Source organism: Cydia amplana, chromosome 16 (genome assembly GCF_948474715.1).
Source record: "Cydia amplana chromosome 16, ilCydAmpl1.1, whole genome shotgun sequence".
Taxonomy (NCBI): domain Eukaryota; kingdom Metazoa; phylum Arthropoda; class Insecta; order Lepidoptera; family Tortricidae; genus Cydia; species Cydia amplana.
Genome location: NC_086084.1, coordinates 15,971,385 through 16,022,682, shown reverse-complemented (window position 1 = coordinate 16,022,682; position 51,298 = coordinate 15,971,385). Strand labels below are relative to the sequence as shown.

Genomic DNA, 51,298 nt, shown 5'->3' with positions numbered 1-51,298 from the left:
CTTATTTATTCCATTTTTCACCCCGCCTCATATCCTTTCTCGGTTGCATACCTGCCTTGAAAGGCAAATGGCTAAACGGTATACGTTGCAGCTGACCAGTGCACTAATGACGTTGCATCATCCGGTAATTAGATACGGGGAAATCATGTAAGACCGTGGGACGATGGGAATTAGGAAAATATTTGTCATGCTACTTCAGTCAACCTTAGTACTTTTTGTACCGAGACTGACTGAAATAGCAAGACACGTTAGGAGGTACGTTTCCGTGAAAGTACGATGGAAAATGATTATGCGCTACATCTGTACCACTCTATTGGTTTTGCATATTCCAAACGAAAATTTTATATCCGATAATCACGGTTGCATTTTTTTTTATTACCACCCTAATATATTAAAAACGGGCCACTCACGTATTTTAAGTCGAAACTGCTCGACAGATAGGTCCATCTGTAATTTTCCCACTCGTACTTCGCCGGACATGCACAAACGGTACAATAAAACACCAATCACTGGCAAAAAACCGAACACCGTCCATTTGAATAATTGCAGACTTTGAGCGAGTAAAGTCACGATCGATACCTGTAGAAATGATGATTGTTAGGAACTTAATAGAGGAACATCATTGCTTAAAAAAACCGGCCAAGTGCGAGTCGGACTCGCGCGCAGAGGGTTCCGCACCATCAACAAAAAATAGAGCAAAACAAGCAAAAAAACGGTCACCCATCTAAGTAGGCACTGACCCCGCCCGACGTTGCTTAACTTCGGTCAAAAATCACGTTTGTTGTATGGGAGCCCCACATAAATCTTTATTTTATTCTGTTTTTAGTATTTTTTGTTATAGCGGCAACAGAAATACATCATCTGTGAAAATTTCAACGGTCTAGCTATCACGGTTCGTGAGATACAGCCTGGTGACAGACGGACGGACGGACGGACAGCGGAGTCTTAGTAATTTTAGGGTCCCGTTTTTACCCTTTGGGTACGGAGCCCGAAAAATCACCTGTATTTTAGGGCCACCCTACACTAGCGTCTATTGAGCATCGACGTCTAGTCAGCGCTATGGAAATTTGAGTCGCAGCGCAGTTGCGCCAACGTTGCGTCGAGCAGCAGCCATAGATTTAACTAGACGCCGTCATTGGCCATGTCATGTCAATTTGGAAAATAAAGATATTTGTATTTGTAACGTAATTTCTTTTACTTCTTTCGTAAATTCTAGCTAGGGCAAGTAAACATCTACAATATTCTTCAGTAAGTGCCGTAAAGGTTAAAATTACTTACTTTTCTCTTTACACTGAAATCCATTAATATTAAAAAGTAACCAAGTGGAGTGTATTCATTTATATCTAATTGGGTTAAATTGCGTATTAATGAAGAAAATGTGCAATGTTTACTCACAGCTCCAAAGTTATAAATCTTTAAGATAATACCTAAAATTATTAACTAAGTACTTTAAGGTAAGTTGCTCTGAGCCAAAACAAATAGTACCTATACCTACGAGTATAGAAGTATAACCCACAGCTTCAGGTAGGCACCTTATGCTTCGCTTCGCACGTACTTGATATATCTTAACAAATAGAACTTTCCAGAACGATCGAATGTTCGCGACAGTACAAAGATGCGGTTGATAAGTTTGTGTTAAGTTTAGACAGTGATATCATACTTCATTAAGCACATTAGAGCGGTTATCTGAGGTTATCTGAGGGCGAAGAATGGACAATGATGAGGCTTGTTTTGTTTAACATGAGTTGGTGATGTCCCGGTAAGGATGAGTGGCTTTTGTACGTTGTAGTCAGAATACAACAGATGTTGATTAGTCAGTTAAATATTCGTTTCAAATTATAAAATATTATTTATGCAATTTTGAATTTGGAACCATCTTGAATTCCATAAGAGTTCTAAATTTGATTTGAATTAGTCCTTTCAACAAACATAGATAATTCTGACTGAACCTTTTCTTCCTTCAAGTCAATTTGAAAATAGGTATAAATTTAAAAACAAAACTTCCGTGAGAGATATTATAGTATTTTATGCAACCGTTGTTTAAGAGAGGTCAAAAAAGGCGAGTGGCGTGAGTAACAATTTAAGGCGTACACAAAAAACATGCACACACACAAAAAGTAATCGATGATTTCTATCAAAAATATAAATGCGCATTCTAGAAGAAATTTACTTTTTTTGCTAAAATGGTTACAAATTTTTAAGTTGTGTTTAAGACCTAAGTTCGTGATTATTTTTCGAGTCATGAAATCGGGGTTCGAATCGAGGAAGTTACTTGAGAAATTGCAAATTAATGTTTTCGCAATTGTACCTACTGTGATCTAAAAAACCGCTACGATTTTTCAAAAGCATTGCTGGCTGACTGAATCTACTTTATCTACTGCACCTTAAGACAAATATCATAACAGTGACAACCCTGTGTGGGCGACACCTGCCACGTGCGACGACTTGCATTGCACTGCCTGCACCTTTGCGTCTGCGCAGGTCACCATACTTAGATAATTCCTACCCTCGCGACATGGACACGTGTAACTGTGTGTCATGTGTCATGTGTCTGTATTTTATTGACAAAACAAATATTTGCAATCTTCGTACCTAGATGTATTTTGTTGATGACTGCGGCAGCATTAATGTTGCAGCGTTGATGTGGGTGATGCTACTGTCACTTTTATTACAGGTAAAAAATAAACATTTACGGTCTTATAGCTAAAGAGATTCGAGTACCTATAAGAATCTTTGAAGAAGACAACATTTTCGAATAGGTACTAACAAAATTATTGCAATTCTATTTCAGATATCAATAAATGTTTTGCAAGATATAAAATTTATAAGTTATCGCCATCATTAAAGATAAGCATTATACATTACTTTTCCAACCTTATGTATACCTATCTCCAATAGATAACACAGATTCCATACAAAACCATAGGACACTAAATTAAGCCTGAAGTGAAGAAATATGAGACCTAGGGCACGCTTGACCGCGGTTGCAATAAATACCTGGCACTAGACTTTGACACTGCGCAATTAATATCACAAAGATCTATTCTTTAATAAAACTAGTTTTATTTTCACCCGTATGCTAGAATAAATATGATTGAAATTAGAATAAAAAAGTTTGATAGATAGATCTTTACTATTGGGTGTTGGGAATAAATGAAGTGAAACGCTGTGGACACCAAAGAAAGTGTGTGCATTTTCCTGGTGACATGTTTCTTGGTGTTTATTTTTTGTATTATGTTTCAGAGGTTGGTTGTATGGTTTTGATTTAATCTATTTGAAATAATTTATACCTATTAATATAAAAAACGGGTCACTTACGTATTTTAAGTCGAAAACGCTCGACATGTTTCACTCCGTACCGAGAAGCGTCATCAGGAGCTTGCGTTAACGGTGACGGTTTCGACTTAAAATACTCACCGTTACTCACGGACCCGTTAATAATATATTTTTTCTACTCCCGTACTTTTATTTGTCATTTAAAAGGTCGTGCACACACCTTTAAAACCCTACCTTACAGTTGTCAAGACAAGTCTTTAGTCTATTCCCCAAAAAAGAATTTGTGCATACACGCAGTATCTTTTTAGCGATTTTACGATACTTCATGTAATGACCACTTAAAAAATATTGAATGAAATACAGTGTTGCCAACCTTATTTTAAATGTCATCTCTGACAAATAAGTGAACCATAGATATGTTTTTTTTTAATTTCATTCATTCATTCATTCTTTTCCCGCCCGTACCCTCCATTTTTGCTACTTCTTGGATTAAAAATATTTGTTAAATTTACAATTTTATTTCAAAGTAAGTGCTTGGTCGTAGAAAAAGTATTGTATGCAACGTTGTTTAACTGAGTCAAAAAATACTCGTGGCGTCTTTATTAACAATTTTCGGCTTCGCCTTAAATTGTTACTCACGCCACTCGCCTTTTTTGACCTCTCTTAAACAACGGTTGCATAAAATACTATAATATCTCTCACGGAAGTTTTGTTTTTAAATTTATACCTATTTTCAAATTGACTTGAAGGAAGAAAAGGTTCAGTCAGAATTATCTATGTTTGTTGAAAGGACTAATTCAAATCAAATTTAGAACTCTTATGGAATTCAAGATGGTTCCAAATTCAAAATTGCATAAATAATATTTTATAATTTGAAACGAATATTTAACTGACTAATCAACATCTGTTGTATTCTGACTACAACGTACAAAAGCCACTCATCCTTACCGGGACATCACCAACTCATGTTAAACAAAACAAGCCTCATCATTGTCCATTCTTCGCCCTCAGATAACCTCAGATAACCGCTCTAATGTGCTTAATGAAGTATGATATCACTGTCTAAACTTAACACAAACTTATCAACCGCATCTTTGTACTGTCGCGAACATTCGATCGTTCTGGAAAGTTCTATTTGTTAAGATATATCAAGTACGTGCGAAGCGAAGCATAAGGTGCCTACCTGAAGCTGTGGGTTATACTTCTATACTCGTAGGTATAGGTACTATTTGTTTTGGCTCAGAGCAACTTACCTTAAAGTACTTAGTTAATAATTTTAGGTATTATCTTAAAGATTTATAACTTTGGAGCTGTGAGTAAACATTGCACATTTTCTTCATTAATACGCAATTTAACCCAATTAGATATAAATGAATACACTCCACTTGGTTACTTTTTAATATTAATGGATTTCAGTGTAAAGAGAAAAGTAAGTAATTTTAACCTTTACGGCACTTACTGAAGAATATTGTAGATGTTTACTTGCCCTAGCTAGAATTTACGAAAGAAGTAAAAGAAATTACGTTACAAATACAAATATCTTTATTTTCCAAATTGACATGACATGGCCAATGACGGCGTCTAGTTAAATCTATGGCTGCTGCTCGACGCAACGTTGGCGCAACTGCGCTGCGACTCAAATTTCCATAGCGCTGACTAGACGTCGATGCTCAATAGACGCTAGTGTAGGGTGGCCCTAAAATACAGGTGATTTTTCGGGCTCCGTACCCAAAGGGTAAAAACGGGACCCTAAAATTACTAAGACTCCGCTGTCCGTCCGTCCGTCCGTCTGTCACCAGGCTGTATCTCACGAACCGTGATAGCTAGACCGTTGAAATTTTCACAGATGATGTATTTCTGTTGCCGCTATAACAAAAAATACTAAAAACAGAATAAAATAAAGATTTATGTGGGGCTCCCATACAACAAACGTGATTTTTGACCGAAGTTAAGCAACGTCGGGCGGGGTCAGTGCCTACTTAGATGGGTGACCGTTTTTTTGCTTGTTTTGCTCTATTTTTTGTTGATGGTGCGGAACCCTCTGCGCGCGAGTCCGACTCGCACTTGGCCGGTTTTTTTAAGCAATGATGTTCCTCTATTAAGTTCCTAACAATCATCATTTCTACAGGTATCGATCGTGACTTTACTCGCTCAAAGTCTGCAATTATTCAAATGGACGGTGTTCGGTTTTTTGCCAGTGATTGGTGTTTTATTGTACCGTTTGTGCATGTCCGGCGAAGTACGAGTGGGAAAATTACAGATGGACCTATCTGTCGAATGTTGTTTTGTTTGTCATATGTAGTTGGTTGCTCTTGCTATTTATTCTGAATTTATTATTTAGATGCCAAGAATTTACCGGTATCAAAAAATAAGTACCTATGCCATTCCTTGATAAAAGTGTCATTCTGTGGAACTTGCTAACTATGTAAACAAAAGTCACTAAAATAATTTCATAATTCAGAGACATTTTCAATATGGCGGTTTGTTTACATAGTTAGCAAGTTCCATAGTATAAGCATTTTTATATTCTGTGATACTTTTATATTATATAGTATTATTCCAAGCTTATCAACGTAACGGTTTAATAAAACAACTAGATTTTGCCCTGTGCGCGGGGCCCGAGGGCCCCGCGGTGTGCGTGTTGTTTGTTGTTGTTGTTGTTGTGTAGTTGGTGCCTTTGTTGGTGCTGTAGTAATTTGTTTTCCAAAGGGAAAAAGAAATAAAGTTGTACTTTTGCTAGAAAGAAAAGATCCGCATGCGAGCACTTCATTCCCGCAGCTCGGCCTTCGGCCTCGCGTGCTTGGGAAACCGTAAGGGACGCTCCGGGCCTTCGGCCCTACGCGGAGCTCGGCCTTCGGCCTTCGCTGGGTTTCGAAGCTCAGCGTCAGGCCTTCGGCCCGCCGCTTCGCTTATTAAAACACTTGGGGAGGGTTGGTTTTGCTTGGGAGCGTAAGCGGGAAGTTGAAGCTTAAACACGACCCAATAGTAAAAGTGTCTTGACAAGCTCACGTCGGGCCTACGGCCTACGGCCTTCGGCCCGCCGTTTCGCTTGTCTAAGCCACTTTTACTATTGGGTCGTGTTTAAGCTCCAACTTCCCCCTCTCGTGTGACGCTTCGGGCCTTCGGCCCTACGCGGAGCTCGGCCTTCGGCCTTCGCGAGCCTCGACGCTTCGCCGCCGGGCCTTCGGCCCGACGGCTCGCTTATCAAGACAGTTGACTTGGTAGAACGCTTGGAAGCACTGCATTCACGCAGCTCGGCCTTCGGCCTCGCTTTAAATTACTGAGGGTTGCACGCTTGGGAGTCGGGGTGAAGGCTCCGGGCCTTCGGCCCTCCGCCGGGGTCGGCCTTCGGCCTCCCGGCCTGAAGCTCGCCCTTCGGGCTCGCTTAACACACTTTTTTTATAGGATTTTGCTTTGTTCGTCATTCCCGCGGCGAGGCCTTCGGCCTCGCCCAAAATTACTGGGGGTAAGAGACGCTTGGACGTCCGGGGTGAAGCTCCGGGCCTGACGGCCCGTCGCGGGGTCGGCCTCCGGCCTCCCAGCCTGAAGCTCGCCCTTCGGGCTCGCTTAACCTACTTGGAAATTTGACTTTTGCCCCTGCCCGCGCCGTTTTGGACTTTTCCAAAAAATTTTTTTTACATTGTAATCTTGGGCCCCCAGGCTCGCCGCGTGCCAAATCTCAGCGCGCTCGGACCAACTTGAAAAAAAAAAAAAAAAACGTCGGCCATTTTAAATTTTTTTTAATGCAGTTTGTTTTGTCTCGGGGCCCTCTATGACATTTGGTCGAGCACCCCCCACCCATCTCGCACCGTTTTAGAGCTGCCATACAAAAATAAAATTGCTATTTTCTCCGCCATCTTGGGACTTTTCCAAAAAATTTTTTTATCATACGAATCTTTAGGCCTCTATCTCCCGCCATGCCAAATCTCAGCGCGCTCGGACCAACTTGAAAAAATTAAAAAAAAAAAGTCGGCCATTTTGAATTTTTTTTAATGCAGTTTGTTTTGTCTCGGGGCCCTCTATGACATTTGGTCGAGCACCCCCCACCTATCTGGCACCGTTTAAAAGTTGCCATACAAAATAAAAGTGACCAGATTTTCCGCAATTGAAACATTTTTCAAAAAAATTTTTCTTCATAGGAATCTAGGGGACCCCAAGTTTCCGGGAGCAAAAATTCAGCGCGCTAGGACAAACTTGAAAAAATTAAAAAAAAAAAGTCGGCCCGTTTGAAAAAAAAATGGCGGCTTCAAAAACTGCCAGGGTCCCTCTATGACATTTGGTCGAGCACCCCCCACCTAGGTCTCACCGTTTGGCCGGGCCGTCAAACATTTTTCTGACCGAGAGCGGTAGACCAAATGTCAGATTTTTCTGGAGGTCACCGAGCCGCCCTCTATACGACCGTACCATAGTCAAATACCCCCCGAACCCCCTTCCGGGAGATCAATTGATCATCAGTCAGTCGTGTTGCAGCTTTATATATATATCATATCACTAGATTTTGCCCTGTGCGCGGGGCCCGAGGGCCCCGCGGTGTGCGTGTTGTTTGTTGTTGTTGTTGTTGTGTAGTTGGTGCTGTTGTTGGTGCTGTAGTAATTTGTTTTCCAAAGGGAAAAAGAAATAAAGTTGTACTTTTGCTAGAAAGAAAAGATCCGCATGCGAGCACTTCATTCCCGCAGCTCGGCCTTCGGCCTCGCGTGCTTGGGAAACCGTAAGGGACGCTCCGGGCCTTCGGCCCTACGCGGAGCTCGGCCTTCGGCCTTCGCTGGGTTTCGAAGCTCAGCGTCGGGCCTTCGGCCCGCCGCTTCGCTTATTAAAACACTTGGGGAGGGTTGGTTTTGCTTGGGAGCGTAAGCGGGAAGTTGAAGCTTAAACACGACCCAATAGTAAAAGTGTCTTGACAAGCTCACGTCGGGCCTACGGCCTACGGCCTTCGGCCCGCCGTTTCGCTTGTCTAAGCCACTTTTACTATTGGGTCGTGTTTAAGCTCCAACTTCCCCCTCTCGTGTGACGCTTCGGGCCTTCGGCCCTACGCGGAGCTAGGCCTTCGGCCTTCGCGAGCCTCGACGCTTCGCCGCCGGGCCTTCGGCCCGACGGCTCGCTTATCAAGACAGTTGACTTGGTAGAACGCTTGGAAGCACTGCATTCACGCAGCTCGGCCTTCGGCCTCGCTTTAAATTACTGAGGGTTGCACGCTTGGGAGTCGGGGTGAAGGCTCCGGGCCTTCGGCCCTCCGCCGGGGTCGGCCTTCGGCCTCCCGGCCTGAAGCTCGCCCTTCGGGCTCGCTTAACACACTTTTTTTATATGATTTTGCTTTGTTCGTCATTCCCGCGGCGAGGCCTTCGGCCTCGCCCAAAATTACTGGGGGTAAGAGACGCTTGGACGTCCGGGGTGAAGCTCCGGGCCTGACGGCCCGTCGCGGGGTCGGCCTCCGGCCTCCCAGCCTGAAGCTCGCCCTTCGGGCTCGCTTAACCTACTTGGAAATTTGACTTTTGCCCCTGCCCGCGCCGTTTTGGACTTTTCCAAAAAATTTTTTTTACATTGTAATCTTGGGCCCCCAGGCTCGCCGCGTGCCAAATCTCAGCGCGCTCGGACCAACTTGAAAAAAAAAAAAAAAAAAAGTCGGCCATTTTAATTTTTTTTAATGCAGTTTGTTTTGTCTTGGGGCCCTCTATGACATTTGGTCGAGCACCCCCCACCCATCTCGCACCGTTTTAGAGCTGCCATACAAAAATAAAATTGCTATTTTCTCCGCCATCTTGGGACTTTTCCAAAAAATTTTTTTATCATACGAATCTTTAGGCCTCTATCTCCCGCCATGCCAAATCTCAGCGCGCTCGGACCAACTTGAAAAAATAAAAAAAAAAATGTCGGCCATTTTGAATTTTTTTTAATGCAGTTTGTTTTGTCTCGGGGCCCTCTATGACATTTGGTCGAGCACCCCCCACCTATCTGGCACCGTTTAAAAGTTGCCATACAAAATAAAAGTGACCAGATTTTCCGCAATTGAAACATTTTTCAAAAAAATTTTTCTTCATAGGAATCTAGGGGACCCCGAGTTTCCGGGAGCAAAAATTCAGCGCGCTAGGACAAACTTGAAAAAATTAAAAAAAAAAAGTCGGCCCGTTTGAAAAAAAAATGGCGGCTTCAAAAACTGCCAGGGTCCCTCTATGACATTTGGTCGAGCACCCCCCACCTAGGTCTCACCGTTTGGCCGGGCCGTCAAACATTTTTCTGACCGAGAGCGGTAGACCAAATGTCAGATTTTTCTGGAGGTCACCGAGCCGCCCTCTATACGACCGTACCATAGTCAAATACCCCCCGAACCCCCTTCCGGGAGATCAATTGATCATCAGTCAGTCGTGTTGCAGCTTTATATATATATCACATATGGCCATACAGTGAACCAACATAAGGTGCTTGTAATATTAGTTCTAATGACAGTTATTGAAAGCCCGCCAAATCTATACTTTGAGCGATATATGTTATCTGTGACACTTAGTTTTTTGCCTGTCAACTTAGAGAATTACCGCAAGATGAGAAACCAGCTTTGTACAACGAATATTAATTATAAACCTGTCAAGAAGAACATCGTCTTTACATTTTTAAGCAGTATACGAATCCCCAGAGCGAGGCCCTACAGGGTGAGCTAACAATTCAGAAGCAGGGATAAGCTGCTCCAGCTTGCTTTAAAACCGACGCCCGCCAGTTGGAAAAGACGCTATTTCTATAAATTGGGAGCCAATGGTCAGAGAATTCCAGTTATTTTCATCTGTTTTGGCTGTCAGAAGAGTGATTGATTAGCTACTAACAATCTGAGAGTTGGAGAAAGTGATATCCGTATAAGGAAAACTAACCTATTTGAACAAACTTTACACTAAGAGAACATTGCGAGATTTGTTTTTGTGTCGTGAATTAACAGCAATAGCTGTTATAGTATCAAGTGATTAATAATATGTGTTTGGCTTTTCGTGAGCATATTGATTTTAATGGGCATAATTTTCAAGGAAAATCTGGTTCATAATTGTTACCTATGAATTTCACACTGAATTACTGGCTGTAAATATCATGCTATATGTGTAGGTACTTGATTTGTTTTTATATTGTCCGTTTTAACAGTAAAAGTGAAGTATGGAAAGATTCCATGGTTGTAGTATGTACAAGGTGTGATAGAAGAAATAATAAAAGTGAATTGCTAGTACCTACTGGTACACCATAAAGACAAGTGAGTAAGTAGGTCTATGGTTTAGGCGCACACATAAAAATAAGTGGAGGGATTGTTGTAACATTCATCTCATTCACATAGATGGTACCAAGTACCAACGCCAGCCATAAGATATTTTCACATGGCCGGAATGAAAAATAAATAAATGATTGCGACAATGCCACGATTGCCACAAATAAATGATTATTATGATTATGAATATTATGGAGAACTTTTGACAAACATGTTGAAACTAGGATAGGACAGCTCTTAGAGAATTATTATTATGATAAAATTGCATTAGGTAATAAGTGTGAGATATCCAGTAATAAAGCTGTTTTAGGTAACAGGTAGAAAAAAATAGATACCTAACCATTTTGAGTCAATTTATATCACCAGAGTACATTACTAGGCACAGGTTGATTTTGATAGCCGGAGCATCTGAGCACAATGAGAGAAACTGATGCTTGAAATTTATAGATGGAGCCAGTTAGGGTCTTAAGGAAGTAAAGTATACGCTACAAATTATTAAAATACTGACCGTTGACTAGTACTTACTTTAGGATGATTTGAGAATATATAAACTTTGCTTGACATTTAAAGTAGTATTGCCATATGCAGCATAGTCATCAAACATGATTTCATACCTAGAGATGCGCAATGACATAATCTTATGTTCGGTACTAGCTAATGTAGAATTTAGAGAGTGTACTAAGATACTCCTATTTAGGGATTGCTCCTGGTAATGAGTTTGTATGGCGAGAACCGGGAATTCCCGGGAATCACAAGCGTTCTCAACAAGTTATTAAGATGTACAAGAAAGTTTGGGCGGAGGCGGGTCCATATGCAAGGAATAATTTGCGACCGGTCGCTGCTTGCGATGGGTCTGTCTCTATGGTAGCTACCTGTCCGGTAGTTGGCATGGTGAACGGTCTCGGGGGGAGCACAAGTTGCGGAGAACCTCGAGGCAAAACTGGTTGTGCTCCTTCCCGAGGTTACTGCCTGTTAACTGCCTGGTTCTACCGTAGAAACAGGCAGAACGGAAACAACCAGTTGAACTATCTCAGGGTGAGTTTTGCAACGGATCGAACGCCAGGCTCGGAAGTAGATGATGTCATCCGTAGGACTACATCTACAACCGGGCCAGGTAAGTGAACCAGTGCAAAGAACACCCTTTACGCAATCCCAACCAATCCCTATCCCTCAGATGGATCTGTATTTGTGTGCCAACACCGAGAAGCCACTGTAGGTCCGTCTTCTTTTAACGGAGGCGAGCATACAGAGGCGGGAAGATTGGTGGCCCCAAATAACGATCCATATCCCGTATAATCAGCCGTAAGCGATGATGTGGCATGTCGCAGCGGGCTTCTCATCCACAAAGAAGGATGATTAGCGGTAGAATGCCACCCGCGTGTTTGTGCCGTGCGCGGGGACCCGTACGGGTGGAGAAGGAGATCCTGGGAGCGGGCGCGAAGCGGGGGTCTGCTGTCGTTATCCCCGTTAGAAGAAGTTCCTTTGGCTCTGGATTCATCTCACACGGGAGGTCTAGACTTAGCCAGTCAAGATCAATCGGCTGTTGTGTCCAGTCAGATGGCCGCATGGCGAGTGTCCTGGGGTGTAGGGGTCTGTAATCGGCGGAGCACGATTCCCATGTCGGCTGTGGAGCTGACTAGGGTTTTGGCACCGTGCGGATTCATGGGCAACGCACTTTGGGACGCTATATCAGCTTGGTATCCCTGATGTGTCAAAGCATCCCAAATGTGAGGCTCCGTGGAGGGTGGGGAGCCAAGCTGCTGAAATTTTCACTGGTGGTTTTATGGATGACATATTACCAAAAACGACGGAAGGAGGAAAAGCCGGACCCGTACGGGATGAGGCAAAGGCGCATAGCGCAAAGGTTGCTGCTCCAGCGGTTCGCGGGCCTGTCCCTGACAGGAACGCGAGAGCAGGTAGTGGCAAGGTGTGGAGGTCCGCGAGGACGGAGGACGCGCACGGCGCGAAAGGCAGAGGCCATGGTGGTGCAGGCCACTCCAAAGGTACCACTCGAACTTTTCCCCAAGGGTCGAAAAGCGAATGCGCCCAGCAAGTTTCCCTAGGGGGACCGACTAGCGTAGGTGCCGGAGGAGTAGGCAGCGGAACGATGGCCTACTGCGAGAGGCGAACGGGAGCACCGCTTCCAAATCCTGCTGGCGTTGCTCCGGGCGCCCCTGACAGCACGGCCATGCCTACGGGCGTGGACGTGCAGTCGGGTGGAGGAGCCGCTATGTCCAGGAGGCAGAAGAGGCGTGCGAAGGCGCGAGGAAAGACGGACGCGGAATCGGTGGCTGGACCCTCCACAAGTGGAGCGGGAAGGCCACAGAATAAGAGGTCACTGGGGGCCAGTGGCGACTCATCTCTGCTCGCTGGTGACTGCAAGAGAACGAGGGTGGGGGGATCGTTCGCGGAAGTCACGGCGAGCGAGAAGATGGCCATCGTCCCAGTGGCCTTCCCTGCCGAGAAAGTGATGCAGGAGCATATGCCGGCCATCGTAGGAGCTCTGCTCCTATTTCTGGATGAGGCCGCAGAGCCTATGCCCGACATCACACTCGGCAACCTCGTGGGGGGCGCGCTCAACGTCACCTGCAAGGGGAGGGAATCCGCGGCATGGCTCAGCACGGTAATCGGAGGTGGGGAGATTGCCGGGCTGCGCCTAAAGGTCGTGAGTGCCAAAGATCTGCCGAAACCGGTCAAGATGGCCTGGAAAACGGTGGTCGATGGCAGTCAGGACATCGCGAGGGCCCTCAGGGTGCTGCAGAGGAGGAACCCTAGGCTGCGCACATGCGAGTGGAAGGTAGTCGACACCGTGGGGTCGGGGCCGAGCACTAGGCGAATCGTACTGATGGACCGGGTGTCGGCCGCCGTCATCAAGGAGGCCGGCTACGTTCTGCACTCGGGGCTCGACACCAGCCACTTCAAGCTTCTGGAGGAAGCGCGGGAGCAGGGGCCTGGGGGGGCTGAGGTCGAGCCGGGTGGGGTGGGGGGAGAGGGGGGTGAGGTAGCCCAGAAGGCTACGGTCGCTGTGGCGACAGGGGGGGCCCCGGGATGGGAGGCGCCACCAGCCGGTGACGCACCTGTGGAGGTGGCTAAGGACCAGCCGGAGGAGGCGGGGGACATGGTGCAGCTGGGAGAGGACCATGCCGGACTGTGCATGACTCGAGCATCGTCACCGATTTCATCGATGGCGGGCTCAGAGGATCTGCGTGGTCTGGCGGAACTCTACCTGGAGAGTACCATGTCACCCATGTCCTTCGACGACACGGTCCAGGAGGTGGCTGCTGATCTCAGCACCACCAAACAATAAACGCCGCAATGGAGGGCTTAAGGTGCGTACAGATAAATCTTCAGCACAATAAAGCAGCCACTGCCCTTCTGGCTAGGCAGCTAAAAAGCGATAAATTCGATATTGCTCTTATTCAAGAACCATATATTTACAAAGGCGAGATAAGAGGCTTAAACGGTACTGGCGGGACATTGTTATATGTTTGTCCTGAGAGTACTATGAGGACATGTATCTATGTTAAAAATGGCATTAACGCTATGCTTCTACATGCTTTCTGTTCCAGGGATCTGACCACGGTCAAGATCCAAAACAAGGGGGGGGGCAAGGCGCTAATCATCTCATCAGCCTACCTTCCCTACGAGGCAGCGGATCCAATCACTGGGCAACTGAGGGATCTTGCTATCTACGGCAGCCAGGTGAACACCGACCTGGTCATCGGCTGCGACGCAAATGCACACCACGTCATCTGGGGGAGCTCAGGTGTCAACAGAAGAGGGGAGAAGGTACTGGATTTTCTGGTAAGCTCCTCTTTACAAATATTAAATAAAGGCAATGAACCGACATTCGTCAATGCGAGGCGGGGTGAGGTTATTGATATAACGCTAGCGTCCAACAACGCGAGTAATAAGATCAGCTCATGGCATGTCTCTGGGGAGATTTCTTTATCGGACCACAGATATATATGCTTCAGGTATAAGACTAAAATCGAATTAGGAACTATACGCAAACGGAATCCCAGAAACACCAACTGGTTAGCGTTCAAAAGCGACCTGAAGGTGGAACTGGGAGACCCTAAAGGCAAGTTAAACTCTATTATTGACATAGAACTTGAAACAGACAGAATAGTACAAGCTGTCTGCACAGCTTGGTCAAACAACTGCCCGGAAAAGAAAATCCTGGCGAAGAAGGCGCCTTGGTGGAACCCGGAGATTGCTAAACTCCGGAGGGAAACCAGGGCTGTCTTCAATGATGCTAAAAGGACCAATGACTTTGAGCATTACGCGCAGAAACTCACGGAATACAGCAAAGCCGTGAGGAAAGCAAAAAGGAAAGCATGGATGAACCATTGCGATCAAATCAGGTCCATACCGGAAGGCATGAGACTCACAAAGGCACTAGCCGCAACGAAGTCAGTCCCACTTACTTCCATTAGAAGAAGTGACGGAGGAATGACTGAAACGGGGCTCGAAACCCTTAAAGTTATGTGTAACACACACTTCCCAGGCTCGATAATACATCAGAGCGTAACGGACGATGTAGTAAACAGTGCAATGGAACAATCCATTAGCACAACCAGGTACAACTGGGACACGTCTAAAAAGGTAGTAGATCACGATAAGATACAATGGGCACTATCCACATTTCAACCATACAAAGCCCCGGGGCCAGATGGAATCTACCCCATACTACTACAAGAGGGCGCCAATGTACTAATACCGCACTTAGGTAGATTGTACAGAGCGTGTATAGCCTTCGGACACGTGCCGCGTGTATGGAGGATGGTAAAAGTAACGTATTTGCCTAAACCAGGCAAAGCAGATTACACAGAAGCCAAATCATACAGGCCGATAAGTCTGTCATCGTTTTTCCTCAAAACACTGGAGAAACTGGTAGACAGACACATAAGGGATGGTCCTCTTAAGAGGCATCCACTGCACCAATTGCAGTGTGCGTACCAGCCGGGTAAATCGACTGAAACGGCACTACACCTGGTGACAACCAGAGCGGAACAGGCGATAGAAAACAAAGAACTATGTCTGGCTACTTTTCTAGACGTGGAGGGGGCATTCGACCGCACCACGTATCAGGCAATCAGTATTGCAGCATCTAAACATGGCATAGAGCCGACAATCTGTAGATGGATTGGTACTATGCTAAATAGCCGACTAATAACATCCTCCCTTATGGGAGACGAAATACTAGCTACGGCTACGAAAGGTTGCCCACAGGGTGGGGTTCTCTCACCAACTCTCTGGAGTCTGGTAGTTAACTCACTGTTGGAAGAACTAAACAAAGGCCCAATACATACGGTAGGGTATGCAGATGATTTAGTGATTCTTGTAAACGGAAAATTCCCGGGAACAGTATCGGAAATCATGAATAAAGCACTGAAGCAAGTGGAGAGATGGTGCAACTGTCATCAACTCTCCATAAACCCAGGCAAAACAGTGGTAATACCGTTTACCAGGAAAAAGACCCTTAATGGCATGAAGCAGCTGAAGCTTTATGGAAGGGTCCTGGAAATGTCCAATGAAGTGAAATATCTAGGCGTAACACTTGATAAAGAACTGAACTGGAGAAAGCATGTCGAACTCACAATCACCAAGGCACTTAGAGTGTTTGGAATGTGTAGATCGGCTTATGGCAAAACGTGGGGTCTAAACCCCAAGGTACTAAGATGGATCTATACCATGATGGTAAGACCAATCATCTTGTACGGATGCCTGGCATGGTGGCCAAGGACACTAAAGAGAACATGCAGGGATGCCCTTATGAAAATACAAAGAACGGCATGCATGGCTATTACTGGTGCGTTTAGAACGACGCCAACCGCGGCGATGGAGGTACTGCTAGACCTTCCACCGTTACACCTAGTGATACAATCTGAGGCGCGGAAATCGTTACACAGGTTGGCCCTAACAGGCCTCTGGAGCGATAGCAAGCCAAAGACCAAGCACACAAACATGGAATGCGACAATTTCGTGAAAAGGATTACGAACATGGGCTGCGATAAAATGCAACCCAAGTTTGTATTCCATAAGAATTTTAACGTTAAAATTCCAACAAGGGCAGAATGGACCGAAGGTCTTGAAGCACCAATCCCTGATGAAAACGACATCATATGGTACACAGATGGGTCTAAGACAGAATCTGGTACGGGAGCAGGCATTTATGCAAATGACTTTAGTAGTAGTATAAGCATGGGCAATTACGCCACTGTCTTCCAAGCTGAGACTTTCGCTATAATTGCCTGCGTGCATGAGAATATAGTTAGGCAAACCCAAGGGAAGAATATCTATATACTCAGCGACAGTCAGGCGGCACTCAAAGCGCTTGAATCGCACAGAGTGGACTCTAGACTGGTATATAATGGCGTCCAAGCTCTGAACCAGCTTGGAAGGCAAAACAGAGTGCAACTGGTATGGATCCCAGGGCACGAGGGATTCATAGGCAATGAAAATGCAGATGAACTTGCCAGAACCGGATCTGAAAGCAACTTTATAGGTCCGGAACCATTCGTGGGGCTCTCACAGGGAACCATCACAACGGCTATTAAAGACCATGCCAAGACCAAACATCAGGAAGAATGGAACAGTCTGACGGGTCTAAAGCATGCAAAGCTCTTCATGCAAGGAGTAGACTCCGGCTGGAGCAAAAAGCTTTGGAAACTTAGCAAAAGACAACTCCAAATCATAACGGGGGTGTTCACTGGTCATTACGGGGTCAAGGGAATTCTGACCAAGATGGGACATTCTGACAACACCGATTGTCGTATGTGTGGCGAAGAGGAAGAGACAGTGAAACACTTAATGTGTGAATGTCACGCCCTCGCCAGACAAAGAATGAAGGACTTTGGAGCAGGATATCTGGAACCAAAGGACTTTAAAACGCTACCCATGAGCTCCATCATCCGACACATGGATATGGTGGGAAAAGCTCTTGAGTAGCTGACGGATCTTCTCCAGGGGGTAATTGCACAAAAGATCCCTATGGGTCGAAGTGTATCCGTAAGGGCCCCCGAAAATAATAAGATAAGATAAGATAAGATGTACAAGAAAACTTGTGTGTGAGAGAGGTACGAGTATACTAGTATACATACATAGTGATTCAGAGTGAAAGCAAAGGGTAAACATGTTTACTATCAAAGTATATGTGATATAAGATTTTATTATCATAGTGATATAAGATTTTATTAAATGGAAAAATAATAATGATGATACATGTGAAAAGTTGTGATCAATTTGAGATTTATTAATCATGATTAATTATAAAGTGATATTCATACCTGTTGTAAAATTTAAATGCTAAGCAAGTTAATATTAGTGATAATATTTTGGAATACAAGAGAGTCAAGAGACTGAAAAACTTAAATTTTGCAAGTTACTGTTTATTAAGATATTAACTATTTATCTTTCTGTTTAAATTGTGATGAGAATTACTACAAGAGTAACAGTAATATGAATATTACATATAATATGTTATTGAGTGAGCCAGAAAATCATAGAATAATTATAATCAAAACATAAAAGATGTATTCAATCCAACGAGTTATGGAGTGAAACAGAGAAATTTGTGATATTATTAAGAGATATGTAGGTATTTATCCATGATCATTTTCTGAAAGCGAGTCAGAGAATTTTGTGACCAAGAAAAATATTTTATAATAATTTGTAAGAGTGAATTTATAAATATATTTGTCTAAAAATAATAGAGTGATTTAGTACAAAAGACATGCAATTATTAAAGTTGAGTGAGCTATATTATATGGTACATACATTAACAGTGAGGCATTGCATATGAAGAGCTGCAATGATGTAATAAATGAATAACAGTGAGTCAATAATATGTAAATCCATGTATTTTTGTATTAAGTGAGCAACAGTGAGTCAATGACATGTTAGTCCATGTATTGATGTAACAAGTAATAGTGAGCCAATGATATATGTGAATCCATGTATTGATGTATTAAGTGAGTAACAGTGAATCAATGATGTAAATCCATGTATTGATGTATTAAGTGAGTATCAGTGAGTCAATGATGTAAATCCATGTATAAAAAAATGAGTAACAGTGAGTCCATGTAATGATGTATTAAGTGATTAACAGTGAGACAATGACATGTGAATCCATGTATTGATGAATTAAGAGAGTAGCAGTGAGTCAATGACATGTGAATCCATGTATTTATGTATTAAGAGAATATCAGTGAGTCAATAACATGTGAATGCGTTATTGATGTAACAGTGAGTCAATAACATGTGAATGCGTTATTGATGTAACAGTGAGTCAATAACATGTGAAAGCGTTATTGATGTAACAGTGAGTCAATGACATGTAAATGCATGCATTGATGTAGTGTGTAAGAAACAGTGAGTCAATAACATGTGAAGGCATGTATTGATGTAGTTTATAAGAGTGAGTCGTTGCAGGCATTGGAGGAATGCCTGTAATGATGCAGTTCATAAGTTGAGTAATATTGATTCTTTTGTCTATTGTTCTGTTGTGCATTATGTGTAATGTGGATTATTTATGTTTAACTCTTTAAAACGCAGAGACGCGTTGTACCCAGGATTGGCCGAATATAAGCATTTCTATATTCTGTGATACTTTTATATTATATAGTATTATTCCAAGCTTATCAACGTAACGGTTTAATAAAACAATATGGCCATACAGTGAACCAACATAAGGTGCTTGTAAGATTAGTTCTAATGACAGTTATTGAAAGCCCGCCAAAACTATACTTTGAGCGATATATGTTATCTGTGACACTTAGCTTTTGCCTGTCAACTTGTAGAGAATTACCGCAAGATGAGAAACCAGCTTTGTACAACGAATATTAATTATAAACCTGTCAAGAAGAACATCGTCTTTACATTTTTAAGCAGTATACGAATCCCCAGAGCGAGGCCCTACAGGGTGAGCTAACAATAGAATGACACTTTAATATAGTTATTTTGCTATATAAAAAATATTTTTACTACCTACCTACCTACCTATTGCATGAATACTAGTAAAAAACATATTTAAAATAGTTATTAAAACGAGTCACTCACGTTGTTAACTTGACTGCGTTAGTTTGTCAACGCGGATATAAAATTGCACATGAAGCAAAAAATGTCGATCAATTTTCGACTTACTAAGGCGTGAGTAACCCATATTAATAATTTGTCCGAGTCTTACGGAAGTATTGTATTTACTTACACAGAAACGGAATTGAAGACAGAACATATAAATGATATTCGTAAGATGAATTCAAAAACATTGCAAAATCTGTGCCGTTTGACTGTTTCAAATTATTTTTTTCAAAACTATCTATTATTACTGATTACCAGTCCGTCGGACGATATCGGCCTGTCAGTTAAGCGCAAAAGGTGACAGCTCCGAACAACTGACAGGCCGATATCGTCCGGCGGACTGGTAATCAGTTGGCCCCTTAACAATTCTCACGACAGTCGCCCTCAAAATTTCTATTAAAGTCAGTCTCAATTTTAATACTATAGGCCAACACGAATGAAAGCGTCAAGAGCTATTAGTACCGACTACTATCGTGGAGATTTATCATACAGAAGCCTTATTAAATCAATTTTTTAACAAGCAGATACGTCTGCGAGCGATATTCCAAATTTTAGTGCCGTTAAAAGATGTAAATCGTCTTTCGGTAGATGTCGCTATACGCCACCCCAAAGGCGTGTATGCATAAAAAGGAAGGAATGGAAAGATTTGCGATGTCCTGGTAGGCTTCCGTAGCACAATTGGTTAAGAGCAACACACGGATTGTGGAGGATGCGGGTTGAAGTCCTGCCGGAAGCGTAACTTTTTCCATTTTTTCCTTTAATATAAAATTTAGAAGCCTTATTGTAACGAAATACAGTCTATTATGACCACTTGAGTATATTGCTGTAACGAACATGTACCATGTAATCAAAATGTATGGAATCCACAGGCGGTTACGTCCTTACTATAGACGAGAGGTGGCAGACAATTTGGGAACGTTAGCATTCGTCACAGCGCATGCGCGATCAACAGGTCGTTGGGTAACTCTACACGCATGATTGTATTGTATGCAGGCCTAGGTGCTTGACATGACTACATTTGTGCGTTGTTGGAATGTGAATGAAATTAATACGAGAGCGGTGAAATGATGAGACTGTAAAGTAAGTCTAATAAAAATATAGATATTTAGCTATGTAATGTAGGGGTTACTTTTTTAACGAAACCATCTGATGTGTTTCCATACCTAGGAATTGTTGGTAAGTATGTCACAAATTCTTTATGGAAAGCAAATTCGTTTTGGAAATAATTTGACAACTCCCCAAAAACACATACCAAACCGCCTCCGTCCATTTTAAAGACAAGACAACTTACTTTAAAGACAGCGACATAGACTAGTCTAATTTCCAATAAATTTTCATGTACCTTTCTAGCTATAGAACTATTGATTGTCATACGCTATAAAATTTTATGTAAGGTTATCTTACAAAAATACAAATAAATAAATATTATAGAATTTATAGAACATTCTTACACAGACTGACTAAGTCCCACAGTAAACTCAAGAAGGATTGTGTTGTGGGTACTCAAATAACGATATATATTATACAAATACATAGAAAACACCCAAGGAACAAATGTCTGTGCTCTTCACACAAATAAATGCCCTTACCGGGATTCGAACCCAAGACCGCGGCTTCACAGCACTACCCACTAGGCCAGACGTCGTCAATAAAGATTGTCTTTAATCGTTTTCAACAAGTTCACGCACACAGAAGTAATCATCGCTGCCCCCATTATAATTTGATCGGTTAACGTTCTACGTTCGTGGGATTTGTTACCCCATAGAATGATTCGCAACGGTCAAATTTAACGCGAGTGTGCGTGGTAGTGTGAACAATACGAAACGATTTAAATACGATATTGGAATGTTAATGGGCATTTTAACAGTGGGAATAGACAATTAAAAGTGATAAGTGCTGTGGTAAATTGGAGCCCCTATTGAGACTCTTTTTTAAATAAATTGAAATTTATGCCAAAAGTTAAGTTAAACTCAGGAGTTAGAATTTTTTAACGTGTTAGATGCTTTTTACTAGGAACCTTCAGGAGATTTGGATAAAATACAATAAATTTACTCACTCATGTTAATATCGAATTTACTTCGAGATGTTTTGCACAGCGAGCTAAATTCGATCTAACTTGCGTGAGTGACCCGATGTCCCGATGACCCGAGTGAGTCGTATAATTTATACTTTTTATGTTAGTTTATATCTTAAAGTGCACAATGTTTGCAGGATGACACTGTGCTTATAAAATTATGACAGCCATATTGAAAAGCATCAATTCAAACCTACACTTTCATAAGACATTTAACGTACACTGGTGACTGACAATTCATAAAACTTATTGAAAAGACATAAAGCCCTCCGGTGGTCTGTTAAATTAAGAGTAGTTTTAGTACACCACAACCTGTTGCTTAATGATTGCCATAAAAGCTACCTGATTCTTAATCACAAAAGATAGCAACAGTTTCAGACATTTCTGGCTTATAGCACCTTTTTAAAGTACACCTACCGTAATCCTATTGGCGTATAAAGGTAAATAGTCGAGCCATTAGCGTATGCAGTCTTGCTGGGAATCAGATTGAGTAAATCCTGTCTCATAAAACCTACTTCATCGTAATCTAGTCCCATAAAAGATTTCAAAAGCAAGAATGATAGAAAATCCGATTTTTAAAAGAGCCGAATTTGAACTTTAAAAGATTCAACTTGATTTAATAATATCAATAATCTTCATAAAAGAACACAAGAGCGAATATGAGGGATTTTATTTATAAATACCAGATTCTAATTTAAAAAATCGAATTTGATTTGATATATATGTAATGTGTTTTGCGCTGACTAAATATAACAACTAGTCAGATCGGAGTGTCAATATCAGATCAAAAATATATTTTAAAGCTCGAATACGGCTGACTAGGTGTCGTAATAGGGCCGATTCGGCCTTTCTCGTTGAAGATGGATTCGAGATTACAGACGTATCTACTGTATAATTTTAATCGGTCAAGTGTGAGTTTGACTGATGGGTTCCGTTACAGGCGCATACGATATTTTTTGATAAATTTAACGTGTTTGTGGTGAAAAATATCTACTCGTATGATACTTCAGATAAGTGGGTCAAATACAGCAATTACATTAAGGCCTCTGCTTTGGACATGCTCAAAGTTAAAAGAGGTGTAAGTATCAAAACCTTTCTTAGTATAAGTTAGTCACTCATAATAGGTACGTCTTTCCTGTTAGGTATTCATCACAAAAAAATTACTTTAAAGTCTTAGCTTTCTTGCTGTATGTGTCCTTTTATTTCTTAAAAGTCATATGATGAAAGATAAAATGTACCCAAATCGTTAACATCACATCGTCCACAGGAAAAACACCTGTTTTCGAAACGTTTTTGACGCACAAAATTTTACCTGCTTTTTACCTACTATTTTGCCTGCTTAGGGCTCAATAGCCGTAATGATTCTGGTTAGGATTAAAATGCAAAAATAAGGTTACAGGGCAGACTGGACAGTATGTCCAACATTCCAAAATAGTGGACATATTTGGGCTTTTTCTAAAATAAATATCGAAAAGCTGATTCTTTCGAATCTGGACATTCTTGGGCTCATTCTACTCAGAATCGACAGCATTCTCCAGCCCGCCATTAAAAAAGGATGTCCCAAAATGTCCATTCCATTACGTCACGTTTTATTATGAGAATTTTTTTCACTTGTATGGACGTGACGTAGTGGAACGTACAATTTTCATACAAATTTTTGGAACATATTTTTTTATCATCAGGATTGAATATGCTAGTGATTCTGAGTTGAAAGAACCCAAAAACACCAGGATCAGTGAGAGTCGGGTTTTCAATATTTATTTTAGAAAACGCCCATTTACTGTCCAGCAAGGACGTTAAAAGTTTGACCTTGTCTAATGAAAAGTCCAACGGATCCCCAATGATTTCGCACCATCAACGCGGAAGATCTAATGCGCTTGCGCACCTAAACGTATAATTTGGACGCTGTCATTGCTGTATTTGGGCATGAGCTGCATTCAATCTTTCAAGATCTGATCTTGATTTGTATAGGTATAAGGGTAGTTCCGAATCATTTCTGAATGGTAGTTTCGAAAATGGACTCTGATATAATGAAATAATGAATGATTTTCTCATATGTTAGAATTACATTCGGAAATTGTGACTCTGAACTACTCAAGTAGGTATGTACCTTAACTTAAAAACAAAAAATAACATTAAACATATTCAAATATATTTATAACTTACTGAGAAACAAATTATGACACTAATTGCGGTGCAGTTGCAGTTAACATCCGACCGTCACCTTAATGGGTCACTCAGGCAAATGTCCAAACATGTCGATCAAAATTCGATGTAATTGCGTGGGTGACCCATAACATAAATATTTTAATATGTATTATAAAAGTAAACTTTTTATACATATTATTTGTATATGTATATGTTTGAACTTTATTTGATGTTATATGTATAAATCAAGATAAGATTTTTTAAGATTGAATACTGCTCCATATTGAGAGTAAAGACGTACTTTACAGAAAGTATAGTTTGGTGAACTGAATCCATTTACAACAGAGCCTTGAGTGGTGGAATAATAGCAGTTGTTTAAAGTATGAGTGAAAGTATGTGATTTACTTTACTGCAGAAGGCATTTACTTAAAATGGGTTGTGGAAATGTGCTCAAGTACTTAGAGTCCTAATCGCGTATCTAAGTTTTAAGATCGCCATACAAAGAAGTACGGGAAGCCATTGAAATAAAAAAACATAGTAATTTCAACCGGGACGAGGGTTTCAAGATCTCATCCACATGGAATCCAGTCATTAGTAAATGTAAGCGTAAACGAATATCGACAGTCGATAAATCGAATATCGTTAATGTTGAGTGTCGACAGAGTGACATCCCAAGTGCGCAAAACGTTCAAGCGGATAAACGAGACCAAGTGAGGGTAGTTCGAAAAACTCGCGCGGTTAGACGATGCTGATGTCAACTTAAGCCAGTCTTCTCCGAGACCACGGGGACAACGCCGTCCTCGAAACGTCGGAGGTAAATCTTAAAACTTAGATACGCGATTAAGTCCCGTTGTATAATTTAATAATGTGTAAAAATCGTGAAAGTTTAAATCAGTACGGATATGATGGTCGTTCTTGTCTACGTGACAGCGTGATAAAACGGTGTCCGTCACTTTCTTTCCCACGGTGTTAAACAGTGACAGTTATTTTATCACGTGGATAAAGATGGATAAAGCTATCCATAATAGGCTGGCAGTGTTACTTAGAGTCCGCCTAAGTTAAAATTGCACTGACTTTAATAAAACAAAGTGAAAGAGTGTCACTATAAACGTCATATTATCATAGATATTTGAGATAATAATGACGTGCCCACATTTTGTCATTGCATTATATCACTTTTTTCATAGGAGTCTCAAGTAGGTAAAAATCTTTTGATTCTCTTAACTTTGCGATGTCTACAGGAAAGATGCGAAAGAGTAAATACATACAATAAAATGTGAATGGCCCGGGGTAAAACGTATTTACTAAAATATTTCCATGTGATATATCTCATTACTATTTGATGTAGGTATAGGTTTTCATTTAAGTATTTCAAATAAAAACTAAATACCAAATTGGAAAGCCACAACGACATCTAGTACTAGAAAGGGACATTAAATGCTAGATTTTAGCATAGATAAAAGACTAACCAGAGACCATTAGTGCGTAATATGAGCTAAACGTCGTCTCAACTACTTGGAATTAATCACTCGTTTAATTAGTAATTATACTCGTTACAGTACAGAATCCAGTAAGAAGATATCCAGAAATACCACTTTCTAGGATCTCAGCTGCTTGCAAGTCTTAAAAACTGACTTTCCGCCATTTTAAATCTGCCATGTCTGGTCAAATATATTCTTATTACAGTAGGTATATTAGGTAAACTTTTTATTATCAACATGTAAATATGTTGTTTATAAAAAGTACACACATTATAGCATACATTTGACATGATAATTATTTTTTATAGGAAATCCGAGCATAGATATTTATTTGAATAAAATAAGTCTTAGCCAAAATATTCCTAAAACCATTCACAAACATTGCTAATAAGTTTGTCAAAGGTTTTAGTGTGGTCATAGTAGGTATATGTAGGTACTTAAAATGTACTTATGAATTAACTTCATTGAGTATTTTATGAAACTGTAATATAATATAATACATAGTATAAAGCTTTCGTCAAGTAATTACTTATTAAGTTTTTTTTATGGCAGCATAACACTTTTTTTTTTAATTTAAATGACTACATGATCCATAAAGCACAGTTCTGCGAAAAAATTACAGTGTTATTTAGTACTCTACTACGTGTATTATTTTATGGATATTAAAACAGTTAGCGATTTCCTCTGGAACCATAAATATAGTATTTTTAAAGCATAATAACCAGGGGTCAGATTACCAAATCGGTTGAGGGTCCGAAATTGGCGCGCCTTTACAACGTGATGACTTAATGACCTCATGTACTTTGTGTTCCTTGAAAAAGGAATTGCAATTATTTTACAAAGTATTTTTTTAAATACTACTACATTGTTTTATTAATACTGCAGCCAATGTTTTTAAAACTGTAGATATTTTAAGGTGTTCAAAATTGAATAAGTTGATTGAGAAAGAGTTCAATAAGTACCTACCTAACTCATGTTTTAGGACCACATATACAGAGGTATTATTGTTAATTTTATATAAATGTATTATATCTTCCATGTCATGCCAGATACATGTTTTGAATGAAAATAAAAAATGCGTTGTATAATAAATTCTACTCGCATCTTCAAGTGTCACTGTCAAACTAAACAAAACCGGCCAAGTGCGAGTTGGAATCGCGTTCCAAGGGTTCCGTATATTAAGTCCAACTCACGCTTTACTGCACATTTCTAATAGGTTTTCCTGTCATCTATTGGCAAAGATCTATTTTATGTATATTTTTCAAAATTCTAGTCCCAGTAATTTCGGAGATAAAGGAGGGGGAATGGTCGGGAAGACAGACGCACGAGTGATTCTATAAGGGTTCCGTTTTTTTCCTTTTGAGGTAGGGAACCCTGAAAACAATTAAAGGTTATAGGAACCTTCATCTTACTTTTAGTAGGTACGCTAAAGATGAAAAAGGCAATCTATAATTGACACTACAGCACAATAATCATGCAGTGAAGAAGCAGCCAAATAACTATAAAGTTTTCATTGTAAGCTTCTAGCTCAGTTAAAGGCCTAGACTATCTAGATCTAGGTATAGGTGGGCTACAAAACAATTCCAGAAATTTTCAAGTTTGTAACTATCGGTCCACATTATCTATTAAAGGTAATGCTTCAGTTATACAAAAGCATACCTTATTGTAATGAAGTAGGGAAGGTAATGTAATGACAGGTGCTGCCACCTGCGTTCCTACAGTTTTCGCGGTGGTTGAACTATGTAATTATATAAGTTACTGGACTCTTTGTTATAAAATAATTATAACTGACCGAGCGTTAGCGAAGGTCTCCGTTTCGGCTTAAATGCTTCCATAATATATGTCCGGATGTTCTCCTCTACAGGTCGCAATCCTTAACCGATTGTCATTGAATTTTCTGAGCGATGATTTAGTGTAATTTTTTGTAAAAAAAAATTTTGACTTTTTCCAAAATGGCGGAGCCATGGGTGCTTGCGCAGTCTACAGCTCACAGATCCACTAGGTTTTTAATATGGTATATCTATCAGAACTCTATTTTTACATCGCTTGAAGTTTCCCGTAACGTAGGTATGTCAAAATGTTAGAATGGTCACAAAAGACACGGATATTTTTATACAGACCTAAAGATAATTTTGCGAAATTTCACAATTAACAAATACGTACGGTTCCGGTTTATACACGTAGGTACGGCGTTTTTCGTAAACGATCATCATGATAAGATAATGATGATCTTTATACAAATTTATTTTAATAAGTAACTTTGACACTTGTGAAGTTGTGAGTGTGTGTTAAAAAAATACTACGTACTTAAATCACATTTTGCATTTTAACTATCATTGGCATTTCAACTTTTATGAATAAAGGGGGTAGTCTTTCCAGAAAAGGTATACCTGCCTGCTTTGCTCCGAGTACCGAGTGCAGTTATTTTGAATTATCATAGAATGGTCTTACAATATTTTAGTCCCAAACGAACTTTGTTTTAGGTTCAAAGTTACTTTTAAAGAAGAATTTAAGGCTCATAAAAATGCAACATGACAATCAATTTGTCTATTTTTAAATCTAAATCGACTTACCTAAATGTTTTCACACGAATTTCCAGTAAGTATAAATGCAATTTCAATGTTCACTTCACTAAAGGCACATACTTAATAGTTAACTTAACCACACTTAAACTATAACTACTAACTCCAGAAGCGCACAGATTTGCACACACAGCTGCTAACACACAGCGGTCACTGCTCTCGTTTCACACACACTGCGTTCCTGTGGGTCCGGGTAGGACCATCCGGCTCGGAGGACCAAGGTCGCGCACGTCGGTCGCTGGCGCGGCGTACGCGCACACTAAAGCCCCCTCCAAAGCTCTGTTCAGTGTTCAACCTGCTCCGAGCTTTTTTTACGGAGCTTGCGGCCGTATTCTGGGCGATTGGTGATCAAGGTTGATAGTTTTAAGCGTTGCGTTGATTTTGCATATTTTTGCGACTGTTTGGATACTTTGTTACTCGTTCTATGACGTAAAAGGAGAAGTTATAATTTTACAGATGTAAATCAGTAACATTAACATTGACACTGTGCGACACTGTCTTTGCCTGTCCAATGATATCACCGTTTTGACCGGTGTTACCGGTTTAGACTTCTATATTTTTTCATTAGACTACTTAGATGGCAGGACTGAGACCAATTATCGATTATCGGTAGCAAAAAAATATCCGTCTCTAACACTGGCTAGTGAAATAATTAATGCATGCTTTTTAAACCTTTAAATATAGCACCATAAAGGATGACTCACGTTAGACCGGGCCGTGTCGGGGCCGGAGCTTCCGGCGCTTACTTTTCTATGACATGACAGGTGATCAAGTGATGCTTTTCATAGAAAATAAAGCGCCGGAAGCTCCGGCCCGGACCCGGCCCGGTCTAACGTGAGTCATCCTTAAATCCATTTTGAATCAAATCGATACAATAAAATGTGGCCTTATTATTTGTATTATTAATTTTCTCATTGACGATTTCTTAAGAGCTTTGCCAGAATCGGCATTCTGATAAGAAAGTGTAGTAGCGCCGGCACCCGCTGTGGTTGGTACCCACACTCTTTCACTATTGAACCTTATCTCTTTACATTAAGATTTATAACTGATCAACTAATTTTGTCGACGGTCGTACTAAGAGCAACCTCGACTGAACATTGGTCGACTCTATGTTACTGCAAATAAGATTTACTTTCAGTTAGCTGTGTGGTATTTAAAGTACTCTTAACTGGACATTGGTAGGTATTATGTCTTTGTAATAAGGTTTAGAATCAGGTGCTGTAACGAAGGTAGTATGGCGGCGTGCGCAAGCGATGCGGTTTGCAAAACTGCTCGCTCTCTTTAGTTCATGGCTGAAAAGAAGAAAGAAACGTTTTTATGATTACAATAAGTAACTGTTTTTAGAAAAAATTTAATGAAATGAAAACCTTTATTTTCCGGCAACTATTGTATTGATACAATTTCATTTTTTTAATACATAATCAAGTTTGTCTGCTAAAAGAAACGTCAACGTTTTTTTTTATTACCTACCGGAGCCGGTGTAGCTTTATTTGACGTTCATAACCGCATTGTAATATGTATATGCATACTTGAATAAACTATATTTTGTCTTTTACCCCATTTCTGGAGTTACCCTTAGATTACATAACACCCCAAAGTCCTTGGATTAATTACTGTGGACCTATTTTATTTGAGATTTTTTTGGATAATGATTTCAAATTATCCTGTCTTCGTCCTTCGAGATTTAATCCTTTACCATGTAGTAGCCCATGCTACGCGCAAACTCAACCGCACAAGTTTTAGCGTAGAAAGAGAGAAAAAACATTCCTTTCTCTCTCTCCACTATCCCAACCGGTGACGCTGTCAACCCAACTGTCAACATCATTCTTGTCCGTGCGCGCGCGGCGTTCGCACAAGTGCAATAAAAATCTAGGAATCATGTCGAAGCGACCGCATAGCGAGTCTCAAGAAGAAAGATGGATGAGAAAATTAAAAATGTATGAAGAAAAGCTTGAAGCAAAACGTAAGCGGCGCACTGAAAAATCAGAAAATATAGCTCCAAATCAGCAGGATTTGCAAAACGAAGGTGATTTGTGTTTCCATAGTAAAGTATTTTCGTTGCATTCATCGGAAATACGCCATTTATAGGTGATATTTTTGTTATTTGAAAACCCGTTGCATTCATCGGGAGAGTATTTCGTAAAAAACATGTATTTCCGATGCATTCATCGGAAATACGCTATTTACGTCCGTTGTATTCTTCGGATGACATTTCTTAAATTGTTTTTTCCAAAAACCGTTGCATTCAACGGCATGTGTTCTATGAAACTTAAGTATTTCCATTGCATTCATTGGAAATATGTTATTTATATTTGTGATATTCTTCGAATACCGATGCAAGTACCTACTTATCTAATTTCTTTTCACCGGGATTTCAGAACATACCGAGAACAATGAGATATTATATGATGAACAGATACCAAACGAAAATGTAATAGATCTCGCCAACACCGAAGAACAGCAAACACGCGAGGCTGAATACGACGATTATTCGTACGCATTTGATGATGCTAGTGAGATTACTGATACCACAGCATTCACCAGCCCGTGTTATGCGGCAAGTGGCGATGACAAGGAGATGAAGGAGAACGTTGCAGAAGGGGACTTTGACCCTAGTCTATTACAAGAACTGGGAATTGTAGAAACTGATCCTGTTGAATTTGGTGATGATTTGCAAGCCGACGTAGCGGCAAGATTCCAGAAAATTTTGTTGGAAGGGCTTAAAAAAGAAAAGAAAGAAGAACTTTTGAAAAAATACCCGTTTCCCAAAAACGTTCCTCTAGCAAAAAGCCCGTCCCTAAACCCGGAAATTGGAGCCATGTTGGCCGAGGCATGCAAGCTCAGAGATAAAAGGCTACTTGCAAAGCAGGACCAGCTTGGTAAAGCGCTTTCAGCGCTAGGCAAGGCTCTAACTGGCCTATTGAAACGAACTCCGGATATCCCAGATATTATCCGTACACTCAATGATGCGGGCATTATGCTAGCTGATTCCCATTATGCTGAAACTGATACCCGCCGCTCAGTAATTATGCCACTAATAGACAAGTCCTTTGCTGAGAGTTTCAAAGACAGAAAAAGAGACACCTTTCTTTTTGGAGAAAAATTGGGTGAGTTGGTGAAGGACTCTCGCGGCATTAAAAAGACAGGACAATTAATTCAGCCACCATCTACAACTTCTAATTTAAATGGAAGAGGTCCATCGACAGCCCGAGGATTGCGATATCAGCGAGGGGGACACACATATCAACACCGATTCGGTGGACCAAGAGCAGCAATGTCGGCCCCAGCATACCAGTACCAAGGTCGCAGACGAGCAGCTCTGCCGCCACCACCACCTCTGCCAAGTCGCCGTCAGCCTCCACCTCCACCTTCAACACGCCGACCACCTCCTCCTGCGCACCGCTCCTCAACCAGTCGACGGACTTAACTGCGCAATGTCAGGTACATGGCGGGCGCTTAAAATATTTTCTTAATGGTTGGAAATCAATTACGGATGATGATTTTATACTATCCGCTGTGTCAGGCTATAAGATCCCTTTCATTGTGAAACCTGTTCAAGACCCTTTTGATTATCCACGACGTTCTTTTACGTCGAACGAATTAACTGACATGAATAAGGAAATACAACACTTAATGCAAATAAATGCTGTAAGGCGTTGTAATCCTGCAACGGGTCAATTTATATCTGATATTTTTCTAATCCCTAAGAGTGATGGTAGCAAAAGATTTATTTTGAACCTAAAGAAATTAAATAAGTATATCTATACAGAACACTTCAAAATGGAAGATGTGAGAACAGCTACTAAACTAATGTATCCGGGTTGTTACATGATTAATATAGATCTTAAAGAAGCATATTTTTTAGTACCTATGCATGAAAGTCATACAAAGTTTTTACGGTTTTATTTTGAAGACAATTTATTTGAATTTGTTTCTCTCCCCTTTGGAATCTGTTCTGCACCATACATATTTACAAAGATTTTACAACCCGTTGCTACATATTTAAGATCTCAAGGTCTACTCTCAGTTAGGTATTTAGATGATATATTGTGTTTAGGAAACTCTGCAGCAGATTGCCTAGAAAACGCAAAAACTACTATTAATTGCTTGACTAGGTTAGGTTTCGTTATCAACTACGAAAAATCTAATCTAGTACCCCAAACCACTTGCAAATTCTTGGGACAGGCGGTCATTGGACTGCTACAGAATGTACCAGTCATATAAATTATCTGGAACTGTTGACAGCCTACTTCGGACTTATGTCCTTCGCTAATAATAAAAAAGAATGTGATATCCTTTTGCGTGTGGATAACACAACAGCAATTTCTTACATAAATAGAATGGGTGGCGTCCAGTATCCACATTTAAACAAAATTACTAGAGAAATTTGGAATTGGTGTGAGGAAAGGAACATTTTTATTTTTGCTTCCTATATTCGGTCATCGCTTAATGTCGAGGCCGACAGCGAATCTAGAAAATTAAATATTGACACAGAATGGGAGTTAGGTTCGCAAGAATTCGCTAGAATAGTGTTTTGTTTTGGGAAACCGGGCATAGATTTATTCGCCTCTCGCATAAATGCAAAGTGCGCCCTATACATATCCTGGAAAAAAGATCCTTTTGCATATAACATTGATGCTTTTACAATTGATTGGTCCCAATTTTATTTTTATGCATTCCCGCCCTTTGCCTTGATTTTAAAAACCTTAAAAAAGATCGTTTCAGACAAGGCAACAGGTATTGTGGTTGTCCCACAATGGCCATCTCAGCCGTGGTACCCGTTCTACATGTCTCTATGTATCAAAGAAGCTATAATATTTCAACCTAGTAAATATCTACTTTCTTCTCCTTTCAGATCAACACACCCGCTACACCGTCATCTTTCCCTGGTAGCGTGTGTGTTATCCGGGAAGGGTTTCGTAGACAATGTGTACCTGAAACGGCATTAGAGGTCATGCTTTCATCAATTTCAGAGAAGACTAGAAGTCAGTATACGACGAGCCTTAAGTTGTGGTGGGATTTTTGCTCTCAGAATAATGTAGATTTTTACGATTTCAAAATATCATCTCTATTAAAATTTCTTACGAATTGTTTTCAAAGGGGGTCGTCGTATGGCATGCTAAACAATCATCGGTCAGCTATTTCTTTAATATCTTCAAATAGGATAAGTGATGATTTAAGTATCAAACGTTTTTTCAAAGGGATCTTTCGGTTAAAACCATCATTCCCACGGTATGCTTGTACATGGGATGTTAACGTGGTTCTGAATTACTTAGAAAACATGGATAACGATACAGTTAATTTAGAGCAGTTGTCTAAAAAATTAGTAATGTTGCTAGCTCTCGCAACGGGGCAGAGAATGCAAACGTTATCATTTATAAAAATGTCTAATATAAAAGTCTTTGAAGACCGAATCGTTATCACTATTACTAACTTAATTAAAACCTCATCTATTGGCAGAGCTCAGCCAATTTTAAATTTACCTTTTTTCCGCTCTCGACTTGGTATTTGCCCAGCTTCGACTTTACAAAAGTACGCCTTAGTAACATCAGCTTTACGATCAAATACCGAGGAGCATTTTATTCTAACCTATAAGAAACCGCATAGACCAGCTTCATCGCAAAGTCTAGGGCGTTGGATAAAACAGACCCTCACAGAGAGTGGCATCGACACTTCTACTTTCACCGCTCACAGCACGAGGCACGCATCAACTTCGGCTGCCTCGCGCGCTGGTCTAAGCGTCGATGTCATTCGAAAGTCAGCTGGTTGGACTGAGCGATCAACTGTGTTTGCGAATTTTTACAATAGGCCCATAATTAATACAGAAACAAGCCTACTTGATCCTTTATTGTTACAGTAGAGACATACCTACTGTGGTATAAGTTGATTTGTCGGAATATCATAAGATTCATAAGTTGATAATGATTATTGTGGAATAATATAATATATTACGTTAATTTGTTATAAGTTGGTCTTTACGAACAAATAAATAAATGATAATTGCGATTTTTTATTTATTTATTTACTCTAACAACATTGATCGTTCTCTGAACATCTACATGGTAAAGGATTAAATCTCGAAGGACGAAGACAGGATAATTACCTGATCAAACGAACTTACCTGAAGTGAAGTTCGATCATAATTATCCTGTCTTCGCCGAAGAGATTTAACTACCCACCCTTCCCAGGAAGGTCGCAATCCGTACATTCCGTACACTTCTTCCCTGATTATCAATGTTGTTATGTTATCTTTTGTTACTCCTTAGTGCTCTAAAAAGAATGATGTTGACAGTTGGGTTGACAGCGTCACCGGTTGGGATAGTGGAGAGAGAGAAAGGAATGTTTTTTCTCTCTTTCTACGCTAAAACTTGTGCGGTTGAGTTTGCGCGTAGCATGGGCTACTACATGGTAAAGGATTAAATCTCTTCGGCGAAGACAGGATAATTATGATCGAACTTCACTTCAGGTAAGTTCGTTTGATCAGGTAATCATTTTGCCTAGGTACTCGTTATCTTAATGAACCTCAATACATTACCGTTAAACATCAAAAGTCAAACACGTTTTTATAAAAAGATCTGACGCATATCTAATAGTCCTCTTTGATCAGTTGAGCACCGCGGAAGCTCTCAAGTCCGCGCTGAATTGATTTTGATAAGGTTTTTGCTTATACAAGCTAATTACGAGTACTCTGATTGCGCCCGCGTCGGTTATTTGCCAATTCTAAAACAGCATAAGTAAAAATATATATTTTATCTTATTTTGGACCTTATATTATGTAAATAAGGCGACTGCATAGTTTTTAGTATAGCGATGTGATGTAATACTTGTATTTAATAGTTCATGATATATTTTACATGTCGGTACTTTAACTGTATTTAAGTACGTAATTAGATTCATTTATTTTAATCACGGAATTACGGTTCCGGGTATGTCCCTTTATAGGAGATACTTTTTAGGGTTCCGTACCCAAAGGGTAAAAACGGGACCCTATGTATTACTAAGACTCCGCTGTCCGTCCGTCCATCCGTCTGTCTTGCCAGGATCGCACGTGGCGAGACAGTGAAACGAAGTATAGAATTTTTACTCGGCCGAGTAACAATTTCATACTTCGTTTCACTGTCTCGCCACTCTACTCGGTACGTGCGATCCTGGCATCTGTCACCAGGCTGTATCTCATGAACCGTGATAGTTAGGCAGTAGAAATTTTCACACATGATGTATTTGTGTTGCCGCTATACCAAAAAATAGTAAAAACATAATATAATAAGTATTTAAGTGGGGCTCCCATACAATAAACGTGATTTTTTTGCCGTTTTTTGGGTAATGGTACGGAACCCTTCGAGCTATCACGGTTCATAAGATACAGCCTGGTGACAGACAGATAGACAGCGGAGTCTTAGTAATAGCACAGGGTCCCGTTTTTACCCTTCGGGTACGAAAGCCTAAAAAGAAGTTATCCATGCCCTTACACTTGACCGCAATATTTTTTCAAGTTCCTGCCTTGCCTCGAGAACAGCCTTAGTGTGGATAAAGCATTTCTTCCACGAAGTGTAAGTCGAGCGTTGACTTTTACTGCCAAATACGGAAGTTACTATCCAACGAGATCGATAACATACTGTGTCTGTCTGTACAGTATGTTATCGATCTTGCTGAACCGTTTAGAAATTTTTCGTCTATACGATGGCCAAAAATTACTTAAGTGCATTCCCGTTGCCAGGGAGTTTGGGATTATACTACTGATCAACTTTTACTAGCGGACCTACCCCGAAATCGCGAAAAAAATTTAACCCTACCATAGAAAATGGACCAGCCAAAATGTATAAAACAGCAAAAAAATTTTTCCGCGATTTTGGGGTTGGTCCCATAGTAAAAGTTGCTCAGTATAATCCCAAAACCTCTCTGGCAACGGGAATGCACTTAATTATTAGCCACCCTGTATATTTGGATGAATGTTAGAATTCGACTTAACCGCTAACTAGTTAGCCGATAACCGTTCATAATCGGACGGCCCAATTCGAACAATGCTTATAAGATGTCACACCGATACGATACGGCTCTGTCAGTGTCAAAAATAGCATTTATTCAACCAAAAAACGTCAATGTTGACATCGCTGTGATACTTATAAGCATTCTTCGAATAGGGCCGCCGGGAGCCTCAGTTCTGTTGCCGTAATGACCATAGTCTGCTAAGTGTTACTTGTCGTTGGATAAAGGATAACTGCAGTAGTTAATGGCTGAACTGGAGATAACTACAGATATTATGGCATTTCTCAGGTTAGCACGCGCTTTCTTTAATAAGTTGCCTGTGGCAAATTGATAATTTTCATTTAGAGTTCTAAAATAGGGTGTTTAGCACAAAGATAAATGCCGCAGCTAAAAGTGCGATTAACCTAAACTGAGCTGACGCCAAGTTGGGGGTCATCCATTAATTACATCACACGTTTAGGGGGAGGGAGGGGGTCAAGAAAATGTGACATATTGTGACATGGGGGAGGGGGGAGACACAAACTTTGTGACGTCACTTTAACTTCATCAGTAACCGAAAATTTATTTAAATTATTTTATTCGCTGTTCATTTAAATAACAAGTTTTTAAAACTATAATCGTTTTTATTCGTTTAATTTTCTTTCCTAAGGCCCACTTGCACCATCCCACAAAACCGGGGTTAAGGGGTTAAACCGTTAATCCAGTGTCAAATTGTACTGGTAACCATGGTACCTCCAGGTTTAACCGGTTAACCCCGGGTTAGTGGAATGGTGCAAGTGGCGCTAAGCAGTTTTGGGTTATAAAATTACTAATATTTATATCGTCAAAAATATTTTGATAAAATATTAATAATATGTACTTAGGTACCTACTTACTTAATTCGATTTGGCGATTTCGTAGAAAAAATGTGACGTCACACTAGGGGGGGGGAGGGGTTAGCCAAATGTGACCAAGTGTGACAAGGAGGGGGGGAGGGGTAAAAAAACCTAGAAATTCGTGTGACGTAATTAATGGATGACCCCTTGATAATAAGGTACTACTTTGTAATAATGGTAAGGATCTAAGGTATTCTGGGTACATTTCCATGTCGGACATTCAAATATGTAGGTATAAGGATGTTAATGTAGGTAATGCAGGTAGGCAAAATTATTATTTCAAAAAATACAATACAATTCTGAGACCATCTAAACAAGTTTTGAATATATTTCAAATGTGACGAGCACTAACAAATTAAGGGTTTAAGTAAAATCTGAGTGTGTTAAGTTTATTAAAAAAGTGACAAATCACAAAATAACTAGGAATTCCAGAAAATACACATTTTTTTGAACAAGATCTTCAAAGATCTAGACTTATATCGACCGGGATATGAACCGTGATTACCTTAAGTCGATATAAGTCCAGTGGAACTAACCGTGAATCATTCAAAACTGTTAAGACTTGAAGATATTTCAAATATAACGAACACTAACAAATTAGAGGGCAAAAGTAAAATCCAACTCAACTGAGTTTATTAAAAAGGTCCTTTCTTCATAGCAATTTAGCACATAACAAAAAATATAAATAAGAACTCAGTAAACACTGTAACATAATAATATCATCTATAATATAAAAAATCTCCAAAGATATAAAATCCCCGTAACCCGATCCCCCTCCATTCATCACCTGTCTTGGCCGCGTTTTTTCTGCGGAACTCGAGCGTGGCGTGCGGTGCCTCTACGCACACGACGGTATTGCGATTGGAAAAGGGCATAAAAGTCTTTCAAAGTTTCTAATAGTACTTCTACTTACTACTTGTACTTTCTAGTAGTAGTAGTACGGGATAAGTTCGCCTTTGTACACATTTACTGGATTATCTCTGTGTTATGTACTTGTTTTGTGCAATAAAGTGTTTACTACTACTACTACTACTACTACTTAACCTATCGATTTTCCGAAATGTTGTCACGGATTTATCAATTACATGCACTCTTTCCGAAAATCATTCATTTAAACTTTATTAAAGTTTCATTTAGATGCCATTAAGATTAGATTAGATTTATAATCCAAGTCTTTTGAAAAAAGTGGCCAATCAGCAGCAGTCGTTCTAAATCTAATCTAATCTATTCCTGACGCTGCCTTGTTTTTATGTGATTCCGAATAAAAAGTAGGTACTAATAAGCCATAGGGTAACTTGTTGATCAATGAAACTTCTTATTTTATCTCTGGTGTTTTTAAACGTATGAGTGTGATGTTTCGTATGAAGATAAACAATTTAGTTGGCTACTGTATGGCATTCTTGGTTTCTACTTATCTTTAGTTTATGTATTATAAACCTTTTTTTACCTTTATAGCACATTTAAAGTATATAAATACATTTCTAACACGCCAAAGTGACATAAGTCCTTTAGTCATAATGCCCAGCATAATATGCGTACGCGCAAGAGTCAGGTTACGGGTCCGTTTTGTTTACCGGAGGTCCCGCGGCGCCTGTTCCAAGTATAGAAAGGATCGGATGACTATATTGATGGCTTTATTAGTCTTGTTGTGTTGAAAAAGTATCTTTATTACGATAATTTGTTAAGTTTTATAAAGTTAAGATCGAACTCCAATCGAATACACCGACCATTTATTTAATATTTTTAAAAGTACCTAATGCTAAAAGTTTTCAACTGTGGAGCGGAGATGACAGGAGACATGTAATATCACTAAATTAGTATAAAACAAAGTAGCTTCTCGCTGTCTGTCTGTCCCTATGCATGCTTAGATCTTTAAAACTATACGCAACGGATTTTGATGTGGTTTTTTTAATAGATAGAGTGATTCAAGAGGAAGATTTATGTATTAATTTGTTAACCCGTGCGAAGCCGGGGCGGGTCGTTAGTTATTTATAATTTTATCAATGAATATCCTCCATTTCAATGCTATTCTACCGTCATAGAGTCGATAACAGCCTTTACTTTCACTAATTCGCCAAACAACCCTTTATTAAATATAGACGGTAGCCATTCTTCATACTGGTAGCTGTAATAGATAATATTAATAATAGTGCGTGTTAATAGACGCCAACTTGTACGATGTGCAGCCGGGTGCACACCGACCGCAGGGATACATTAGTGAATGTATCCCCGCGAGGGGATTTTAAAACACTCTTTGGGAGGTTTTAAAACACACGCTTTTTATCGTTACATGCCACACGAAAGGCGCCACTGAACCATTGCAAAACGTCGCTGTGTGCTATTACCTCCCTTAGTATGGAACTAGCGACCCGCCCCGGCTTCGCACGGGTTAACGAATGATACATAAACCTTCCTCTTGAATCACTCTATCCACTAAAAAAACTGCATCAAAATCCGTTGCGTAGTTTTAAAGATCTAAGCATACATACAGACAGACAGAGAGGGAAGCGACTTTGTTTTATACTATGTAGTGATTAGTGATAGTGATAGTGATACAGCAACGTCTCGTACAGTTGCCATCAGATATATCGGAGCTCCTAAGGTGTTCACAATATCTTAACTCGCACTCTAAAGCCCTGGCAATAGAGGCGTGTTCAAATATTCGTGAGCGCCTTAGCCGCTCTGATATACCTGATGGTGACTGTACCAACAGCTTATAAAAGAGCCACGTCTCTTAACTCTCTTAGAACGTAACTTTATCCTTATAGGACTGGATGGTCGCACTGGACCCGGTTAGTAGCGGTTCCTAAGACAATCGGAAGGCGATTTTACGACCCCAAGCTCATGTGAGGCGTTTAACGACTCGTAAACTTTCGGACAGTTCCGGTCATCCATATGTGCTAACCGTTCTACGGTACAGACAGGTGACGTTTAGAGGAAATTTTTTATTGCGAGTTTGATTAAGGTTGATTAGGTGGATTTCGGGGTTGGACCCATAGTAAAAGTTGCTCAGTATAATCACATAACCTCCCTGGCAATGGGAATGCAGTTATTTCTTAGCCACCGTGTATAAGAAAGTCCGATATTGGATCTCTATACTTGATTAATGTTATAGCGGCTGCTTCTGCGCTGTTCGAGTAGCTTCGTAAATCAAAAGTATTGAAGCATCGGTATTATTAACTATGAGGACCAGTATAAAGTGATCCAGAAACAGAATGAGAATTGTTTATTGCACTCATATTAGTATACAGATCTTCAGATCAGATCAGATCCAAGACCACGTATGGCAGTATATTTATTAGGCGACAAAGATGGCGATTTTTTTTCGCTCTAACAACATTTCTAGCGTAGTTTAGTTGATAATGATAGAAGAAAATAATAATATACCTATCATAGAACCATCCACCGACTTGCACATTACGAGGCTTTATGAATAGGCAAGCCACATGCTGATCATCGTCCGATTACGTTATAATTGTGCGCCTACGCATTCAATGATTTAGAGTAATAGGCTTGCGTACACGCCTTCATAACAAGATGATGATTTTTTTTGCAGCGCAAAAGGAGAAACTTATTTATTTAACAAGTAAATTACAACGTAAATAAAAAGCGGCCAAGTGCGAGTCGGACTCGCCCATGAAGGGTTCCGTATTTAGGCGATTTATGACGTATTAAAAAAAACTACTTGCTAGATCTCGTTCAAACCAATTTTCGGTGGAAGTTTACATGGTAATGTACATCATATATTTTTTTTTGTTTTATCATTCTCTTATTTTAGAAGTTACAGGGGGGGGACACACATTTTACCACTTTGGAAGTGTCTCTCGCGCAAACTATTCAGTTTAGAAAAAAATGATATTAGAAACCTCAATATCATTTTTGAAGACCTATCCATAGATACCCCACACGTATGGGTTTGATGAAAAAAAAAATTTTGAGTTTCAGTTCGAAGTATGGGGAACCCCAAAAATTTATTGTTTTTTTCTATTTTTGTGTGAAAATCTTAATGCGGTTCACAGAATACATCTACTTACCAAGTTTCAACAGTATAGTTCTTATAGTTTCGGAGAAAAGTGGCTGTGACATACGGACAGACAGACAGACGGACAGACAGACAGACAGACAGACAGACAGACAGACAGACAGACAGACAGACAGACAGACAGACAGACAGACAGACAGACAGACAGACAGACAGACAGACATGACGAATCTATAAGGGTTCCGTTTTTTGCCATTTGGCTACGGAACCCTAAAAATGGATATTCGTACTTTTTGGAAATCGGTTACAATGTATTTTAAGCCATTACTTTCAACTAAAAATTAGATACGATAGACGATTAGATACAAAAGATAGATCGAGATGCCTTGTCATCAAATCGCGTTAAAGACTAGCATTTTAAATTGACCCTTAATCAAAACAATTGACTTTGACACCTTTGACAGGACCACACCCACTCCAAACGCAAAGGCGTCGCAACATAACACAAACAAACTATTTACCAAATCCAGCGATATTCAGCCTAATCACTATTCTATAGAGTCTAAAATAGAACTCGCGATTTTGCACCATTCGTTCTATTGTTTCGCGCGTGATATGTCGTGCAACGCATGACCGCCTTGACCTCACACGTAGTGATATAACCCTTCCATGATTACAGCTTTGAGTCTTATACCTTTATAATACGATTTGTTTTAGATTGATCCGGTTTTATAGAGTAGGTAGACCTTATGAGCGGTGAGTCAGCATACACCTGCCGTCACCTTGACTTTGGTCAGTGGAATAATTTGAGAGAACATGGACTTTCTAATGTGACATGGGCGAGAAAAATTTATCATGTGTCAAGTAGATGGCTGAATCAACTTTTTCTTATCACTCGTTGCCATGGTTACCTACTGTGGCCTGGGTTACTTTTAAGAGCCATCCCACACTAGCGTCCCCCGAGCGTTAGCGCAACTCCGCAGCGACGCCATTTTCCATAGCGCTGACTAACGTAAGTATACGTAATATATACGTAGATTCGTTTTAGATTGTAAATTAGAATATGTAGTCCACTGCCGCTACTAAAAGAAAAAAAAACTTAAGGTCAAGATCGCGGGGCGGAGGTAGGCGTGCGCGGGCGGTAGGCGGGGCATCGGCGCTAGCGCATAAATTACTACCTACCTATTGTCGAATTCGGCACGAAACCATCAAAACAAAAGGCAGGGAAATACGTTCAAATTGGGGGACGTTACGGCCTTTTGGTTTTAGGGCGCCGATTCTATACTCAGCTTACGAATGGTGGGGTGTTAAGTGTTAACAATACCTTAAGGTCCAGTTTTGTTCTGTATATATGTAAAATACTTTTGCCATATCTTAACACGTCTTAATGTGCTGTTTATATGGTCCAGTTCTGTATAGGTAGGTTAACATGTGTAAATCCGTGCTGCATAAATCACAAACCATTGAAGAATTTGTTCCAAGCAGTTGTGCCAAGCAGAAAATTATTTCCTTTGAGAGTTACAGTATTTGGTCTCTTAATTTTTAGAAAATTCATGAATCGCTATCAAATTATAATCGTGTAGATAACCTCGGAAAGAGAAGAGTCATATATAGAATGTATTAGTTCCCTTAGGTACATTCCACAACTCTTCTCTTTCCGCACAGACTATAATAATATAATTGGTTGAAGTATTCTCTCGAATCTCCAATATCAGTTTGATACTTATTACGAATAGGAATATCTCCATTTGCTAAAGCGATCTAGAAAAAGGATTATAAAATGGCCTTGTGATGAACACCTTCCTTGATCATTCCAGCTTTAAATCAGCTCGCTAAATGAGCTACAAGTGCGCATCAACTACGATTTCAATTAAGCGATAAGCGAAGCACGCTGCCGGCAGATGCATTGCATCGCTTCCGTAACTATTTCATGTCTATCGGACTTCACATTGGTTGCGGTGTTAACAAACAGCTAGGTTGCAAATTTCTGAAAATTTCACAATATATTGTATAGTCTGAAAGAAAACTATACTTACCTACAAGTAAAAGAAGAAAATGTAATTACAAAAATAACTATTCAAATATAAACAATGACTCGAGTGATTCTGAAAGGAAATTCTAATTCTAATAATTAAACCTTAAAATCTAATAATTATTACAATTCAATATGTGACGTCCCACGGGTAAAGGTACCTTTAAAGGCGCTTACGCTATTATTAACGCCGCTCCGCCGCCGCGCGCTATTATTATTGCGGCGCTATGCGACGTAAGCGCCAACTGCCATAAGGTACCTTTTGCCGTGGAACGTCACATATATACTACAAGAAGTTCCTAATCAGTTACCACAAGTTCTTCTCCCTCCGGCAGTGGTTCAAAATAACTTTCCACCATAGCATCCGTGACCTCAGCCAGAGTCTTAGGCCGCCAGTTCGGCTGATCAGTCCTCTCCAACAGCAGCGACCTTAGCCCTTCCTTCGCGTTGTAACTGTTGATGCAGCGAGACAGCACTCGGTGCTCAAGGATTAAGGCCGGCTTCAGATCCAGGTCCTTCCCAAGTTGCAGTGCTCGAAGAGCCACCTTAAGCGATGTAGGACATAATGGCTTGAACAATTCCAAAGTTTCATTAGACCAGGAGCTGTCAATTTTAGTCAGTCGCGCGAAAATTTCTTCTACAGTATCAGCAGAGAAGCAATAGTCGATATCCTTTATGAAAGGGGTTAAGGAGAACTCTTCAAGTGTCTCGCTGTATGTGTTCAAACAGGCTTCTATATCCTCAACTTTACAATGACATAAGTCAACTTTTAACTCTTCTAAGCGAGCACTTGGTACACAGTGCGTCGCTAAACCAGATAACACAACGTCTTTACCTTTTAAACGCTTGCCAGTTAAAGCCAAGTAGTAACCCAAATGGTTGTCTAAACGTGGCATAAAATGAAGAGAGGCCCCATCGGGAAGCCAGCCGATTCGACACTCTGGTACGGCGACTAGTGCACGATCCGTAACGACTGTATATTTGCTGTAAGTACCAAGCATAAGTGGTGCTCCGAACGATATACCATCCAACAAGGATATATACGGCACCTTGTTTCTAGATATACGATATATATTGTTTGCCTGGGTCGCTATACCTGCTTTTATTGTAGGGTCGTTGTTACTCAAACACCATTTGAGATCTGCTCCGGCACAGAAATTGTCTCCGGCACCTTTTATGATGATCCGGGACTGGGTCCGCTCCCACGCTTGCAGCATGATAGACAACCGCGCTATCATACTGTACACCATCAGATTGAGTCGCTTTGGTTGGTTGAATGTCACCACTCCGGCGTTTTCAATCTCCTCGAATAATATCTTGGGTTCGTTAGTGACACTCGTCTTGATTCCCTTGGTCTGGCCAAGCATTGTGAATAATGATTTTCCGTATAAGTGGCTGATGCGATTCCTGTAGTTAAGAATAGCCATAGTGATGCCTTTTATTTTGACCACGCAAAACTCTGCAATGCAGAAGAAACACCCCCCAAATGAATGATAGCAGATGCAGACGTTGATGGTTTTGGTCACGAATTCTGATGTGGAGTAATTTCCACTTCTACACTGGAAATTACTCCACATCAGAATTCGTGACTAAAGAATAATTTCATAGGGCTCCATAAAATACGGACACGAATTTTGTTACCACGTTTGCATCATAAAGAAAATATTAAAACAGCATAATATTTCATTTTCAAAAACCTAACCTCCAATAATATTTCATTAAAGTTGTATCAGTAAAACATACTTATTATGACAATTAAACGAGTATGGAAAGTCACGTATCAGCTGTGATTTTTCGTTAGTTATTTTTCGTTAGTTGCGAACTCGAAACAGTACATTGTGCAACTTGTACCTACACTTAAAATTTATAATTAAAAACTGTTGGACTATGCCTCTACTCTGAAACTGAACTCTTCGGTCAAGTCATTCCTAAATAGTTTTAACCATGAGCGTTGGAATATTAGTAAAACGCGGTTCATACTTTGGGAAATCATTGATCGTAACTGGCATTCGGAAAATAGGTTTATTCCCACAATGTCCGCAGCCCGTACTATTCAAAGCCGTGGAATCCGCTGGAGTGGTCACCCTGAACAGACCAAAACAATTGAACGCCATGGATTACCTGATGTGGCGGCAACTCCTCCCGCGTCTACAAATGACTGAACGAGGCCGGTCTCGCCTGATCGTCAAAGGCGAAGGAGCCTTCAGCGCCGGAGGAGACATTAAATGGTTATTTAACCATGAACATGATTCTAAAAAACTGGCGTCTGTTACCTTAATGTCCAACGGTGTTTACCTATTATCCAAGTACAGAATCCCTTCCGTAGCGGTAATAAACGGCTTAACATTCGGTGGAGGACTAATGCTGGCCCGAAACTGTAAGTACCGAGTCGCCACGGAGCACGCCATCATAGGCCTTCCAGAAGTGAACAGCTGGATAAATAACATCAGCGCTACGTATCATATGTCGCGTTTGAACAACCATTTAGGCTTCTACTTAAGCATGACCGGCGAAAGGTTGAAGGGGAAAGACGTAGTTTTGTCTGGGTTAGCGACTCATTTTGTACCAAGCGCACGTTTGCAAGAACTTGAGGTTGAACTTTGCAGCTGTAAGCCTGAGGATATAGAAGCCCGTTTGAACGAATACAGCGAGCCACTTGGAGAGTTCTCTCTCTCTTCTATTGTAACGGATATCGACCACTGTTTTTCTGTTGATACTGTTGAAGGAATTATCGAAAGACTTAGGATGGTAAATGATTCCTGGTCGAAGCAAGCTGTGGAATCGTTCGCTAAATTAAGTCCGACAATGCTCAAAGTGAATCTTCGTGCTCTTCAGCTTGGGAAAGCTAGCGATATGTGGGAGTGTCTTCAGACAGAGTATCGTGTATTGTCTCGCTACTTGGGCAGTTACGATGCACACGAGGGACTAAGAGCAGTGCTGATGCAAAGAAGAGATCGTCCGGCTTGGCAGCCCGATACTCTTGCTGAAGTCACGGACGCCATGGTGAATAGCTACTTTGATCCTCTGCCGGAAGAACTCGTGCATTATGATGAAGTCATTTCAAAATAGAGTTGGCGCTTTTTTCCTAACTTGTTTAATAAGTTCAGCGCGTAAAGGGTATAGCCGGGTAAGCATGGCCAAACTGCCCTTAGCGAAAAAAACAATTTCCTTTTACTGGATTATTAACCTATGTATATGTAGTGCTTTCACCAAATATTAAGCCTCAAATGCTTCAGATTAAAAAAAAAATGCAAAAAAAGAAAAATCATTTTTATTTTATTACAGCCAAAGTACTAATCCGATTTCTTTGTAATTTGGGTATGTTGTATATACAATTAAGGTCGCTTTCTGAAAAAATTAATATTGAATTATCTCTTAAAATAATAGTAAAAAATTTAGATGAAATTTTTTAGAAAAATAAAAAAAATACATGCGAGATAGCGACAGTTATCAAATTTACATATTTCATGTAGAATTTAATAATGTTTAACATATATTTTTTTCAAAAATTAAAATCGGGATTAACAGTGTTAAAAACTCGAATGTGTAACATCCCATAATACCTTCTCTTCATACAAAATAACTTGTACGTTATACTAGAAAGTTATATTCCCAACGCAATTTGAATTTAGAACGCGACTTATTTCGCTGAGCGCGGACCTTAAACTCCGTGGCTGTATGCGGCTAGGGCGAACGGCATTCAGAGATTTAAAAAGCGGCCAAGTGCGAGTCGGACTCGCCCATGAAGGGTTCCGTATTTAAGCGATTTATGACGTATAAAAAAAAACTACTTATTAGATCTCGTTCAAACCAATTTTCGGTGGAAGTTTACAGGGTAATGTACATCATATATTGTTTTTTAGTTTTATCATTCTCTTATTTTAGAAGTTACAGGGGGGGGGGACACACACACATTTTACCACTTTGGAAGTGTCTCTCGCGCAAACTATTCAGTTTAGAAAAAAATGATATTAGAAACCTCAATATCATTTTTGAAGCCCTATCCATAGATACCCCACACGTATGGGTTTGATGAAAAAAATTTTTTTGAGTTTCAGTTCGAAGTATGGGGAACCCCAAAAATTTATTGTTATTTTTTCTATTTTTGTGTGAAAATCTTAATGCGGTTCACAGAATACATCTACTTACAAAGTTTCAACAGTATAGTTCTTATAGTTTCGGAGAAAAGTGGCTGTGACATACGGACGGACAGACAGACGGACAGACGGACAGACAGACAGACATGACGAATCTATAAGGGTTCCGTTTTTTGCCATTTGGCTACGGAACCCTAAAAAAAGCGCGGGAACAGGAAAATATAGTGTGTCAAAGGACTGTTCGATTTCAAACATAGACAGAGAGATTCATACTATCTTTGTCTTACACTAGTACTAGCACCCAAAAGAAAAGGATGAGTATAGTTTTTTTGGTACCTGTTTACTGACAAGATTTGGTTGACCAGCTATAGGCACGAATTTTATACAGAGCGTTAACGATTGAAAAATGTCTGTTCCTTTGATGAATAAAATACGTCACATTCTAAATTCAAATTCGTAAAGACTGCGTTCACAATATACTTCATTCGTTTATGACTACTTAGCTTTGCTTGTATGAAGAGAGAGTATTATGGGATATTACAAATTCGAGTTTTTCACACTGTTAATCCCGATTTTAATTTTTGAAAAAAATATATGTTAAACATTATTAAATTCTACATAAAATATGTAAATTTGGTAACTGTCGCTATCTCGCACGTATTTTTTTTATTTTTCTGAAAATTTTCATCTCAATTTTTTACTATTATTTTAAGAGATAATTCAATATTATTTTTTTCAGAAAGCGACCTTAATTGTATATACAACATACCCAAATTACAAAGAAATCGGATTATTACTTTAGCTGTAATAAAATAAAAATGATTTTTCTTTTTTTGCATTTTTTTTTTTAATCTGAAGCATTTCAGGCTTAATATTTGGTGAAAGCACTACATATACATAGGTTAATAATCCAGTAAAAGGAAATTGTTTTTTTCGCTAAGGGCAGTTTGGCCATGCTTACCCGGCTATACCCTTTGGATAAGTATTTCGTACGTATTTTTATATACAACCTATTTTTTTCTGACACATTAAAGTTGATTACTTTTAATTGTATGTTATTTCAAGAAATGTACCATCATCAGCCAACAGAAGAACGCATTTCAATCTAGATAAATTTGGATTTAACTGGCTATAAAGGATGACTCACGCTAGAATGGTCGTGGGCGGGCTGAGGCGTCAGACGCTTCATTTTCTATAGAAAGCATCACGTGATCAACGAGGTTGAAAGTGGCTTCTTTAGAAAACGAAGTAACGGACGCCTCGGTCCAGAACTCCAGACTCGGACCCTTCTAGCGTCGTGCACTTTCTGCACACTTCATAGAACAACAATGGCCCATTTTCAGAACATGAGAAATGAAAAATCATAAACATGAATACATATTTCATTACAAAAGCGTGGGTGTCGTTTTATGGTGTTTTTATTGTTGACTTCGAAACGGTTCACTAAGTCACGATCACGACTCTAATTGTGAATCTAAGTTACTTAGTAGTTTTCTGCTTGCCAAAGTATACATAGAATAACAGAAAAGTTTTTTTAATATACTCTGTTACCCCTATGTAGATACATATCTATAAGTCACTACTTATATACCGTTGCTATTTGAGCAAGCTTTATAGTACACAAACAATAGTGTTCGAACCCTCGTCATGACTATCTTATACTATTCAAAAAGTTTATCCAAATATCCGCTATTCACAGTTTTAAATCAAGCCAAAGGAATAAAAACAAATATCCAACCACCTAAAATACTGTTAGAGAAATTGGAAACCACTGGCGTTGTAACATTCAACCGACCAAGACTCAACCTTGTGAACTACAGCGTAGCAGCTCAGTTGTATCACATCCTTCAATCCTGGGAGCAGACATGCTCAAGAGTTATCATTAAAGGCACTGGAGACAATTTCTGCGCTGGAGTGGATCTCAAATGGTTTATATCTTCTCACCACGACCCTACTAAACACGTTTGGTTATCCACAGAATGGAACAACATATATCGTATATCTCAAAATAGGATTCCTTATATAGCGTTCATGGATGGTGCAGCGATGGGTGCCGGTTTGATGTTAATTGCCAATGCCAAGTATAGAATCGTCACGGAGCGGACTGTAGTTGCCATGCCTGAATTTCGTATAGGCCATTGCGCTACGGGTCCAAATTTTTTACCAAAACTGAATAATCATTTCGGCTTCTACGTGGCTCTGACTGAAAAACGCTTGAAAAGTAAATCTGTAGTATTTTCTGGAATAGCTACCCACTTTGTTCCAAGTTCTCGCTTACAAGAGCTTGAACTTGAGCTGTTCCACTGTAAAGTTGAGGATATAGAAGCTTGTTTGAATGCATTCAGCGAGCCGCTAGGAGAGTTCTCTTTAGCTCCTTATATAAAAGATATAGATTACTGCTTCTCTGCTGATACCGTTGAAGAAATCATAGAAAGACTGTCAAAGCAGGATAGTGAATGGTCTAGAGAGGCTTTGGAGATGATGGCTCCATTATGCCCAACCATGCTTAAAGTCACTCTTCGGGCCCTGCAACTTGGGAAGATCCTTAACTTGAAGGAGAGTTTGCGAATGTGCTACCGTGCTGTTTACCGCTGTATGGGTAGCTACAACGAACAGGAGGGGATGAGGTCACTTCTGGTGGATAGAAGTGATCATCCGAACTGGCAGCCCAGAACGCTAGCTGAGGTGACAGATGCTATGGTGGACAGGTATTTTGATCCTCTACCAGAGGGAGAAGAACTCAGGTTTTTCGGTGAATAGTTATTTTGAGGCCGCCCCGAGTTCCGAGCGGCAGTTGTCTCTCTATGGTTTATGAATATTCAACAGTAAAGTGAGATAGCAACATTGAGACATTTTAACTTTACTCTGAATTTTCAAATGGTTGAAGGCTTCATGATAACGCCTACTATTTACATATAGTTATTATACACTAGCTGTTGCCCGCGACTTCGTACGCGTGGATTTGTATATTGGTGGTTATATATTCTACATTAGCTTAGAACATTATGCAGCAAAAGATAGCAGTAGGGACTGTTAATCATTTGTTAATTATTATACACAACCTGGCTACGAAGTTTCAAGCCCCTAACTGAATAAAATTGTTCTCGTTATAATCCCTCTCAACCCCCAGCATATTTTCAAGTCCATTATTTAGTAAAACCTGCTACCTAACTACCTATGTTTGAAGTTCCTAGCTTTAAATACAATTTGAACTCCTATTTTCAACCCCTTCTTAAACCTTTTAGGGGATGAATTTTTAAAGAAGCTGAAATTACTTTTCATGTATTAAAGGCATATTATTAATGCCTTTATACAACGATTCAAGTCCCGCACTCAAATAAATGTTTGACCTCCATACAAATTTTCAACCCCTTTTTTACCAACTTGAGGGATGAATTTTCAAAAATACTGAAATTACTTTTCTTGTATACTAATAATATGCCTTTATACAAAGATTCAAGTCCCGCACACAAAAAAATGTTAGATCTCCATACAAACTTTCAACCCCTATTTAATCCTTTTAAGGGATGAATTTTCAAAAACGCTGAAGTTACTTTTCGTGTATTCTAATAATATGCCTTTATGCAAAGATTCAAGTCCCGCACTCAAAAGAATGTTTTATCTCCATACAAACTTTCAACCCCTATTTCCCACCTTCGGGGATGAATTTTCAATAACGCTGAAATTACTTTTCTTGTATTCTTATAATATGCCTTTATACAAAGATTCAAGTCCCGCACTCAAAAAAATTTTTCATGTGCATACAAACTTTCAACCCCTTTTTCACCACCTTGGGGAATGAATTTTCAAAAACGCTGAAATCGCTTTTCTTGTATTCTAATAATATGCCTTTATGCAAAGATTCAAGTCCCGCACTGAAAAAAATGTTTGATCTCCATACAAACTTACAACCCCTATTTCCCATATTGGGGGATGAATTTTCAAAAACGCTGAAATGACTTTTCTTGTGTTCATATAATATGCCCTTATACAAAGATTCAAGTCCCGCGCTCAAAAAAATATTTGATATGCATACAAACTTTCAACCTCCTTTTCACCACCTTGGGGGATCAATTTTCAAAAACGCTGAAATTACTTTTACAGTACATATGGGGCTACTTTTCCGCACTAGTGCGTAAAATAGCACTTTTCGTGCGTATGTCGAAACTTTAAAGTGCCATATGTACTGTAAAACGTTGTTCGATACACGTGCGAATAAGTAATTCGCAACTCGTGTCGATTTAAAACACTCCCTTCGGTCGTGTTTTAATTTATCGCCACTCGTTTCGAATTTCCTCTTTTTCGCACTTGTATCGAAAATAACTATTCTTGTATTCTTATAATATGCCCTTATACACAGATTCAAGTCCCGCACTCGAAAAAATATTTGATGTGCATACAAACTTTCAACCCCTTTTTCACCACCTTGGGGGACGAATTTTCAAAA

At 40.0% G+C, this 51,298-nt stretch overlaps 1 protein-coding gene across 1 annotated transcript; it reads left to right on the top strand.

Annotated features, from left to right (window-relative positions):
- The first annotated feature begins 29,757 nt into the window (after positions 1 to 29,757).
- Positions 29,758 to 33,684, top strand: LOC134655311 (protein piccolo-like). Its single transcript, XM_063510762.1, has 3 exons — positions 29,758 to 29,956; positions 30,258 to 31,320; positions 32,735 to 33,684. Exons 1-2 carry the CDS (start codon positions 29,758 to 29,760, stop codon positions 31,304 to 31,306), a joined length of 1,248 nt encoding a protein of 415 aa, XP_063366832.1. The 3' UTR covers positions 31,307 to 31,320; positions 32,735 to 33,684.
- Positions 33,685 to 51,298: the final 17,614 nt, after the last annotated feature.

Excerpts from the sequence above, each read along its gene's own strand:
- LOC134655311 (XM_063510762.1), top strand. The coding sequence starts at position 29,758 with ATGTCGAAGCGACCGCATAGCGAGTCTCAAGAAGAAAGATGGATGAGA. Across the intron at positions 29,957-30,257 it reads GTTGCATTCATCGGAAATAC|AACATACCGAGAACAATGAG; the intron begins GCCATTTATAGG and ends CCGGGATTTCAG.